The 56,053-nt window shown below is 49.8% G+C and overlaps 6 protein-coding genes across 7 annotated transcripts in view; 3 read left to right on the forward strand and 3 right to left on the reverse strand.

The window, feature by feature from the left end:
* Positions 1-5,928: 5,928 nt before the first annotated feature.
* LOC104639955 (adenosine receptor A3) lies at positions 5,929-7,020 on the reverse strand. The gene is given in 2 exon segments (XM_010308164.2): positions 5,929-6,287; positions 6,289-7,020. Coding segments are annotated over 2 exon segments (783 nt in total). The 5' UTR covers positions 6,786-7,020; the 3' UTR covers positions 5,929-6,001.
* A 2,747-nt stretch (positions 7,021-9,767) lies between these two features.
* Positions 9,768-13,190, forward strand: LOC104631119 (adenosine receptor A3). The gene is made up of 2 exons (XM_010308163.2): positions 9,768-10,391; positions 11,112-13,190. The coding sequence occupies exons 1-2, from the start codon at positions 9,922-9,924 to the stop codon at positions 11,704-11,706; spliced, it is 1,065 nt and encodes a 354-aa protein (XP_010306465.2). The 5' UTR covers positions 9,768-9,921; the 3' UTR covers positions 11,707-13,190.
* Positions 13,191-20,717: 7,527 nt separating this feature from the next.
* Positions 20,718-23,913, reverse strand: ATP5PB (ATP synthase peripheral stalk-membrane subunit b). The gene is made up of 7 exons (XM_075775885.1): positions 23,764-23,913; positions 23,616-23,658; positions 23,042-23,187; positions 22,363-22,526; positions 21,831-21,956; positions 21,444-21,623; positions 20,718-20,873 (listed from the first exon to the last, which is right to left on the reverse strand). The coding sequence occupies exons 1-7, from the start codon at positions 23,789-23,791 to the stop codon at positions 20,802-20,804; spliced, it is 759 nt and encodes a 252-aa protein (XP_075632000.1). The 5' UTR covers positions 23,792-23,913; the 3' UTR covers positions 20,718-20,801.
* Positions 23,914-23,920: 7 nt separating this feature from the next.
* Positions 23,921-29,170, forward strand: WDR77 (WD repeat domain 77). Its single transcript, XM_075775876.1, has 10 exons — positions 23,921-24,133; positions 24,253-24,438; positions 24,538-24,679; positions 24,752-24,801; positions 25,481-25,551; positions 25,894-25,948; positions 26,204-26,275; positions 26,373-26,481; positions 26,956-27,024; positions 27,238-29,170. Exons 1-10 carry the CDS (start codon positions 23,989-23,991, stop codon positions 27,395-27,397), a joined length of 1,059 nt encoding a protein of 352 aa, XP_075631991.1. The 5' UTR covers positions 23,921-23,988; the 3' UTR covers positions 27,398-29,170.
* A 2,537-nt stretch (positions 29,171-31,707) lies between these two features.
* C25H6orf132 (chromosome 25 C6orf132 homolog) lies at positions 31,708-47,149 on the reverse strand. 2 transcript variants are annotated; one of them, XM_075775913.1, is made up of 5 exons: positions 46,907-47,149; positions 42,153-42,268; positions 37,465-37,540; positions 34,221-37,122; positions 31,708-33,892 (listed from the first exon to the last, which is right to left on the reverse strand). In XM_075775913.1, the coding sequence occupies exons 1-5, from the start codon at positions 47,049-47,051 to the stop codon at positions 33,787-33,789; spliced, it is 3,345 nt and encodes a 1,114-aa protein (XP_075632028.1). In that variant the 5' UTR covers positions 47,052-47,149; the 3' UTR covers positions 31,708-33,786. The 2 variants fall into 2 exon arrangements, with proteins under 2 accessions (XP_075632028.1, XP_075632029.1); XM_075775914.1 differs by lacking the exons at positions 42,153-42,268; positions 46,907-47,149 and adding an exon at positions 38,218-38,505.
* An 8,495-nt stretch (positions 47,150-55,644) lies between these two features.
* GUCA1A (guanylate cyclase activator 1A) overlaps positions 55,645-56,053 on the forward strand; it is a 3,483-nt gene continuing 3,074 nt past the window's right edge. The window contains exon 1 of the mRNA XM_010313430.2: positions 55,645-55,842. Coding sequence (XP_010311732.2) covers positions 55,645-55,842 — 198 coding nt within the window. The remainder of the gene's footprint in view (positions 55,843-56,053) is intronic.

Consider the following 56,053-nt stretch of genomic DNA (forward strand, 5'->3'; position numbering starts at 1 on the left):
GAGCGGACTTGGCATCAAATGGAGTCCTGTGCCGGTTGCTCTGCCTTGACTGTGGCTTCGCCCCTTCCATAGCCACACCCAAAGAAAACCCTAAAAAACTCCAATTCTAATGCAATTCATTTTGAAACACACAAAAATATTATTCATCCAAGCCCCTGTCCCTGCGCTTCTGCCCTGTTTGAACTTCAGGAGCTCCAGCGGCTGACAGCCAGGAGCCGTTTCAGAGCTGCAGCTGCCGCGTCCGGGCTGTCTGGCGGGCAAACCCACCGAGCCGTACTGGTTTGACAGCCCAGGCTCCCTCCTACACAGGCGCTGCGCTCCCTGACGAGCTGAGCAAGAAGAGCAAACACATACGCTCACTCCCAGGTTTCGGGAGGTTTAAAATCCAAAGCCACATAATGCAGCTGAGCAAAACCACGCAAGGAACGTAAGTATCGCACCAGTTCTTGCTGTTTTCTGGGTACAGGTTTTGCGTCTGGAGCATCTCCCCCCGCCCAGGCGCAGGGCGGTGAGTGGCCGGCTGGCCGTGCCCGCAGAGAGCAGCCAGGCAGTCGCTGCGGCGAGCACCGTCCCGGGAAGGGATGCCATCCCCATACATGGAGACGCTGCTGCGGGGGAGCTTTACCGGCCCCCGGGACTTAAAAGGAGCGAAGTTCTTCCCACGGCGGGGCAGGAGCTGGCAGCCTGGTCGGGAGAGGTGCAAACCCACTCGGCAGAAAACATCCCAGGGCAGCCTCCCCGCTCACCCAGCGAGAGTTTGGGGCCATGTTTCCTACAACCGGCAGGTTGTCGATGTGCTGCTCATCCTCGCTGCCGTGCCCTGGGAGTAATGCCGGTTGCTCCACTCCCACTCACAGTGTCCAACAGCAGGGAGGAGGGACAGGCTGTCTCTGCAGGAGATGCCCATGTCACCACGTGTGCTCCTTGAGAAATCAGGCAAAGCCACAAATTGCTGTCTCCCAGCAATTAACATACCCAGAGAATCCCAGCGATGCAGGTTATCCCCGTGCTGCTGTGGTCCTTGTGGCATGCACGCTGTTTATTACCGCCCTGATCTCTCCCGCTGTGAGACCACAGGCTAAGGCTGCGTGGGCTGCGTGTGCCGTGGGCTGTGTGTGCCGTGGGCTGTGTGTGCCGTGGGCTGCGTGTGCCGTGGGCTGTGTGTGCTGTGGGCTGCGTGTGCCGTGGGCTGCGTGTGCCGTGGGCTGCGTGTGCTGCGGGCTGTGTGTGCCGTGGGCTGCGTGTGCTGCGGGCTATACGTGCCGGTGGTGCAGGGGTGCAGAGCAGCGATGCAAAGGGCTGGGGGTCAGTGGGAGCAGAGGCTGGGGGCTCCCACGCTGCCACACGGCCATCCACGGCCAGACACCGGCTGCCACGGGCACCGCTGTGTCTCGCAGCACCATCTGCCGGCTCCGGCCGCAGCTCTGTTAACGGAGTCTGGCGTTTTACACACTCTCCAGCTCTGCCGCTCTGCCTGAAACAACATTCAGGACCAGCCAAGAGTGAGACTACGCACCGCTGGTGCACTGGAGAGCAGTCAGCAGCAGAACGCGTCTGCACCCTTTTCTGGCAGTTCGAAACACTGCGGGTGAGTCACCGGGAGAAATCCCCCAACTTCCAGCACGGTTCAAGCTCAGGGAACAGGATGTGGAAGGGAAGAAGAGCTTTCCAGATTGGATTCTCCACTGACAATTTGCTTTTGACAGCGGTTGAAATCATCTTTGGAACAAAATCTGGATTCTAAGGGCAGTGAACTTTGTCAGCAAAGCTGCATGCGTATTAGGGGGAGAGTTTTCTTCGGGTTTTCCCATCTGTGAGAAATACTGACAGCATTTTTTTAACATCACTGTGCCTCCATAGCCAAGGGGGCGGGTGAAACGATGCCCAAATGGGAAGTTTCAGGAGGAAACCAAAAGGACCCTGCTCCTGCCCAGCCCTTCCCAGCTCACAGAGCACTCTGTCCAGACCAGATTGACCCTCCTCTTTCCATCGTTGGGGAAACTGAGGCATGGAGCAGTGACATGACATTGGTCACCATCGCCAGGCTCCAGGCTCTCATTCTGGCTCCTTATTCACCAGCCCACAATCGCTCTCTGTTAAACCAGATGTGACCCTGCTTCACATTCACATCCTCTCGCTGCTTTGCTCTCGCTTCCTTTCAAGGCAGGGAAGTGCCAGGACAGCACTCGCCACTCACCACCTCTTGGTTTATGAGCTGTTGGGCTTTTTTTCCTTTAAGATAAACATTAAATTGTGATGACCCAGAAAAAAAAAAATCTCCTCTGCACCTCCTGGCACGAGAGCAGAAGCTGCCGGAAAGTAAGGAAAGAGGAATGAGAGCGCGGTGTGTCGATGCCTCAAAGCGACGAGGCCCGGCTGCGGACAGGGCACGCCGCACGAGCACAGGCTCCGGGGGGGGGGCGGCCAGGAGCCCCCAGCCCCAAGCGGGGTGCGCGGGCAGGGCTGCCTGCAAGAATGCTGCCTGGTTCTCCCTGTAATTGTTTTACAGCCCCACCAGAACAAAGGCGGCTGTCGCTGTTGTTGACTCACACTATAAGATCATTGTTGTGGGATCATTTTTTTTTTCTGCATCTGTGTGTCACTTAGAAATACTTTTTTTTTTCCCCAGAAAATCTCTTGTCCTCCCCTCCACCCCCAACGTGAAAAGGGAATCTGTGCTCAAAGCCGCAGCTGAGATTGCAGATAGACTGTTCCCTTCCTGATCCTTATCTCACCAGGATGTAGGAGGATCCTTGGGGAAAAGCTGGAAGCCTTTCGCTGGAACCATCCAAGAAGCGAGCAAGCTGACTACAGCCTTTAAATGGCAAATCCATCAAGTGCTAGGGGACCAGGATCCGAAATGCTGTTTAACCCCATCGAACTACGACATCCCTGGGCTCTGCCACACGGGAGCCGCCCCGGCGCTGAGCTCAACCTGCCCCGGGCTCCTCCTTGAGCCGCCTTCTCTGCAGAGCTCTGCGGGCACCGCTGCGTCAGCTAAGTAACACGATCTAAAAATACACCTTCGAATCCTAATCTAAATCAGAGCCTTAAACTGCTGGCTCACAAACGTATTCCAGCTGCAACCCGCTCACAGGTGGGTAGTTTTGTGCGGCAGCAAATTCACGGCTGAGTTTATGTTGGGGTGCGAGCGCTCCGGGGGTGGCCCCAGCTCCAAGAGTCCAGCCCTGCACCCTGGGCCAGCTGGGTGCCACGCAGCAGGATTGGGAGTAAAAGGTGGTGGGGAACAAAGAGGGGTCTGGTCCTTTTCCCCACCTCAGGCTGGGTCACCCCAGCACTTCTGGACACAGCTCTGAGCTACAGCCCGGAGCTCTCGACAGCACCGCAGCCCCGGGAAGGGCAGAGCCACCCTGGGTGACCAGAGAGGGCTGGGTGTCGGTGGGTGCTGAAGTTCCCAGTGATGGCCATGAACCCAGGGGCTGACAAAGACCGTATCATCCACCTCGGCATCATCCTCCCACTTGTCCAGAGCAGAGTGCTGAGCTGTCCGACAGACTCTCTGCCTTCGCTCGATGGCTGATGCCCACCCGATACCACGGAGGACTGGAAAAATGAATCCTAGATGCCCGTGCAGCCAAGCCTGATCCTTCTTACTCACAGTGTCTCCTGCCGCCAGCCTTATCAGTCTGCACAAGGCGGCCTGCTTCAAATCACGACTGGTTTTATGAAAAAAATCTTACTGTATGTGGCGGCAAATGTGGTCCAAATACTCCAACCACACTGACACAACTAGCAGAAGGATTATATATTATGTCAGCATATATTTATATGTACACACATGCGCGCACACAGAGGATATAGCCATCAGCAGAGATAAGCGGAGGATTGCTAGCACCGATGTACAGAGCTCTGCTGCCTGAGCTCAGCCGTACGTGTCCCTCGGCCTCTCGGCAGAAGCACGATGCATGCTTACGGGGGAGCAAATTGGTAGAAAAGTAAAGGAGGGATCTGGGGTTGGATGCCTGTAAGTAAACAGCGAGAAGGGGAGGGCAGAGCTGGTTTCCACACCAAAACGCTCCCTGATCCCACGCTCCAGCCCCATTTGGCTCCTCTGCGCAGGGAGTGTTTAATCACTTTGCAAGCCATAAAAACCTCCAGCCCAGCGTTTCCTGAGGCTGGGGCTGAAGGAGGGCGGTGGGAGAGCAGCCGAGCGCCCACGGAAGGAGGACGCGGGGCTGCGAGGAGGGATGCAGCACCCACAGCCCCCCCGGGGCGTCCCTGGGCTGGGGGGTGAAGCTGCGCTCGTGTGGGGCAGAGGCAGTGGAAGGGCACAGGCTCGTCCTCCTTTGGTGACAGAGGAGTCGCAGCAGCCCGGCAACCTGGTTCTTTCGTATTTAGGACAGGAAACAGATGCTGCCTGGCGGAGGAAGCATCTGAAGAAAATAAATGCACCTTGTGCTTTCCCCGGCAGGAACCCGGTGGGAACAAGGGGTGCCGGGCGGAAACGCCCCGATTCGGCCCCAGCCAGGGCAGGTGCAGCTCAGCTGGGTTCGATGGCGTCGTCCTCGGCTGCATCAGTGGAGATGGGACCCAAAGGGCTTTTTTCCTTCAGGTCTTTTACTTCTTAGATGCACGGGGAGCTGGGGCAGCGAAGGCACAGATTGGTCACGTACTGGTTGGGAAGGCGATGGTCCCCTCCTCTCGCAGTCACTGCTGCAGCAGCTTCTTGTGCAATCTGGCCTGAGGGTCATGAAACGAGATGATGAAGCATTTCTCACTTCACCTACACCCAGGAAACACAGGCTCGGTGTACCACGCAGTCTGGGTATGAAGCAAGACCCCTTCGCTCTGCTCAGCGACAGGTTTCCAGTCCCAGGTCGCACACCTACAGAGGCGCGTGGACACAGGTTTACTGAAGACAGGCGTTCTTCCGAACACATCTCCAGTCCACAGCTGCTAGAAAGGACAGACAAAAAGAAACCCAACAGTCTGTGCCCTAGTAGGACCAGCAGTGTTGCAGGCATCTTTTACACAGGAACAGTGTCCCCATGGGAAAGCACTTGCCTTCTAAGAAAAAGCTATGGGAAGATCTAATGCTATTACATTTTATGGACGGGTGCAAACAAAACCTTGCCCGAAGGCTGCTCGTTTCCCCTTCATTCCAAAGCATCTTTCCACAAGTGGGTGCTGCTGTCCCATTGAGCCCGGTCAGAGTATTTTCAGACCACGAAGCACCCTCCTGGCAGCAGCTGGCCTCCCAGCCCGGCCGGGCTCCTCCTGACTGCATTTTGCTGTGCTGCTCTTTGTGCAACCAGAATCTGGCAGCCAGGGTCCGGCTTCTTGTTACGTCCTATAGTACCTCAGGGTTTATAGAGAGGTTTGTTCTGTGGCTGCATGCCAGAGCATTGCTTTGTAGCTCCACCAATGTGAGAAACAGTTTCCTTAAATAGAGCTGAAAAGACAAAGCAAAAACACTTGAAGGAAGAGCCCTTAGCAGGGGCAAAAGTAATGCCAAAGGCTACTGTCAGCTCTCCTCTCAACCTGCTAGAGTCAAGCGTGCCCGTGGGCTGCGTGCAAGCGCCCGGCACCGCGTTTCATGGCCAGCCTGAGCTTCTGCAGAGCTGGCTCCTGCCCCAGCTCACCCTGCAGCTCCAGAAAGATTTGGGCCAGCCCAAGAGAGAAGGCCAGGGCTTGAGAAATGGGTACCCCGGGAGGGTGAGGAGGAGCCCGCCCCTTGGCAGGGCTGGGACCGGGACCCGGACCGCGGGGAACCGCTGCCACCTCCCGGCAGCTGCTGCCTGGCACCGGGCTCGGCCAAAGCCCTGCCGCAGAGCCCAGCAATGCTGCTCATTAATTAACGGAGCAACGCTTATTAACGGAGCAACGCGAACCTGCCCCCCCGGCAGGCAGCAACTCCCCCGTCGAGCTACCACTCTGCTCCAAACCCCTCACACCTTTTACCTCGGAAATGCAAAGGGTTGTGATTGTTTGGGGAGTTAGATAGGAAGCTGGACTCGACATCGTGCTGCCCAGAGCTTAATTAGCTGAACGCAGAAATATGCACACAATTGTTGCTCCAGAATGCACGATCTGAGAAATGCATCTTGGTGTCTGTGCCATCGTCACCCCAGTTGTTGCTCCCACGCTGTTGCAGCCATCCGGGACAAACCGATGAGCGGGGCACAGCTCGGATGGTGCTCACTCCCAGCTGCTCCGCTGTGCACTCTGCACTAGAAATAACCGACTCCAACTTCTGGAGCGGGATGTAAGTCCTCAGAATGAAAGCGTGTGTTTCTTTGAGCTTCTGTATTTCGAAGGCACAGACTCATGGCTGAGATGGCATGAGACAGCGGGATGCCCAGGTACATCAGAGGCTGCGGGATGGTGCAGGAGGGGCAGAAGTATGAAATGCAGTTCAGGATGTCTAGGTGCAGCCGGGACACTGCAAACAAGATGAGGATGAGGGCCAGATATTTGGCCATTTTGTATTCTTTCCCACAAACTCTTCCTCCTCCTGGAGGACTTGCTGAGCTCGGGCGTAGTTTTATCCCCACGATGTAGATAATCTCAGTGTAGAGGGCACACATGATGAGCAAGGGAAGGAGGAACCAGGTGAAGAAGCCGAAATACACCACATAATCCATTCTCATCACAGCCAAATGGTGACACTTGGTGTAGCTCCAGTTGCCTGTGTGCTGGTTCCATCCCAGCATGGTGACCAGCCCCACCAGCACAGACACGAGCCAACAGAGTCCCAGAACCACACAAATCCTTTTCTTCATGACAGCTGCCCTGTACCTGGGTGGGCAAGAAGCACCAGCCATGTTAGATGTGATCCTTCAGAAAAAGAACTACAACATTCAGGAACCTGGGTTTTTAAGCACTGATTTCTGGTTGGCCTAATTCAAGTTAAGCACAGATCAGTGCAGTTGGTCCTTAGCAGCTTCTAATATTTAAAATGTATTTTGAAACTACAGGGGAACCTCCAGACACTCACCGATCCCTTTTAAATGAGAATGCACAGATGCAGGATCAAACCCTTTCCTCAGAAAGGCTAGTTCATTTCTGACTCGCATCAGTAGAGCAGTATGGTTTCTCCCAGGGGAAAATCTAAAGACCACCATCCTATCCACACTTCAAGTATATACACATTTATGAGCAACCCTTCCCCGACTCTCTGTAGCTTAAGATTTTTCAGGCATTGCTGAATTTCCAGGAGTGCCCAGACTGCTGGTACTCTGCTGCCTACACATTGGGAACTTCTGCCTTTGTGCGAGTTTCAGAGAACCAAGGATGCCCAAGAAGCCCTCTGATGCTGCAGATAAGGGAGAAGGAAAATGTAAGGGAGGAGAGAAATGGGGAAAAAAACGATGAAATGGGACCTTTGCCCAGACTCACCTGGTCGGCAGCTTCACTCGCAGGTACCTGCTGACTGCAATGGTCAGGGGAGACAGGATGAAGGCATGAGAAAAGATCAGCATCAGGCAGCACATGCAGTAGGAATGGATGATGACTCCCAGGCTCACCATGACAGCCAGCGGCGTGACAAGGATCCCTGTGGCAATGTCAGTGAGTGCCAGGGAAACGATGTAAAAGGTGGTGATCTTCTGAAGAGCTGGGTTCAGCTGCACTGCCCAGATCACCAAGGCATTGCCCACCACTGCAAATATCCCAGTAACAGACTCCATCACGATATAGATCACATCCAGGTTGTCTACTGACATTTGGACATCTGAGGCTGTTTACATCCAAAATTAAGAAATCCTGTGCAGAATTATCTTTTCCTCCCTCTCCAACAGCCAGGTCAGAAGCCAACTCCTCCCTGATCTGCCTTAAGTCCCTCATCCAGAATTTTATGCACTTTCCAATCTGCACACACAATTCACTTTTTAAAGATGAGAAAAACTGTCCACGAAGATCCATTTATCAGATCTTCATAACAAACCCTGTAACATCTTTCTGTCTCCTTGAGGTTTTAACACACTTTCATAGGTGTTTGTAGAAGAGTCAACTATATACAGCAGCAGCATCACACTATGAACAAACCACATGCACAGCTATATGGCACTGCAGCTATCTTTGTCCATCTCTGAGCTGCTTTAAAGCTTGCTCAGTCTATACTACATGCGGTGTAGGCGTAGCATCAGAGAAAATAGGGCCAAGGGACCTTGAGTGATCTACTCCATTCCCCTGCCACAAAGAAGGGGTGTGGAGGACAAATGTGAAGACACTCAGCTGGATTTTGGGCGAGCAAGAGGCAAACGGAGGGAGAAACATTTCCTTCTGACTCAGTTACACAAGCTGCTCCCTAAGGCCCCACGCAGCGCCAAGTTTTGTTCTCAGGAGCTGCCTTTGCCGCAGGCACAGGGCAGCAGAGGACGGTGGGCCCGGTTAAAGCCCCTACAACTCAGCTTGGCAGTAGCTGTCTCTCTGAGTGGCATCTGGCTGCAGCCACAGGAGTCGATGACAGAAAAAGGAAGCTGGCAGCTGAGGTCGAGAGATGATGCACAGCAAGTGGAGGAAGTGGGGAGCACTCTTACCCAAGCGTGGCTGGCAGCCAGGAGGACACAGATATTTCCCACGTCTGCTCAAAGCTGCAAAGTGCTGGCTGCCTGCTCCTTACCAGGTACTTCCTGGAGAAGTAACTCGTTCAGCTTACAAAAGCCTAGCGCACATGCTAGCTGTGACCTTGCAATGCCTCTCCTGGGATTTATCTCCTGCACCCACAAATATCCTGTGTCAGATTTGATTAGAAAACCAGTACAGCCAAGTTCAGTTGCAGACTGGGACTGTTTATAGACACTTCACCATTTTCCCAGCAGTAATTCCAACAAAATGCCCCCCCCCACCAGGGAGCAAGAAGCACTTACACTGATTTCAAAGAAGCAGAATTTGTCCAACTCTCTTGATAGCAGAGAATAAAGAAGTGTCATTTATTTCTGGCTTTGTTTCCTCCCAGGACTGATTTCACTTCCCCACCCTCAGTTTTGCCAGAAAGTTGCGTGGAAGAGATGGAGGACTCAGTGTCCAGGAAACCAAATATTACCCATATTTGCTGAAGGCTTCGTTACACTAATATGGCACATTCCACCTAATTGTTCACTTTTGTTTGCTCATTCCTGGAAAGCGTGCATTTCTGTTTATCCAAGAGCCAGGCTGCCCTGCGACTCACAGCCTGACACAAGCTCACATCTTTGCATCTCTTCTCAGTTTCATCTGGAACGGGAGCAGCTCCCCCACTGCAGACCCCCGTCGAGGAGCAAGGCACCACGCGCTGCCGAGCTCACCCGCAGCAAGTGGATCGCAGCTTTCGCACCCCCTATTTCACATCACAGACCTTTCCTCGTTTTCTCTGTCTTCTATAAACAAAGCATAGGAAAGTATGACACTCTCTGAACCTGACTTGGTTGGTCATCATACCGATTTCTAGTGGAAATAAGGGCTTTCACTGAAAATGTCACCTAATTATGACAGCGTTCTTGTCAGACTGAGAAAGGTCCAAGTAAAGAGTGTTTTTCATCTACCTCAGGGCCTTAACTGAAATGGTATATTCTGAATTAAATCAAGTATTGGAATTTAACAAAAAACCCTTCTAACATTCTCTGAAGTGTCTCATTTCCTATAGTGACTATCTCAATCAGATAAGCGGTATTTGCACAGTCAACTCTGGTTACAGTTCTCTTCTAAACCTGTGGCTTTAGAAGAGGAAGCAGTTTACAACTGCAAACATTTATACGTTGCTGGTAAGCAGGTTTGTGGAAGCTTTTCCATTATTTTTTTTTTTCCTTAAAAGTAGATTTCCAAAGTATTTTACTGGTACTGGGCTGCTAAAGGGATGCTGTGAGCTTCAGGGGATGCATCCAGAGCGGGGAACATTTGCTGGAAGCTAAAGTATTTGCAGCTCTGTGGGAAGGCAACAGCTGATTTGCTGCCCAAGTGCTGAGGATGTGAAATAACTGGATGAGGTTTGCATGGCAGAGAGCCACTAGAAGTGGCACTGAGTGCCAGATACGAGGGCATCGATGCCCATGCTCCCTTCCGCAGCTCGAGCCAGGGTGGGAGCATCTCCAGGAACTCGCCATGCCAAACGACAGCCTGGCGCTGAACAGCCTGGATGGGATTTACATCGGTATCGAGTGCTTGGTTGCTTTATTTGCCACTTTGGGTAACATCCTGGTCATCTGGGCAGTGAAGCTGAACTCGACATTTCAGAACATGACTCTCTACTTCATCGTTTCCCTGGCGCTGGCTGATATCGCGGTGGGGACCCTTGTCATGCCCTTGGCCATCGTGGTGAGTCTGGGCATCAGCGTCCACTTCTACACCTGCCTGTTTATGTGCTGCCTGATGGTGGCTTTCACTACCGCGTCCATCCTCTCCCTCCTGGCCATCGCAATCGACAGGTACCTGAGAGTGAAGCTGCCAACCAGGTGAGTGCTGGACCACCACGGGTCCCTCCACTTGCCCCGCTCCTGCCAGCTTTCCCATACCCAGCCTCTGCCCCATAGGTGCCACCTCCTCTCTCCTCCTTAACTCAGCCCTTTTCTAACAAATATTCACTCTAAATGCATGCTTGCACATGGAGAAAATACCTGTGCCTAAAAGCCTACCAGAGACCAGCTACCTAGAGCAGGAACCACCCTCTGCAGCTAATGATGCTAGAAATGCAAGCTAGAAACGCAAAGCATAACCTCAGGCATGAAAGAAGTCGTATTTTTTATGGGGAAAGGACCTATAAAATTGAAGAATGAAAGAACAGTTTGGTCTTGCAAATGACAAACTAGATGTAAAGAGTAAGGTACACCTAAGGAAGCTGAGAAATAAGATAGGACTGCTAATAGTAGAAAAACTGGATCTAGGCAAGAGGAGCACTAAGATCATAATGAAACGAGAAACAAAATAGTTGAAGACATCCAATTATAAAGAGGGGAAGTTAAACATGGGTCATCTTATGGGTGCTGCAAAGTAACGGTTAAAAATGAAGAGTTAGGGCTTGTCTCAAGATTTCATTCGCGCCCTCCCGCCCCCCAAGCTAGTGCTCCATTTTGTGACAATGAACCTGTATTATTTGAACACGCAAGTTCTTAAAACCATCCTTAACTATTTTAAATGCTTCTGTTTAACACGACCTGGGCTTTCTTCCCCAACAGATATAAAATAATCACTACAGAGAGAAGAGTGTGGTGGGCGCTGGGTTTGTGCTGGTTTGTGTCCCTGCTGGTAGGGTTAGTCCCTATGTTTGGATGGAACAACATAGAACCAAGAACCTCTGACTTTCTCGTGTGTCAATTTATGTCTGTGATGAGGATGGATTACATGGTATATTTTAGCTTCTTCACATGGACCCTTGGCCCTCTGCTCATCATGTGTGCTCTGTACATTGAAATCTTTTACATCATCCGGAAAAAGCTCAGTCAAGGTACAACCAACGCGAGAGGGGCTTTTTACGGACAGGAGTTCAAGATAGCCAAATCTCTAGCACTTGTTCTCTCCCTGTTTGCCATATCCTGGTTGCCTCTGTGCATTCTAAACTGCATTTCCTATTTTTACCCTGGACGTCAAATCCCCAAGAGTTTGATGTACTCAGGAATCCTGTTATCCCATGTCAATTCTGCCATGAACCCCATTGTCTATGCTTGCAAGATAAAGAAGTTCAAAAACACATACCTTTTAATTTTAAGGACCTATCTCCTGTGCAAAAAACCAGACCCAGTTCTTACAGAGCAAACAGACCAACAGTCATAAATAAAGAATGTTGACCTGCCAGTATATACCATACCATTGATTAACCACTTTGTTTTCTTAAGAAACTCGTGGGAAAATGGATGTTCCGTTTCATCTATTCCCACTCTTGCATAAACTGTTTTATGATAAGGGCAAACTCCTCTTACTCAATCCAATGCACATTTGACATTAAGCTCCAAAGGATCGTTTATGATTCTTCTGCAATACTGTACCCCGGAGAATTCTGCTTGTTGGTTGCTGTACCAAGCCCACAGCTTCCAGGCAAGCATCTTCATTTAACAGGACCTTCCAGTTTTTATTTATTGGCTTGAGCATTATTATTTGGTGGACCAGCAACCCAAAGTCCTGTTATCAAGGCAGATTTTTTTGCTCCTAGTTCCCCAGCTCGGACCCACGGACAGCTGGTAAAAACAGTGCATGTTCATTTTGAGCTTTAACTCAAGACTGAGAGCTCTTTTTGTTATAATTTTGATTTCTCTTTTTGCCCATTCATAGGCCCTTTCTTACACACAGCCAGACTTGCCCTGACTTTTTTTTGTCCAGTAGCACCCGCCCAATATAACTACAGCGTCTCCTGTGACACCTCTACTGGCAGATGAACAACCGTGTTGTCACACTACCCTCACCCACTGCTGACCACCTCGGCTGAAAGGCCAAAAGCTGCACTGGCTTTGGTGACCCCCCTCTTCTTTGGAGGAGATCCTATCAGTGGGAGACTTCCATTGCCTTTAAATCAAATGCTCACCCCAGAAGCCTGCAGAATTGACCTCAGAGCACCAGGCAAGAGCCGAACTGCTGAACACACTGAAGCTATTCACTAACGAGAGATGCTGGGGACAGGCAGCCTGCCAGGAACAGATGACTGTCAAAAAATAAACTACTGATTTAAGTTCTTTCCTCCTTTCCCAGCTCCTTAACCAAGGCCAGAATCGACTATCCATAAACCATCAAGGATGTATTTTCCTGATTTTTTACTGAAAACATCCATTTTTGTGATTCTTTCTGCGCAGCATATTCTCCCTACAATCACAAACTGTTTTCATAACACCTGATTTAAATGTAATCTGCTGCAAGTCTCCTTTGTAAACCTGAAGAACAGTTGCTCTTTTTTGTAGCAACCTGTTACAGCTCTGAAGACTATTCTAAAGGTGTACTCTAAATATGTGCCTAGATATGTCTTCATATGAAATCATTTCAAAATACAGAAGAGATACTTAAGACAAATTTTGCCCAGTGTCGGGTTTTTTCCATAAGGATTGGCTGGGTCTGCTGCAAAATAGGATAAACGTGTTACTTGTTGTTAGTAATACAGCGGTTAGCAAGCCAGGCATGTCCTCACCACCCTTGCTTACACCCTTTGTCATCTCTGTCAATTTAGACTATAAATTTGAGTCTGGTCAACTTGTGCTGCAGTCAGTGTTGTCACATTTTTGTGAATAATAATAATAATAATAAATATTAGATGGATTTTACATTAATTCAGCCTGCTCATCTCCCACAACAATAAAAAAAAACCAGCACGCATGAAATCTCCACATTGTTTTAGTCGGTGTCCTGACTGGGATGGCACAGAAATTGCAGTAAATATTACACCCTAGCTCACACAGCCTGTTTTTAGGGAACATGGGTCAAACTGAAAATAGGCCATTAAAGGCCAGGCTCTTTTTTCTCCACCTTTAATATTTAAAGTGGTCTGGAAAAAGCAGAAAAGAGAGTGCAGAGTTCTGTTATTTTTCTCAGAAAGTGTTGGCATCTGCTCCTTTGGCTGAGATCAGACATCTAAATTAATTATCTGATGTAACTCTTGTCACAGGCCAAAGCTCTGCCCTGTTACACAGTTCAACTCTATTAATAAACAGACCAGCAAAGGAAGTCACTGCCTAAGTACATCAGTATTTTGCTACATGACCTCTCATTATCGGGTGATAGAACTGATTGCTTTCAGCAGAAAACCGGGTCCCACCTAAAGAGCAGAAAATTACTCATTAGAATGACACACAGCAAACTTCGCCTATGTACAAAGACATTGAGAAAAGAGGGAACAGCACTGCACCAAATTCCTAGCAGGCTGCCTGACAAACTCCGAGAGAACAAGGGATAAGGATACAAAGAACAGAAACCGAGAGGACTGAGAGCAGGGGAAGCTGCTCTGCCTTCTGGAAGCGAGCTGCAAAAGAAAGCCATCTCAGCAAGCTGGCTGACCTGCTCAGCTCCCCGAGAGGGAACCCCAGGCAACAGCTCACCTTCCAGCGATGGGGCAAGACGCTCCCCACAGCTGGACCCAGCCTCTCTCCGTAAGGCAACCAGAGGAGCAGCTGGAAAATCTTCATGAGGGTCTAAGTCCCTGGTTCTCGCTTCCAGCAGTTACTCTGGAAACAGCAGTGGCTTCAGCCCCAGGCAGAGATCAAACAGGCTGCATGATGCTTAAACTAGATGGGACGGTGGGTGAAGGCACGTGCCAACAGTCCACGTGTATACAAATATCACTCGGGGAGAGCAAAGGATTTAGCTCTCCTGTGAGAGCTGACCCATTGCTGGCTGAGGGAAATTCAGCCTGACAGTCACGTCATCATCACTGCTGTAACTCTAATAATCCATCCCTTTAACATTGCAACCAGATGATCAATTCCAAAATGTCAGGGAATACCTGAGGCCACTACTGTCCATGCATCCTTCAAAGCACCGTTTAACCCATGAGCTGTTTCCACCCAGACAATTTGTACTGGCCTTTCCCATACCCAGGCAAATTCCTTGCAAATTCCTGCTGTGAAAGCTTGTCTTTAGGGAGACCACAAGTACAAACACCTCTAGCAGAAATCTACTGAAACAGTGAAAATGGGATAGCCAGAACAGCGAAACAGAGGACACACAGCCCCTCCTCAATTTTGATTAGCAGATGCAATCGTCCCAAACTCCTCTAGCTGTCTATAAGACAAAGGGTTGTCTGATGGCTACCATGAAAACCTGGGTACGACTACACAGAACTCTTGGCACGGCAAAGAGAGAGACAGAGGGATGCTCTGGGACTCGTTAGCAGCCGCACCACAAACGAGGTTCTCTGTCACCCTCCATCTCCAAGGGCTGTGCCACACTTGGCTCTGTAGGTGGGCGCACAAAGCGGCTGCGCTGCGATTGGCAACGTTTCACAAAGTACAAGAGATGGTTGTGCGAAGTCTCGGTACAATTCACGGTGAGGAAACATCTCTATGAAAAAACCCAACATCATCACACCTGGTCTTGGGGGGGGGGAGGGAGGGGAAACCTTTTGTGAATCACCTTTTCTTCTAACTTCTAATACTTCTAACACAGGATCTAACAGTATCTAACACAGGAAGGTAGCTTTTTTTTTTTTTTTTTTTTTTGGTATAGTGCATTAACATTTGTGCAAGCCAGGTAAATTTTCAGCCCTTCTTATTTCTCAGTTGCTGTCAGGCAGCAGAGTAACATTGTTATTAATTTTAAACAAAAAAAAAAATTGTGCACCAACCACAATCATCCCTCACAAACCTCTCAGCAGCTGCACATTTTGAGGAGTAATATGGTATTTTCTCTATTAAATAGTGCTTGCGGAAATTGCCATGACTGAAGACAAGCACATAATAGCAAAACAAAGACCACAAGTTCTACTCCCGACCCTGTAGAGCAGTCAGCAGCCTTACCCACAACGCCTCTCAAGCCAGATTTCAGAACATAACGGTGCTTGTGCATCTGCTTTTCAGTGGTCCCCCAGACTTCCCCCAGCTTCTGCAGTCCCGAAAGCAGGACACTCCAACAGAGCTGGCAGACGTGGAGCCACTGCTCTGCTAACTGCTTGTTGGAAAGTCACCAAACGTACATCTCGGCTGAGCTAAATCCAGCTGCTTATCTGTGGTTTTGTGCTGCCAGTCTCACTCCTCTGAAGCCTCTCAGACATCAGACTTGCTGTCTACAGCTGCAGCACGCAGGAGGCTGTAGGACCTGGGACACCTCTCCTGCCTAAGAGATGCCTCTAGAGAGGTGTTTACAACAGCCCGCATGCAAACATCTGCATTTTACAGAAAAAAGAAATACCTGCAAGAACCTGATGCTCTCTGATGACCAGAACCAAGGAGGCTTCTGAAGCCCAGAGGGCTGAGGCAGCAGGAAAGTTCGCTCCCGTTCAGCCTTGCAGGAGAAGCGCTGAACAACTGATGGAGATGACCGTACTTCCTCCAACAACAAACCTGCCGTCTGTGGGCACAGGAATGTGCAGAGAAGCTTCTCTGTGGCTGCTAAGACTGAGTTGCTAGTGGTAACTTATTCCCCAGTTTACGAAAAGGGGATGATTTTTAACTTTTTACAGTAATTTTAGAACACTGTCCATAATAACACACAAATGGACATGTCCAGAAATTTTGACTGTCACACTGTGATTGTGCATTTCTTTTACGTGGCCCAATCAGGAAGCAAACATTTGCATACAAACATTTCATTATCACAACTTCAGTAAGCAGCAAATAACTAATCAGAGCACTTGGCAATCAAAAAAACCAAGAAAAACACTATGCTCAGTGACAGAAGAGGAAAACAAGGCCACAGACATGAATAAATACAGAGAAACATTTCCATTTTTCAGTTCTCTTTGGTACTTCAAAGCAATAGCAAACACACAAATGCAAACTTTACAAGTGCATTGTACGGACTCACTGAGATCTCGACAGATGAGGAAATACGGTATAAAAAGCAATTTGTCCACAACCATCGGCAGGCAGTTTGTTACAGGAGACATTAGTTTCCCCTTAAAACTGCTAAACAAGCTGACGTTACATACGGCAGTGCCGGCATTTCTCAGATCGCTATATGCCTTGATATAACTTCTGGCAGCATTTGATGTTCAGAAAGTGCAAGCGTCTTCATTTCACTAACAACTTCATCATCACACAGCCACTGGTGTCCGAGTCCGCTGGAAGACCACAGTGCTGTAGGCAACCTCATTCTGGGGATGTGAAAGAAGCCATGAACGTTAGAGAGTGTGCAAGCATTGCATTTCAGCATGCATTTCCTGCTTTTAATTTGTCCTCAATGCTACGCGCTGTAAGTGGTCAAAGTCTGTCCCTGCGCGTGGGAAAGGAGTAAACGCTATGCTGGATCAGACCAGTTGTTAGTCTAGCTCAGGATCCTGGGTTGATTCTGCGTTAGGGGCTTCTAAAGAAGCAGTATCCTGAAGGAAAACTGCAGAAATGCTTGCCCTTTAAAAGCATTTTCCTCTAACCTGCCTAATTAGTGGTTTAGTTAAGTCCCAGAATCCTTGAAAGACATGAAGAGTTTGGCGTTTGAGCCCTGTGATAACAGAGAAGGAACATTTTTCCTCTTACTGTCCAGGTACCTACTCAGGTAATTCCCTAAACTACATACACAGGCTGAAGCCTTGGATGCACAAAAGAAAGTGCTTAGCCTTAGTCAAAAGAACTGTTGACTAACACTCGAGTCTTGCAAGAACAAACCTCTTTTCTCCTCCCCCTCCCAAATTAATATTTACCATTCTATATAGAATCTGAAGTCTCTGCATAAAGTATTAGAAATAATAATAGTGACCTTTACCTGGATGTTCTTAGCAGATTCCTCAGTCACTGTCTGGGAGGAAACTTGCTCTTGTAAATTTTGGTGGGATCTCTTACACTCTAGGAAGGAGAGGGATACCAGTCTCACCTGGTGTTTAGAGACAGCAGCCCAAGAGAGGCGCAAGAGCAGCGCCAGAGAGCGTGTGGCTTAGACCTAGCTTGTAAAAATCCATCATAGACCTTCACCGCAAAGCCAGCAGTTTGGCAGCCCAAGTCCCTGCCCACCTCTCAGAAGAGCCTAGGATGAAAGTGACTGACCGATTTGGTGAGAACACTGGCGTGGCTAGTGGTAGGACAAAAAATACCTCAAACCAAATGCAACCAACAAAACCCACCGCAACTCATCAGTGCTAAAGTTAATTCCTCCATGAAAACAGCCCCAGGGATGATTCATGAGGAGTTACTGCCAGGAATGACCTGTTCATCAATACATTAATTAATCAAGGGAGACATCATTTGAGCCTCATTCAAAGTAACTTCTTTAGAGGTTACTTTGAAACCCTAGCACTGTAAAATGTAGCCCAAAGAGCACGGAAACTCGGCTCCATCCACATTAAGATGCGCAGCACAAGGTGTTAAGTGCTTCTCTGCCACAAGGTCTGAATCATCACGCTGCTGTTGCTCCCTCTACTCTGCCACTTACTTTTTCTGAAGAGGCAGATGATCGCAAAAACCACAGCAGTTGATAGGATGCCAGAGATAAAGGCTAGCAATATGTAGAGTATTTCATGGCTGTTGATACACAGAAAATAGCATCAGAATCTCCAGTTTTAAAGGAGGTGTTGAAGAATCAGTAGTGCTCAAATTCACCAAACTTTACGGAATATGATACAGCATTTCTCCCAAGCCCCATCACATTAAAAGGTAGGTATCTGCATTAAGGGCCACTATGAATTCAGTATCTAGTGCACAGACTAGGAAATTTTAAGCAACCTTTTACTATTACATGTAACTCCTCCCTTACAGAGGGAGTCTGCAGTCTCAGGGAACTCTGAAGTCAGGAAATAAAGGTGGAGCATTTACTTATCAAACCAGCAGTTGACTTCTGAAGCTTTTAAGCCAGCCGCAGATGTATATACAGTGGTAGGTACAGTGACAGTAGTGGGGATAGGTTTTGGGGTAACTGGAAGCAAAAAGAAAAAAATCAAAACCTGGTTTTAAAATGTGTTAATTTCTCCAGTAATATTACAAGCAACAAGAACTACATAGAGGCATGCACCTACTCAAGTAAGTATTATTATCATTAAGGGCTTAAAGTGGTAACACCAGACAGAAAAATTTAGTTGTTCATACTATTTCTGTCCCACAGCAGCCTTTGGCAGCCACGCAGTTCTTCCCCAAAAGTGTACATCTCCTGCTGAGCTACCCCCCAGTGGCCCTGTTGGAGCCAAGACAATACCAACTTAGTCAAGAATATGGCATCTAAAAAAAATTTCTTAAAGAAGAAAATACCTGCATTTGTTTTTGAGGTACCACCTCCCATTCTCGCCAAACACTAATGAACAGTAAGAGAAGCTAAAAGGAGGGGAGGGGGGGAAAAAAAGTTATATTTATACGCATATACGTACATAGACACTAGAGCAAACCAAACCTGTCATCCTCTTCCAACCCACGGACTTTATTCAGCTTCTATCAGCATTTCACACATCTTACACAAAGCCATAGCAGCAAACCCAGCAATTACTCAGCATGAAGCCTACTTCCCAATGTCTCGTTCCTGTCTACGCACGGTCACCACACCGTGATGAACGTGCTGCCGTCTTTCCCAAGGATGGAGTCTGTTCAGTAACTACAAAAGCACCCGCACTTGGGCTTTTGCAGCGGCTAGAACTGAGTGAACTTTATCAATGTTTTCATAATCAGAAGCAGCATTAACAAAATGCACCTTTTTCTTTCTCAAGTCACACTTTTTCCACCAAAGCAGGAACAATAACTTTTCCATTTGGAAGCAGAATCTTAAAGAAAAGGAAATACCAGCTCAATACAAAATTCCTACCCTGCTATTTCCCACTGCATGGCTTGCAAACGGCACAAAGTGAATAACGTGAAAGTATTGCCGACAACATGAAAGTAAATATCCTGTTCCAGATGCTGTCATCTTTTTTTACTGCACAACCATCGCTGCCCACATTCCAGGAAACCCAACCTGTTCAGACCTCCCAGTTCCCTACCCAGGACGAAAAGTAAAAGTGCACTGCGTTTGTGGTAATTAGTCACGATAAGAAGCGATACAGCTTCGTCTTACCTCGCACCATACAACTGCTGCTCGTCCGCTGGTAGAAAACTCACGCGTTAGCACCGCAGTTTAACTGCTTGCTTTGTGAGAACAATCTGTCAAAACTAGTTACAGCTTGAGTCTCATTTAGATACAGGGTTACACAAATGTGGAAGTTGAGCAACTTCACTTTTTTTATTAAAAAAACCCAGAAAACTATGAAAACACCTGCATTCTCAGGAACTGTTGATCTGAGGAAAAAAAGCCAGTTTCAGTTAGCTTACTTTTAAGTAAGGTTCTTGCCTCTAAAGAACACCTTTTTTTGCAGCACTTGCATTGAAAAAATGTAGAAAACTGTGCTATTTTACTACCTCCACTAAAAATAAGCACTTCCCTACTGCAGTAAGCTTACATGGCTCTCTTACGTGGATTGATACTGAAGTTTATTTACTAAACAAATCACTTCCCAACACAGAAAGGATGTTGTTACACATAGCAAGTGCTTTGCTCGGCTGGGACATCTGAGATACAGCAAAATCCTTCAGGGAAAAAGTTGCCTATAAAAAGAAAGTGAAAAGGCTTACACTGTGTATTATCATAATACACATAAAACTGTTTTTCATGTTACATAAAAAAGAAAAAAGCAAGCAACTATTTTTTTTCCCCCCCTCTATGAAAATCCAGAGAGAAACCACCCTCTAGAATAAATTTACCCACTGTTTTAAACTTAATACTGGCATGTTTGCTTGAAGCCAAGTTTTCCGATAGGTTTTCACACATTTCCTGCCAGCTACATCATCTTCTCCACAGAACAGGAAGACACTTTCATCACTATTTGAAGATTTTGTTGCAAAATTGTTTTTTCAGCTCATTTTTAAAACGAGGACATTCAGAGTACCTCCAAGTATTGGACTAGGTGAATGGGAGTAATGGCACTCATTTTGATTTTAGAACAGTTTACAATTACCACAGATATCCGTAGGTCATTCTCACACAGAATTCTAAACCAAAAAAACGATCACTGTATTAGCAACAGAATTTTTCACTGTGAAGTTCTGATCTTCTCTCTGGAAATGTTCATGATTAAAGAAGGAACCAAGCAGAATCACAAACAATCCCCTACTATAAACTAACCAGTGGTTTGTGTGACCGATCTAGCTACTGCAGACACAAAAAGGAAATCTCTGTTGCTCCTGCTAGTGAAAGACAGCGGAGTGTTTTGTTTGTTTGTTTAATGATACTTTAGAATCATACAGTTTCCAACAGTAAGTAGTGAGACACATCAGTGGAATCAGACATGGTTACGCTGCTGCCTGTACATTCTTGGATAACGCCTTCAGGTCCAAAATGCACTTTGCAATGCTCTCCTTCTGCTGCAAAAGAAAGGAAAACAGCTTTCAGAAGAAAGACTTTATGGAAGATGTTTAAACAAGCAAAATACACATTCTAATCCACTTTAGATACTCCTTTTTAGATCCATGGAATGAGTTACAGATTAAAAGGGACAGAATTATAGCTGATGAAGTCAGAGATTCAAATCCAAACAACGACCTACATTAAAGCATCTGCACGCAGTGCTAGGAACACGTTTTCTTACTTTGTTCTCAGCGTCATTCCTTAAAAGAAAGGACATCTGCAGATCTTAACCTGCCATGGTCTTATACAGAGAATTTTACAAGTGAACTCCCTGATCTATTACAGGGTCCCTATACATCTTATCACAAGCTCAGCTCTATGCTGCAACAACAACCACACGTAATTCTAGCTTAAATCACCAGCCACACAAGCACCTGGTACCTCGTAACTGGCCTTGTTAGCTCCTACTCGGCAGTAGGAATATGTTGCAGCCACATCTGGAAGTCACCCTAGCACCTGGCCAGAATCACTGGGCAGCAAATATTTGTGTAGACTAAAACGTAAAGCAGACTTAAAAAAGCAAGTACCTGTTGAGGTGTGATGCTTTGAACAACATTTTTCTCCACCCACTGAATCATGTGATCTTGTTCTTTCTGATGCTTTAAATTCTGCATAGCCACTTGATAATCCAGCCTTTTCTTTACTTCGTTGTACACCATCAGTAATCTTTCTCGATAATTAGTTTCCAGCAACATTGCAATATTGTTCTAGACACAGAAGATGAAATCAAAGGGTTAATGTTTGGCAAGAATACAGAACAGCAGAACACCTTGTATAGCAAAAGTCACTGGAGGACTGGCCCTGTCTGCAACACAGAGGGAAAACGGTTTGTTACTTGTTAGCGATTTAAGAGGCACTCGGATTATGTAGCACAGGCTGCAGTGGAAGTGAACAGCAGAGCTGGAACTGCTTACCCGCTTAGCATCAAAGAGGTAATTGCGGCCTTCAACCCGCCATTGCTCCTTCTTCTCCTGTTCAATGGCAGTCTCAAGACTTTTAATTGCCTCATTTTTCACTTCTAAAGCTTTAGCAACTTTCTCCTGAAAGAAGAAATGAAAAATACGCTTCAGAATGAAAAGAAGATGCAAGGAAAACAAGTGATCAGTAATTAACTTCCAAAATTCTGCATTAAGATCTGAGAAACGTCTGCATAAACTGCATTGAGCCAGGGTTGAGCTTAAAGGATAGCATGACAGAAGCATTAGGGTTCACAATCAATCATACTTCAAAAAAATCATTTGTGCTGGTATGAGGTGTTTTATTTTTGAAGACTTATGTAACAATATCAAAATAACATCTAAACCATACCTTATTTAAGCAACATTCTGAAGATATTAGACTCAGATTTTTATGACAGCCTAGACACAGTATTCTTTTAAATATTTAAGGAGTTAACTTAGAACAGTTATTAACTACTACAAAGTTAGATTATGGTTCTTTTGTTACCTCATTCAGTTTGTCAGCAAAAGCTGCTACATCAGACCCATATTTTTTTACGCCATAAATGATGACCGATAATATGCAGGCAGCTGCAACTGTCTCATGGTTAATTACATAGATTTCCTTAGAGAGAAAGTAAAGCAGGAGTCCAGTTCCCAACATGTAAGGCCCTAAAGAAAAAAATAAAAGCAGCATTATTTGTACAAAGCATAAAGAGACTCACTAAATGCAAACACATAACAGGTAGCTAGTCTAAGGCTTACAAGATGATAAGGAAGTGTTCTTTTACCACAACAAAAAATACAAGCCCAATACCACCAAGGGGAAGGATGTCATGAGGACACCTGCCAGAAGAGAAAGCAATTTGCACCTGCATGGGACCTGCTGCTTCTGCTCATTCAAAAACAGCCAAAAAAAACCTGTTTAAAGGTTTTGAGGGTCAGCAGGCAAACAAATTTTCCTGCAAGATCAAGCTCAAGGCATTCTTTTAGCCTTTATTAAAGCACAGATGCCTAGCTTTAAAGCCAGGAAGTGCTGCACTGGCTCATTCTTCACAACTTCCTTCTGCACATGCAAAAAATATTTTTCCCTAATATTTTACATTTTCAGCAACCAGGAGTGGTGGACAGAACTAAAAAGGATAACTAAACACACCTTTAAAAAAAAAATAAAAGCATGTATTAACCTGTAACTCCTGTTTTAGGATAGAGAAACTGGAAAAACTCCTCAGGGATCAAACCATGACGTACTTCTCCTCCTTTCTCTGGCAGAGGTGGCAAAGGAGCCAAACTCTGCTGAGTTGTATGCAGTGGTCTTGTGGTGTGCAACACACTATAAATAATGAGAAAGTTTCCATTAAGCATCTTATTTTTCAAAACAAACCCACCCTTAGATGAGGCCCAAACACATTTCCAACTAAACCGGCGGGCATGCACTAGACACGCCTCCTCTGAGGAAGTGGGTGGGACTAGATAACCTCCAGCGGTTCCTTCCAACTGTAACTACTTCGTAAGCCTACAACATTGATTAGAAAGATAAAGACAACAGCCCTGAATAACGTTATTTAAACACAATGACTGACAGGTTTCTGAGGTGTTCCCAGGCCTCCTCAAGCAGCCTGTCACTCGGAGGGGACGGCAACCGGCCAGGCTGCCCGGTAGATCAGAGACGCCGCTAGGCCTCAGCCAGAGGTCAAAGCCCTCAGCGTTGCCAGCCGAGGTCCCCGGGGCCGCCCGCCCTCCTGCCCCCGCGGCACTCACCCCACGGCGACGGGAGGCGGCAGGCTCCTCAGCGCGGCCGGGGCTGAGGGAAAAAGAGGGGCAGAGAGCGCGTCAGGACAGAGCTCAGTCAGGCCAACTCCCCCGCCCGCCCTACCCCAGAGGAACGGCGCTTCCCTCCCCGTCTCACCGGCGCGGAGGACGAGGCGGGAGAGCATGGCGGGCGGGACCGGGCAGGCAGCAGCACGACCCCCTCCGTCCCGGTGACCGCCGGCCGCCTCCGCACCAAGATGGCGGTAGGAAAGCTCTCGCGAGACGCGCGCGGCGGGGCGGGGCGGGCGCTCTCGCGAGAGGCGGCGGCGCGCGCGGCGCGGGAGCACGTGGGGGTGCCGCCGGCCCCGCTCCCGCCGCCGCCATGGAGGAGCCGCCGCCCGAGCAGCCCCCGCCGCCCCCACCGCCCCCGGCGGGCGGGGAAGCCGCGGCCGGCCCCGAGTGGAACATCCCGCCCAACGCGCCCGCCTGTATGGAGCGGCACCTGGAGGGCGCGCACTACCGCGCAGGTAGCGGGGCCGCCGGCCCAGGGGAGGGGAGGGGAGGGGAGGGGAGGGGGGGGGCCGCCGGCCTCTCAGGGAGCGGCGGCAAGCGCTTACCGGGCCTCTCCCCTCCGCCTCTCCCGCAGACGGGGCCCTGCTGCTGGGCGCCTCGGGGCTGAGCGGGCGCTGCTGGGCTGGATCCCTCTGGGTGTTCGCCGACCCCCGCCGCGCCCCCAGCGAGGGCTTCTGCACCGCCGGCGTCCAGACAGAGGCGGGCGTCGCCGACCTGCGCTGGGTGGCGGACAGGGGCATCCTGGTGGCCTCCGACTCCGGTAAGCAACGGGGATCCCCCCGCTCCCCCCCCCCTCCACCCCCCGAGGTGGGTGCCCCCCTCTGAGGTGGGTGCCCCCCCCCCCCCCCAATCCCCCCAGGTGCCGTGGAGCTGTGGGAGCTGGACGAGAACGAAACCCTCATCGTCAACAAGTTCTGTAAATATGAGCACGATGACATCGTGATGACGGTGGCCGTCCTGGCCAACAGCACCCAGGCTGTCAGCGGCGGCAGGGATTTCTGGTGAGTGCCCCCGGCCCGGCTGCCCTGCGCCAGGGCGGGTGCTGGGTGCTGACTGCTCGCTCTTGTCCGCAGCGTGAAGGTCTGGGACCTCCCACAGCAAACCGTGCTGCACTCCTACAGAGGTGAGTGCCACGCCGGCCCCGTCGCCCGGCTCCTTCTGGCCCCTCGCCGGTTGCCGCAGGCTGAGCTCAGTCCTGCAGCATCGCAGGTTATCTCCCGTCTGCCAAACCACACCACTTGGGGCTGTGATCTAATGTTTGCCAGTCTGTGAAGCTTCTGCCACAGTCTTATTTCTTTGTCTGTTATTATTTCTCCCTGCAAAATTAACGCTATAAGGCTAGTTTGCCTTGCATCTCTAAGCATATCTTGGATTAGTCCTTCTGTACTGAAATCTTTCTTCCACCCGCACACAATGGTGTGATCTCCTAACCCATATTTGTTTTGAAGAACAGCTCATTGGAGATGCTGATCTCTGGCGATACGGTATTGTGATCTCTGGCCACAGCAGAGGCCGTACGTTGTTTGATCCTCTCCCCCCGGCCCCTTTCTCACTGACCGTTTGCCCGGAGGGGCTTCCTCAAGCTTGGGCACGTCACAGGGACTTGACTGCCGTGGCTCTGGTTGAGTTTGGCAGCTCATCAGTTTGGCAGGAAGCAGTTGGCTATCGCTGAGTAGAAGTTACCCTGTATCTGGGCATAAACTATTCTTTATTATACTGCTGTGCCTTCAGAGGTCCTTGGGAATACATGGGAAAGTTGGATACAATCTTTGAGGCTCTTTATCCTTTTGTGCTTTTGGTAGCTCACTCCGGTTCAGTGACATGTGTGGCTTCCTGTCCTGGTAAGGACACTGTGTTCCTGTCCTGTGCTGAGGTAAAGCTCACTCTCTGTCTAAATCTACCTGATAAAAATTAGATTTAACTTTAGTTATTTACAGTTGAATGCACTTACTGGGAAACCACCTATTGTGTTACAAGCTGCATACCTGTGTTATTTCAATGTTCCAGTCTGATAAGTTGCCAGTCAGCTTACTGAGCTGATTTCCACAGGTTTGTATTAACATATGGGAGTTCCTAGGTCTGTCCTGGGGATGACTGAAGAGGTGGTGTGGGTTTGAATGTGGGTCAGTAGCAGTTCTGCAGTGAATCTGGGTTTATGCCTACCCTCTGCCACAAAGAAATTGTAAAACCTTTCTCCTTCATTTTGGATTTATAGGACAGCAGAACTTTACTCTGGGACACCAGATGCCCCAAACCAGCTACTCGAATTGGTATGTTTCTCTGTGCAGTCGCTGCTTGTGTACAAGCGTTTGTCGGAAGAAATACAGTTTACTTTATGCCTAACTTCAAAACTAGTGATGTGACCGTTTTGGCAGAAAAGCCTATTAAAAACCTAAGGAAGTCTAACACTGTCGCAGAAGTACAATAAGCTTTTAAAGATTTGTCTTAGTGCGGTAGCAGTGCTAAACGAGATAGTACCTTTGTACTGACTCTTTTCACGCTCTTCCCAATTTATTTACTCGCAGTTTGCAGTGCCTGTAATCACCTCCCTACCTCAGTCATGTGGCATCCACAGAAAAGTGACATCTTTGCTTTGGGTAAGAAGTGATCTTATTATTTGACTTTCACCAGACAAATCAAGGTCTTTTTCACATGACAATTTTGCTAATAACCTCATTCTCCCTTCTCTTAAAGGTGATGAAAATGGAACAGTTGCACTAGTAGACACAAAGAATCCTGATTCTGCCCTCAGCTCCACTGTGCATGCCCGAAGTATCACGGGGTTTGCGTTTTCTACACATAGGTACAGTCTGATGTACTGGCATAGAATGTGTGACTACATATACTTGTAAGCCTTATTTGTTTTTAGAGTAAAACCTATGAGAGCACTAGGTTTGATGTTCTTACCAGAAAGATCAATAGTGAAGAATAGAGTAAACCAAACAACATCTCACTTTTTTGACAAGAAGCGTGTGAATGTACATGAGAATACTTCTGCAGTGTTCAGAATTGCTGACCCAGTCACTGGGGATTTTTCTAATTACAATCACCTCTGCCTGAGGAAGGACTACTTGCTTTCTGAAGCTAATAGAATATTCTCGCTTAGTGTGCTGGCAACCTGCCACATGATGATGAAAAAGTTTTTGTAAGATTTAGTGTCTGTTAATTCACTGTACCTGGGTCAGGCTCACTAAGAAATGTGCTTTTCACACGTTTATCCCTAAGAAGCTTTCTTGTATTTGATTGTTCTAACTCTGGTCTCATCTTTGTCCTCTAGTTCACCCTTACTGGCTACAATCAGTGAAGACTGTTCAGTAGCTGTTCTTGACTCAGACCTCTCAGAGGTGTAAGTACTAGACAGAATGTATTTGCTACTGTAGCTGTTTGTCTTGTTGACTTCTCATTAAGTTAATTTTTTTATCCTTATGCTGAGTGGAAGATGAAAATACTCCTTAAATGGGGGAGCATCATCCTAACAAACTAGCAGTTAGGAATGGCACAAGCCCATAAACTCTAAGTGAGAATGCTTTATGGCTAACGGAGTGTTCATGTTTTCCAGGTTCAGAAACCGTTCTCATCGAGACTTTGTAAAAGGCTTATCGTGGTCTCCTTCAGACAATGCCTTGCTCACTACAGTTGGATGGGATCATCAGGTTTTACATCACACTGTCCCCATACCAGCTGGTGAAGCTTCTGGAGTCAACTGTGTAAAAGAATAATTTTATAAACTCATGGTCCAGATATCTTCCTGGCATTACTTTGATTCTGCTGAAGTCAAAGCTGTGTGTGAACTGGAGCGGGTATGGTCTGTTTGCCTTGAACCTTGTGACTAAGAAGGTTCCTGTAGTAATTTTTTAATTAGGCATAAGTTAGTTACAAACCAAGCTTTACCTTCTCCTGGGGAGTTGGCTTCACCTGTGATAATACTTCAGTATTTTACCTAGGAAAAAAATTGACTTCAGGCACAGAGGAGACTTGGGGAGACAGGGAATTGGGTATAACTAAAAAAAATAATAAAAAGACTTAATTCCACAGATGGTTTGGAGAACTGAGGGAGGAATCAATAGAAACATTTTTGGGGGAGGTTAAAAACATCCACCTCTTGTTAGTTGGAGAGAGCCTCACCCTTGAGGAAAGTTCTTTGCTATGTAAATCAACTATTCCAACTGAAGGGGAAGACGTGTTGGCATTTCAAGACTAGAAGAGTTCCACAGTTGTCCTTAATGCAGCATGTGGATTAGAGGGTTGGTCTTCAGTACCTACTAGTGTGGATCCTATGGCGACCACTGTTTGTGCACTGGTATTGGAGAACCAGTGCTTGGTGTGAGGAGTCTTGTACAACAAGGATCCTAGCTGTAGTCCTGTAATGAAACACGTCCGTGCTCGTGCATGACATGCTGAAATACCGGGACCCGTGATTCTCGCCCTTGGCTTGCAGCTGATGCCAGCCCGAGGGGGCTGTTACTGTAGCGTGCTGAAAGCCAAGAGAAGTTAGCAGCTGCTGTTCTGTTTGACGCCATGTTTCATCTCCTCTGTGCTGAAGACAACTTATTCAAAGATAAGATCTGTGAACAGTTTATGTAAGGGAAAAACTGGACTAAGGACTTCAGTTTTCATTTGCTTGCTCCTATAAACAGTCTCTGCTTAGTAATAAATGAGACTCCTTACGCACTTGTGATGAGTGACTTTGCGCCAGAGACTGGGGGGACCGAGCATTCCTGTAATCCTCAAAACAGACACCCCATAATCCTTAGAGGTGGTTTTTTGTAATATACCACAATCTTTTCAAACTAAACTGTTTCCCTGGAACATATGTAACTGAAAAAAAAAAATATCATTGCATGCATTGCCACTGCTCTACATGTGGCCTGGCTTAATATTTCCTAGACAGAATAAAGCAGGTCCTGACTAATGGAAAAAAAAAAAAAAACCAAAAACCAAACCCTGGAATGAATGCTATTCCTGTTTCTTTAGCATGGTAGCAACACTAAACTGTACACCGCTTCCAGTGGACCTATCCCTGCATAAACATAAGTTTAGTCGATCCAATTAATTTTTAGGCAGACCAAGCTTTGCCAGGCTTACTTTTCTCATATCCTTTTAAAAGCTCATTTGCTGCTTTTTTAATTCTCATGTCATACAGGTGTTTACAGAGCAAGCTTCCTAATCTAGAACAGTGTATGACAAGGAAGAGAGACATGATTATAAAAACTGCCAAGGTTCTTCAACAGTATCCTTGAACAACCAAAAAAGTTACCTCTCCCAGACCTCTGATGGTGTACTGAAAACTGAAACAGGTCTTGTGCTGTTTGTGAACAAGTTGTCTTGGAAAAAGTAGAAGACAGTTTTTAAATAAATCATAGTTTTCATTTGTAACTGGGTATAAGTTTCACTGAGCCACTTCTGTAGTATCGAAGAGCCAGCTGAGGTCATTTACGGTTAGAGTGAAGTTGTGATTTCAGTCCCTGAAATTAAAACCATTCTTAAATGTGCACCGTATTACTGTTTAATGCTAGGGCGCTATGATTTGTCAGCGCTAGTGCAAGGCATGCTGTAAGTCCTGCTGCTTTTCAGGAAGCTTTTTCTATCCAAAACTTGAAGTAGAGTTTCCTTTCTGCATAGCTAAAACCAACAGTTTCAAATGTCGAGAATTAAACCACACCAAGTTCCTCACATTGCTGCCCTGTGAGCAAAACAACAGTCCACGGCAAAAAGCGTGATGGTGGAAGGTAAAGGACCACAGGTCATTACTGAGTATTAATCCTATTCTTACAATGGCTTAAAGACTTTTGAGCATGGTGGGACAGACACACACGCACAAAAAAAAAAAAAAAAAAAAATGCTTCACATGTAGCAAATCTGGGTGAAGCTTTATGTTCTGCCACGGGAGGGCAGCAGCTGCCAGCCTGACAAGTAGTAAGGCAGCATCCCCCCCCAAAGGTTTGCATGTTTCTTTACAGAGTATCATCATCTCACTTTTTACCGCTTGGGTTTCTGCCACCATCACAGGAGAAGCACTGAAGGGTGACAGTTTATTAGGAGTCGATGGTGGTCTGTTCACTTGGCTCCTAGTCGGTTGTACCGTTGCTAGTAAGGCTATAGCAAATAGTCACACCAGCGTGCGGGCAGCGTGGCAGAAACACTGGCAATACCACATCAATGCTTGTTGACTGTGAGTTATCTGCAAAGGAATTGGAGAATTCTCTGGGGTTTGTGGTATGCTCACACTCTCTGGACTACTTTACATGCCATTCAGGTTTGGGGATGCTTCTATAAATACCTTGTGGCTAGAGTAAAAGCTTCAAGATAGACATTGCACGGCTTCCCTCTCAGAGAACCTGGTTCTGTAGCCAGACGTGGATTAAAGAGGTGAGAAGGCAAACAAATATAATTTTGAGGAGTGGAGAATAAGCCGCTATGAAGACAAGCCTGCCTTTTATGTTGCTGCTTGCATTGCTCCCACTGCATTCTCCATTTTAAGTACAACATTCTAGTTGGGACTTGCCAGTAAGTATGCGAGTTTCATTACCAATGAAAAGCTCAAACCCAAGAGCTATTTATAGAAGCAGCACAGGCTGAACTGCACCAGCTCCTCTGTCAGCCTGCCTAACCAGCTGGGCATGGGGTGATGGGGCAGCTAGGGCTAGCTGCCCGTTCATTCCTTCATCGGGCTTCTAAAAAACACTTGAATTGCCACAGGGTTTATATCAACCCCCAGTAAGTAGGAACTGGACCAACCGCTAGGTAAGCTGACATTCAGCCTGTTGCCGAGGCTAGTTTGAGCTGTTTTCCCATCCTTTTAATCTTCCAGGCAAAGATCTTGCAGTAGACAGACCACTTAAGCAATACGAAAAAAAGTCATACCACACATGTAATAAACCAATACATCCAGACATATTTAATGCAAGAAGGTGGAGTTCAAGGCACTCATAAATAAGAGACTTTGTTCAACACTTTACAAGTAAAGCTATCAGTTATACTACATTAGCAGGTACTTTTGAGGAAGAGGCATCTGCAGGGGATAATGTAAATTGTGCCAAGACTTGAATGACCAAACTGCTAGAGAGGGCTGAAGTGGGAAGAATCCCATTGTCTGGCTTCAAGATTGCATTCAGTGGTAAAACTGGGCTATACGGTAGGTTGGTTTGCTCCATTACTACCCCTCACTTTCTTCCTCCTCTATTGCTAAATTTATATAGTGAAACAGCAGGGGTGAAGGAGCAGAAACAGGAATCCAAGTGGATTTTATCTCCATGCTGTCCTGACAGTTACCTGACCAGGGAAGAGGGAGCTCTTCCCCATCCCTGCAGCCGAGAGGTCCTTGCTCTTCGTTACGGATTTAATCTTCTCCGTGCTTCGGCTGCCAGCAGCTCTGACAGTGGTTTCTTTGTGCAACAAACAGTTCCCAATGGCCCCAGCATAAATGTCTAGTTGTTACTGCAATACTAGAATTTTGCTTAATGCATTCCAAAGAAGGAGGGATAGCCCAAAGTGTTTAAAGAATAGACTAGTTCCACTGCTTAAAACATTCATGCTAACCAGTTTTACAACTGTGAGCAGAGTCCTACCTGATGTAGTTGCAGCTTAGTGCACTATGCATTCCCAGAATGGGGCTTCTTTGAATGAATAATGGCTATTTCATAAAACTGACCTAAGTTATCATGCTTCTAACATTTCATATAAAGAGATACACCTCTGCCAGAAACAGGACGCTCCACACTACGTAACACCATATTACAACCGCACATGAATTGCGTTGTCTGGGTGGAATAGCAAGTGTGAAATTCAAAGCAAGTGCCACCATTGGCGTTTCACATTTTGGTCTAAAAATCCCAAAACTTATGTTGGGGATACACTCAAATTTAGGAGAATTCTTGAGGGAGGAAATTGTGCCCATTTCTGGGCAAAGTCAATCTTGAAGGCCGAAGTTTCCCAACAAGCCTTTAAATTTAAAACTGCTTTTGTGAATTAATTTGCACTTATTATTTTGAAAAAAGTATCAGGAAATAAAAAGAATTGGGTTGCAATATTACCAGAGAGGCTTCTTTGTTTTGTTTCAAGTTAAACTGGTGAAACTTCATCCAATACTAAAATGTGACCGTGAAGCCACTCAAACAGGATCACTGCTTTACTTCTATAGATAAATAAGAATCCTTAAGATGCTCCTCGCATGGACAAACTGCCATGTTTTGTGGGGGGGAATATTCTACATGACAGTGGCACACTTAAATACCCAGATAGTTACTCCATAGTCTCTTTTCTCTCTAAAGATTTTTTAGAAACCAACACCCAGATATTTAAAATGTTATTTCAATACTGGCTGGGGTGAGCACGTCCAAAAGTCTTCCAAGTCACTGCGAGTCACCATTTGAATTAGCTATCAGACCGATTATGGTACTTGCTTTTTCATTTTATTCACAGCAAAGTAAAGTTCAGAATACTTTGAAGCTGCTGCAATATTTGAAACAGCTGTTAAATTATTAGATAAAGTTGGAAATAACATAAAACGTAGAACGTCAAAGACATACATTAATATCAAGGTAACTCTTGAGAATTCCACTGTGAAGGAAGATTTATCACTGAATTTTGAGTTGAATTGTAGAGCAAAATCTGTTTACATGCACACATACACACATGCGTGCGACACAGGATAAGCTGGAGTGGAACGAATGATATTGTATGGTATTGAAAATAGAAAGTGCTTCCTATAAAAATAGACTAATGTCTCAAAGTGCTTTTAGTTTGTCAGTGATTAGAAAACATTCTCTACAAGTTTTTACACTTATCTTACAGTGACTTTCAGCAAGTTTACTTACGAGGAAAGTTACATATTTCTAATTCCAGGAAGTTGGCTATTCAAAGCTTTGGTCAGCTATCGTGAGACTGTACTGCTCGCTCCGTAGTACAAAATAACCCCTTTAAGGCTGCTCGTCTCTCCTGCCCCACGACGTAGCAGGGCCGTGCTCCCACACCCAGCACCCAGACAAGCGCTTTGGGAACCAGCGGGAGCCAGGTCCCTTAGGTACATCACTGCAGACCTTCCACACACCAGGAGCATTAAATACTCTACAAATCACACTGAAATGTAGCTTCTTAGTCCCCCAAATGAGACAGACTAAAGCCAAGTCTCAGTATAACAGTTTATGAGGGCTCCTTGGCTTAGCTTTTAGAGGTGGGGGTTTAAGTTGGTCCAAAGTAGCAGGAGAGCCCTGGAGGAAAGCACCACCAGCACAGCACCTGGGCGAGTCGCTGACGCCCACCAGCTGACACAAGAAAAGAAGGATTGCTCAATGTCTTAAGCCTCCAAAGTGCTTTACAGCCATCCATCCAGGGCTCTCAGCCTTCTTCCATGAGGAATAATTACCAACAGAAACATTTACAGTGACCAAAAGGAGCAGGAAAGCGAGGGTCTGCGCTCCCGAAGCCGCTGCCCCCCACGGTCACTCCCTGGAGAAGGGGGGCTCAGACCTTCGCGGTGGAGCTGCCCCCGGCTCGGCAGGACAGGCACTGAAAGCCAGGAGCTGGTTTTAAGGCATCGGCATAATTGATTTGCTCAAGGCTGTTGAAGGAGGTGGGGACAGAGGAGGTTAGGATCTAAACATCCTAAACTCTATTTCTATCCCATTGGCCTCACATTCTTATTCTAATTCCCCTACATTTAGCTATACACTGGCTAGCTTCCATTACGCACATCTCCCAGCTAGTTTCTCCCTACTCCCAAGCTTGTTGGATTTAAACCAAACAAAATAAAAAACTGAAAACAATCTCTCTAGTGGTGATGCTCTTTCAAGAGAACTAAGGATGCTTTTTGACTTTCTTAGAAGACCTATCAGGCTGCAATTTTGAAAATAATTAAAGGGGGGAACAGAAGGAAAACCGTGTTTGCTCACATAACAAGACAGCAGCCAGTCCTCTGTAGTAACTACTCTCCATGACAGTCTTTTGAGAACAGTCCAAGACCCAGGTTTGCTCTCCGCCTTCTCCGTCAGTAGTTTCAAGCAGGGTTGGGACCATCCCTGGTACCCGTGGAGAAGGAGAGGACCAACCCAGGCACCTCCTCATCCCTTCCCAGCCGAACGAAGGCAATGGAGCAGCCCTGCGGACAAGACTATCGGTGGCCGCTCTGGTAGGCGTAGGAGATGGGCTGCCGTGCCCCGGGCCTGACCGTGAAGGTGTTGGTGGGTCCGCCGTACTGCGAGCTGCCGTGGGCAGGTCTGGAGGGAAAACAGTGTGGAAAGCCACTGAAAGGAAACTCTTTGTTTTTATTCAATATTGCAATTTTAAATTTTTTTTTTTCCTAGTGGAGCAGGGCAACTTTTGTTGCCTCATGTCTCCATTCAGCGACGCGGAGAGGAGAGGACGCTGGGCATTAGGGCTGGGAGGAGACCCCAGCCTGGAGCAAGCACAGCCAGGCGTCCAGTGGCACCGCATGAGCCAAGGGGCACTGACTTCTCTGGGGCCAGCCCAGGGCCCAGCCCTCCTCCTCTTCAAATCAAAGGGACGCAGAGGACAGGGAAGGGGTCAGCTCAGGGGGACACATACCTGCTGGCTGCCACCACACCGGTGGGCGAGAACTCCCCGTTCTGCCCCTTGTACTTGGTGTCAGCCCCAGCGCTGCTGTACGGCGTGGCTTTCCCAGCAGCATCGATGGACGTCCGCCTGCCCTGCGCGCTCGTGGGACCATTCCTGTGGGCAGAGCTGAGGCGACGGACACCCTCCCCTGCCGGGGAGCTGTACCCCCCAGGGCTGTAGGCAGAGAGGACACCCGTGCCCCGGGGAGCTGCGGCTGCCCGAGGGTAGGAGCTGTCGGGCTCAGAGACGTACAGGCGCTTCTTGATAAGTGGGCGGGGGTTTGGGCAGCGGCTGAAGTAACCGGGAGAGCTGCTGTAATCTGGGTACTGGGGTGTGAAGTCGCCATTCCTCCTGCTCTTCTCTGAGGGCAGCGGGGCTGGCAGCTCACGGCTGGCCCCGTAGCCACGACCGTAGCCGGGCCACCTGAAGTACCGTGGCGCCTCCGAGCCCCGGCTGGAGTCGGGGAAGCTGGGGCACTTGCAGTTCTCCTCCTGACTTGGGAGGGACCTCTCAGCATCATCTACCTCATCATTGCTGAATTCAGGAGGCGGAGGGATAATCCCATAGTCCAGCGCCGTCTCCCCATTCTCCTCCTCGGGCACGCCATGGCGGGGCGGCCCAGGCTGGTTCAGCTGCCCGGATTCGAGGAGGCCCCGCAGCAGGCTGGAGGCAGCAGCCCGCCGGTGCCCAGGGAGGCTTGGGGGCTGCGCCTCACCCACTGCCCGCGCATCCCGGCCCTGCTCCGAGGAGCTGGAGAAGGATGGGGGTTTGCTCCGTCCTGCCCCTGCCGTACCTGCCCCAGGCGGCCGGGGCACCACAGTGAAGGAGTAGGGCTTGGACTCGTGGCGGTAGAAGCTGGTGGAGGTGGTGTCCGACAAGGCGCTGCCAAGTTTCAGGGGTGGCTTTGCCCGCGGTACAGCTCCCACCTCACCACCCTGCCGGCCCCGCTGGGCGCGCTGCCGGGCTGCCAGGAGCAGTGCCATGGGGGACCCCCGCTCCACCCGCTCACCTGTCACAGGGTGGATCAGTACCTCCTCTTGCCCCACTCCTGAGGTACCTGGCGGGCTCCTGGCCGAGCTTGTGGGGCAAGGTGGTTTGGCTGAGCTCGAGGCACAGGGCGGTTTGGCCGAGCTGGCCCCAGCCCGGTGCACTTTGTACTGGAAGATGGCTGCGTTGGGCTGTGGTGCTGGGCTCTGTGCAGGAGAACTGGGGGGCGAGGGGGAGGTGGGAGCAGGGGACTCCTCCACCGGTCCCTGAGGTGTGTCTGGGGGGCTCACACTGCTGTTGAGGGACCCAGGAGCAGGCATCAAGTTCTCTGTGGCCTTGCCAGTGACAGGAGCAGGATGGTCCTCATGTCCCGTATCATCCTTCTCCACCACAGCTGCTGGTGCTGGGAGCGGACTTGGGGCTGGTTTTGACAGCACCGATTCACCTGCGTCAGGGGGGCTCTTCCTCGCGTCAGGGGGACTGCCACCATCCTTGGTGCCCTGCTTCTGGTTGCTGAACCCCAGGACAGGTTTCCCTTCTTTCTTCAGGGACAGCACAGCTTCCAGCTCGTTCCTGATTTTCATCACACTGCGGGTCTGTGCAGCAGGGCTACTCTCCAGAGCGGGGACCACCGCAGTGGGAGAACCCCCCTTGGCAGCAGGGGGGCTGCTGGGCACCTCTTTCTTCTTAGTCTCCCCTCCTGTGGGTAACCGCACATCATTCCTGGCAGGTCCGGCAAGCTGGGGCCCACCAAGACTGGGCTCATGGCTGCCAGCACAGTCGGTACCGCTGTCTGCAGGCCGGGAAGCAGCCGGCTTCTCCGGTGGCCTCTCCTCCCTGCGTGGGGAGCGCAGAAGGGCCGAGAGCTCATGTCGCAGCCTGTTCAGGTTGCTGGCGTCCCTCCAGTCGTTCTCACAGGTCGGGTAGTCTGGAGGAGGGAGGTCCAGGTCGTTGGCACAGAGAGATTCGGATTTTGGAGGAGAGTCTCTCTCTGCTGTTTTTGGCTGGGGAACCTTCTCCATCTCGGAGCCTGGCAGCGGGGACTGGCGACTGCCAGGATTTGTCCCATGGCTGAGCCCTGGACCCGGCTTGGGGCTCGGCAGCGGAGGTGTTGGCACAGCCAGCTTTGTGACAGCCTGTCTCAGCGGAGAACTTCTTTGCTCGGCTTCTCCTCCTGCACGAGCCTTGGCCGCGGGTCTTATGGTGAAGCAGGGCGGGAGGGGAGGCCGGGCGTGAGGCTGCCTGGGGAAGGGCTCCTGCCGGATGGGCTCACTATCCTGCACTGGGATGGAGGAGGAGCGGGCTGGAGCCGGAGGGGGCACCTTGAAGGACCTGGGGAAGGTGAGGTGGGGCTCAGGGCAGTGCTTGGGCTGCAGGCTCTCCTTTGGGGCAGCTGGCACCCCAGCCTCAGCAGGGCAGAGCGGCCCCTCGGCATCCGCCTGCCTCGTGTTCAGCACTGTCTCGGACTTCCACTTGGAGATGCCGGTGGTGAAGGGTGCCGGGGCCCGGCTGAGCGGCGAGGCGCCTGGTGGGGCCGGTGGGATGAAGTCTGGAGGTGCTGGTGTGCTGGGGGAGGACAGGGCAGAGGCTGGAGGTGGTGGAGGTGCCGGAGGTGCCATGGCAGGGGGTGGTGGTACCATCTCAGGTGGTGGTGGCACCATCTCAGGTGGTGGCGGTGGTGGTGGCGGCAGCATTTCGGGTGGTGGAGGGACTGGCGAGGCTGGAGGTGGTGGTGCAGGTACTGGTGCTGTTGGAGGGGGTGGTGGGGGTACCGACGGTGGTGGAGGGATGTCTTCATCCAGGTCATCCCCCTCGAGAGCCTGTGGGCGCAGGTCCCCCACCGAGCTGTACATTCGGTAGTTCCCATTGATCTGGGAACCAGAACCTGCCAGGAAGAGCGAGAGCACAGCAGCGTGAGCACCTTCTGGCAGCACTGCGACGGCCAGCATCGCCTCTGGCCAGCTATCCTCCTAGGAAACCAGTTTATTTTGCTCAGCAGCTGTCTAAAGCTTGCTGAACTGTAACAGCCACTATGCCTCACCCCTTAGAAATGAATTAATTTTCAATGACTTAAAAGAATAATTAATAGTAGACTCCATTTTAGCATGAAAGTCTCATGATCAGTCTGTCTGCTCCAGAGCTTGGTACACACATGCTTCCTTCCCCACAGGCACAGTACTGCTGAGCACTTAGCACCATCCTGGACTCAGCAGAGAAGATCCCTTACCAAGAGCTGCCTTTTCCTCAAAGTCTTCTGGCACTGACGGTGTCGGCACAGCCACCCCATGGGATTCTTGGGCATTCTGCAATAGTTGAGAAAACAGAGCTGTTAGATTTATGCCCAAGGTATCAGAGCAAAGCGCTGACAAGCAGGCCCTAGCCTGCACAGCTGGTAATTTGTCTACACAAACAGGAGCCAAAGGGATCCAGGGCCGTTTCTGAGACATGGAGGTCCCTGCGGTAGCTGCTGTTGATGGTTTTTAAGTGATCAAGGTTGCACAAGCCATGGACACAATTCGCCCGTGCTAGTCAGGTGCAGAGGGGCTGGAGAGGAGCACGGCTATTTCACATCAAACTTAGGTCCCCCCAACCCACAATCAGCAGCACCGGTTTCTCACCATTCACGTACCAAGCAAACATAATAGCTCCCACGGGTTTTGCGGGCATTGCTCTCCAGCAAGCACTGCCAGCTCACGCCGCAGTCACGTACACGCCACGCTGAAGTCGCAGACAGACTTCCAGCTTTTTGGGAAACTGGCACCAGCATATCTGAACACTCTGGGGAAAACAGCTACTTGCGTGGTTTGTGTTTCACTGCCAATTACTCCCTTCACATTCACGCTGAAAACTCAGCAGTGCATTTAGCTGGTACAGGACCGTGCAATTTAGCAGCCTACACATTTACGAAGATGCTTACAGCTAGGGCACTTTGGATAATTACAGCCACCCACCGTGAGATATTCATGGCACGATGACTCACCCAGAGTGCTGACCAGGGCTCCTGCCTCGTCCCCCTGCCAGAAGCAGAAAGCCTCTCCTTTCCTCCAGTGACTCACCGCTAAGATTGCTCTGCAGAGGGACTGGAACCGCTCATGAAACCTGCACTAACGCACCCATGTCCAAAACACAAACGGATGCTGAATCAGGCTGTCAGCACAGACCTAAGTGAGGCAGTGGACTGGGTTTTCACATACCAGCGTTGGGAGAGACCCAGAGCAAAGAAATAACGCTCCATGAGCAGCAGAAGCCCGTAGAGCCCATGGGCAGTGGTCAGGGACATACCGCCCCGTTCCCAGGGTCCACCCTGTCGCACTCCTACTCACCCCAGGTAGCTGTTTGCATTAGCTGTTAACAGCCCCTCGTACAAAGGAAGCGTTATCCTACCATCAGCCCCCACCGCTCAGCCTGGTGGTGTTCTGCATACAGAAGCCTAGATAATGATTGAGCCCCCGTGCCCTTTGCCTTTCACTGCCGTTATCACTATTTTTACAAGAGATTGCCATAGGATTCCAAAGTCTCCTTGATCAAAGGTCAAGCTGGGCCCATACAGCCAGCCCCATCCAGGGCTCAGACAGCACATTAACACGCTGCCCTGGGTGTAGGGAGTTCAGGAACACGGGAGCTGCTGGGGCAGAGCTGACTTTAACAGCAGCAGCCTGGACTCCTTCTGAAGAGTCCTGGAATCCCCCAGCTTTTGACAAAATAAGAAGAAAATACACATTTTGCTTGCAAAGTCCTTCACCCTGCAGATGACCAAAGATCCTCTAAAACCACAAGGGAATGAGCCAGTTATTGGTGAGCCAGCAGAGAGCGAGTGGGAATTCACATTCCTGGGATTGTGCTGATGGAGAAGCCAAGGTCTGCTAAGGCATCAGGACAGATCTGTTAGTGGCAAAAGATCAGACTCGGTGAGCCTTCCAGCCTCATCCAAGACCTTCTTACTGGTCCCAAAGACACAGTACAAGGCAGTGGATCCTTAACTTCAGCTGAAAGCCAGAGGCAAGACAAAGGCTAACAAGAGGCACTTCAAGAGCCAATAATAAAATTGTCCAGAGCAATGAAATACCAAAAACCACAAAGAAAAAAAAAAAAAACCAAAACAAAAAAAAAACCAAAAAAACCCCCAGCAGTTCCCATCTGCTCTGGAAATTCATTGCTGCCAGTCTCCAGAGCACACTGAGGAGACCGGCTCATTTACAGGGAAACAAAGATGTCTGAGCACTGAATTAAAAGTAACATATGCATCACATGTTTGGATAGGAGTAGAAAGGGAACAGCAGTTGGAAAAGATCTATGCAAAGCTGGAGGAAACAGGCCATATTTCATAAACAAGCAGTAATTTTGGACATGTTAGCAGGTCCTAAAAACTGGGCAAGCCTGTTTCACACCAAAAAAACTTCTGTTGCAGTTGTTAATGCTCAGCATCTCTCAAAACCCACCCATCCTCACGTCATGAGCTGGCTTTTAAAATGGAAAGCATCTCCAGTACGCTGCCAGTCTGCAGAGATGACTGGAAAGATTGCTTCCCTCTGCTGTGTTTGCTAGGGGTGTGACAGCCCAGCCAACCTCCCGCTGATTCAGAGCGGGCTGCGCTCAGGGTGGTGTGCCAGGAACCTGCATTTCCAGTTTGTGGTACCTGCATCAGATTTGCGTGTGCCGAGGATCCCACTGGGGGGAACTTTCACTGTAACCACCAGGAATTGCTTTTCAGTGCTGGAACAGAGTTAGATATCCCCTGGCCCCAGTGGAAGGCAGCCTGCCTGTCCTCACAGTCCCCAGCTCCCTCCGTCTCTTGGGAGCCCACACTTCCCACCCATTAAACACGCCAGGTTTGAAGCTCCCTCTTACATAAAAGGCACCAAAATACAACTGTTTAGCATCTCAGGGTCTCGGAGAGGACCATATTCTCCAAATATGAAGCGCTACCCCCAAACTCCTCGTTTTGAAGCAGAACTAGGGAAGTCTGGCGGTTAACTAAAGGAATTTATCCCCCTTCTCCCCAGCTGCCAAAGCTCTGCCTGCACCCGTGGTGCCCGGGAAGCCGGGTGGGCAGGAGGACGTGGTGGTAGCCAAGAGGCAGGCAGCAAAACCCCCTCTCCTGCAATCCCTGCTCCAACTCAGCTCAGGATGGCCAAGGGCCGGGGGTTTGGGGGTGGGGGAAGGAAGGAAGGAAGCTGCTCGGTGTGGGGAGAGCTGCCAGGCACACGAAGCCCGGCGGGCTGGCTGCCGGGCAGGGTGTGTGCATCCTCCTGACTCACAGCTACGCTTCCCAGCCTCCCCCCGCCCCGTGCAGGAGAGCGGGTGGGTGGAAAGAAAGGGTTAAGGCGGGAGGTGCAGAACAGCCCAGTGCAAATATGTAATGAGGCAGCAGAAGTGTCTGTGCCAAATCAAATCACAATCAAACCTAATCAAAATAATGCAAATATCCAACACAGATTGATCCTTAAAAACGGTTCTTATTCCTACTAGTTTCTTCAGTTAAACCTGTTACTCTTGGAGGAGAAGCACAGTGAGAAGGACCCTCACAAGGGTGACTGAGGGGACAAAAGCCCCAGGGCTGGCTGTGCTTCTCTGGGCAGCAGGAGAGCACCACGGCTGAGGTGGCAGCCCTTAGTATTTATCCCAGGGGCATTTGTGCTGTTTATTCCTCTGCCACATACACTTCCACTAGTAAAACGTTTGAAAGCTCAAAAACTATGCAAAAGGCCAGTTACACCCTAAAAACCCCATAATACGAGGTGAGAGCTGTGGTCGTGCACCCAAGCCAGTGCTACCGGAGAGGAGTTTCTCAGGCACCAGTCCTACGGTTACTCAACTGGGAGCCTGGGTGAGATTTTTCACCTGCTGTGATCTTTCGGAAGGCATCACAGAGGGCACAACCCCTGCGTAACCCCATAACTTCCTAATTATGCTCCCAAACAGATAAACTCCCTCTCCCACCCCAGTTGTCCTCCAAGTGACACCTGCACAACCCCGTTGACTCCTAATTGCACCCTGGTGACAGCAGACCAGCCCATTTTCTGCTGAAGGTGATGGCTGCTCTAAAGGACAAGGATGTACGAGGAAAAACATCCCTTCCTCTCAGAGAGAATTTCCTTGTCAAGACCAAAGGCTTTTAAGTGTTTTACTGTCTTCACTGACCTTCAGTGACCTGCATGTATCACTTCAGATCTAGCTACTGCCATCTCCAAAATATCTCTGAGCAATCATGCACTCCGCTGTTCTCCTTAGGGGATAAAACCTTTGGAAAGGTGTATTACAAGGGGGAGGAAAGCTTGCTCAGCACACACAGCAGCACAGCATCAAAGTCAGCAACCACCACGTGTGGCTTCTGGAGTCCCAGCTGGGTGAAAGCCATCTCCAGGCCGTCTGTGGTCCAGCTGTGTTGACACTTGCTGCTGCAGTCCCTGCATCCAGCTGCTGCTGCAGCACTGGCAGCTCTGCAGGGAACGATTCCGCTCATACAGAGATTGGAAAAATCAGCCTCTGCGCAGACACCTGCTGCATCGCCTCCTCGTTCCTCTGCTGCAAACAGGCCACAGTTTTGCTACTGCTGTCTCCAGCAACATGCCTGATCCAGAGAGATACTGCCAGTAGCGGTTAGATAAAACGCAGTGCAAGTCAGATCTATCATCTACATGCTCAGCAATTTTTTTTTTAAATTGAAAGTACAAGTCTGATGATGCTTATGTCTCTCGCCTGAGATACCTTATGTATCTTGCCTATGTCCGACACAAGCCTTGAACTCAGATCACCTCCTAATCCCTCGTATCCAGCATTATTATAGAGTGGTTTTGCTTTTCATTTATTTTCTTCCCTCAGGTAAAGGATGAGAGCAGCAGCCAGCCCAACTGGTTCTGGGCACCAGTTACACGCGCTGCCGTAACAAATCCCAGTGACGAGGCGGATACTCACAAGGGGTAAGAAAGTCAGCAGCGGCCGGACTCTCGGACGAGGTTTAAGCGTTGCTGTGCCAGAGTCAGTCACTGTCCCAAAGCGATTGTCACCATAATACACTTCAATCACGTCACCTGCAGGGAAGAGAAGACTGTAAGCAGCAGCACTGTGTTTGAGGCAACAGGAAAAACAACATTGGGCACCACCTAATTTTAAAAAACGCTGTGAAGAATTTGCTGTATCAGCTCCCAGGAATGGGCCAAACCCATCAGATTCTGAGGAGTATTTGGGTGTTTTGGAGGCGAGTTGAAGATGGGGGAGAAAGGTCCCAGGCGAGCAGGACCCCCGGGCAGGCGCTGGCAATGCTGGCACACACCTGCAAGGTGCAGAGAGCCTTCCCAGAGCTCCAGACACTGGAGTTAAAGGAGCACAGATGTCAAAGTCTAGTCTGAAAGGCTGATTTCCCATGGTAGCTAACTTAAACTTACCTCAGGAGGGTCAAAAGTTAGCACAAACACTCAATTCACTCCCCACCCAGATCACGTTTAGGGAAGGAGAATGCTTCAGGAGCAAGTGGAGTGTCTCTTTCTAGTGCCGCGAGGCTCCGACCCCCAGGAGAGCGGGAGCGGGTCCAGGGCAGGTGCCCAGAGGCGACACAAACCAGCTCGTAAGCACGGGCAGGATCTCATCTTGGCCGATCGTCAGCGGCTGGAATCGAGGGGGAGGAGGCAGCAGCAGAGTCTGACCACCAGCCACGCCAGCTGGAGAGAACGCTCCTGCCCTTCCTCGCCTGCCCACCGCTCTGTGGGCAGAGCGGTCGCATCAAAGCGCAGAGTTAATTACAGGTTCTTTGCTCAGCCCTATCACGACAACAGGTCCTTGTCACTTATGCAGCGGAGAGGGGCAGCGGAGGCGCCCCTGACCCCTGGCTGCCCGCCGGCTTGTGCCGAGCGGGACCAGGGTGAGCGGAGGGGAACACCTCGCTGCACCGCTCGGACACCGCGATGGAAAATGGACACGCAGGGGCTTCCCAGGGAAGGTTTTCCCCCTCCGTGTATTGCTGCCAGCAGCTGAGAGCAGCGGGACGGAGGTGCCACAGCCGCTCTCCCTGCTGCAGACAGACTCCACCAGCGCCCGCAGCATCCTTCTGCTTGCTGCCAGAACGATTTGTTTCTGACCCCAATGCAATTGGCGCTGGAGGACAAATCGTGCTTGCCACAACACTCTCACACTTCGGCCTGCCTCACGGAAAAACGCTCTCAATGTCTTCCCACAAAACACTACTACGAATGGAGACGCTATGGCAGAAAGGAGTCACAGAGTTACAAGCAGGAGAAGCCATCAGGTACTCCTGGTTCCCAGCCCTGTGCTTTTACCTTGAACCACACCTTTTGGGCAGGTTTGTTTCTGACAGTGAATAAAGCTCATAAAATTAGTTTAATTACGTTCTTTGTGTCTGATTAACAGCATGAATTAACAAGCAGAAGCATTGAAGCATGTAAACCCCACCTTGGCTGGAAGGAGATACACAAATAATTCGTAGCCAAGGAGACCAACATTAAAGAAAATATGAAGGTTTGAGGAAGGAGGGGGGGGAAAGTGAGCAAAACGGCTGTGATCAGAGCGAAAACTCTGCAGGAGTGTTCCCACCTAACAGATTTCAACAGTGGTTTCAGTGAGAAGAAGCAAACAACCTCCCCCTCCGCCCCAAACAACAAACACCAAAAAGTAAATAGGGTTGGGGTTTTTCTTTTTGCCCCCACTAAAAAGTTTGGAAGCAGTCCTCAAAGCTGAGCCCGTGCTAAAGCGTGAAGCACACAAACAGTTTCTGTCAAGTATCATACGGCAATTAAAAGCGAAGGAGCAGAAAGGCGCAGGTTGTGTAAGCTCCGTGCACACACGAAGGGGCTGGGCTGCCTTTCTAAGCCACCGAAACCCACGGGCAGCGCTCACCGAAGCAGGACCGCCCGGCCGAGAAGCCGGCTGTGTCCTGGAGTCCCTGACCGGCCCCAGCCAGCGTCCCCACTCCCTCCTGCACGTCCTTGCTCCCGCACAGCCCCTCGCTGGCCCGAGGCAGACCCCATGCCCGCCATCCGCTGCCTGACCCGATGGCTGGGGTCCCCAACCCATCACGGACTGCCACGGCACGTAGCGTGGTTGTCACGAAGTCTCTGCCCTCCTTGGACAAGGCAGAGATCAGGCAAGAAGCTCCCAAGGAAACAGAGTTTTACACCAAGTTTAGTGAAAAAATGAGGAGGGCAAGCAAATGCTTGCGTGTGTGTTCCCACAGAAGAAAAACACTTCCATGAACACCTGGAATGAAGAACCTGACCACGCCAGGGGCTGGGCATGAGCTACCACAGCCTCTGCTAAGTTATGGGTTTGGAGGCAGATGAATTCACACAACCTTGAAACATGCCACCGAGTCCAGCAAGCACGTAAGCTCTTCCTTTCTCCTGCCCACTATACCACAAGTTACCCTGGGACCCACCCCGGACTATCCATCATGCTATCACTGTCCTCACGGTCAGTCACGGCTTCCTCTCCCTTATCCCAAACTTCTCCCACTACAAGGGATTCTTTACAAAATAGACATTTTCTTCAGCTTTCAAAACACTACTCAGCCTGCGCTTGAGTGTGGTCCTAGCAAGAGTTTAACACTTCCCTGCCTGCGAGGGGCCCAAGCGCAAACAGGAGCTGCTGGAGTCCCAAGGACAGCAAAGATGCCAGCAAATTATTATTATTTTTGCATAACCCCCTGGGTGACCCCACATTTGGTGAGCAAGCAGCAAGAATTAAAGCCAATGCAACATCAGAGTTTGGATTCAGACAGCTTTGTGGAGCAGCGATAGAGTAGTTCAGAGACTTGAAATGATGAGAGTTTTATATTAAACAAGACACTAGGTAAACTCAGTGAGAAACTGCATTAAAGATCACAAGGTCTTTGATCCTAGATTACTAAGCATCGCTAACCTGAATGCATTTAATTAAAGTAAAATGAAATGCTTGTAGTTGTGTTTTCTTTGCTAGATAAACAGGACTTGCCTGCTAAGAGCCTGTCACCGGTAAGACCTGTGCTCTGCCAGCTTCGTTTCCTGGAAGGAGGGATCAGGAAACATGCCTTTGGAGGCTGTCAGAAGCAGCTGGCCCCGACTAGACTTGGGCCATTTTTTGACATTCAGCCTGTCCTGGAGACATTTGTGTCCTCTCAGTCACGGCAAATAAAATAAGCAATCTGCAAGAGACGTAATGGAACTTCCTCCTAGTGCAAGGTTGCATCACCTGGAGTAGGCGTAGCAGGTTTGATGCTGGGGTATCCACAGCTCACAGCGAGGAGGCGGCATCAGTCACTATATTCAGGAATCTCTGAGTCAGTGACATGCAAACCTACACCCATTCCACGTTGCTTAACTTGTGTTTACTTTGTATGAAAAACTAAGGTGGGGATTAGCAGAAGCAGTGGACTCCTTTTGGCAGCAGCAACGGCATGAAGCGATGCAGCAAATAGTCACGAAACAAGGCCAGGGACGGGGCTTTATTGGGTGAAGCACGCCGTTCCTCGCGACGAGCCCACCCCTCGGCACGCATTACTCCAAACGCAGGCACTCCGCTTCGGTGTGTCACACTACGCTACACAAATTAAATTCACGATATAAGTGCCAAGAGGATGCTAAGGAGTGATTCAACAGCTTTTATTTATGCTCAGATTTCAAGCACTCCTGGCTCTTACTTTGCAAGCTGATCCGCACAGCAGTTCCCCACACCTGAAAGGAATGCCTTTGTACTGCAATTGCAGCCACGGAAATCAGGCTTGTAATAAGCAGACACAGCGACTTTTTTTTTTTTTTTTAAAATCCAAACCACATCAGAGAGAAGCTTGAACCCTCCTCAGATTTACGACAGTTAGAAATCAGCAGTTTTCCTTTTGTGTTTAGGAGTTGCATGAAACTCTCCGTCACATTTTCATTTTATCTTAGTTTCACCAGCTCGGCCTTCAGGGTGTAACCACCTCGCAATAGCTTTAATGGACAACGCTTCACATCGCACAGCTCAGCAAGCAACGTCTTCCATTTTTAAGCTTGGAAGCGCTTGCTGGAATCTTACAACCACCAAACTTCATCCACAAACTGCTATCTTTTATCTACCTGGCTCCTTTACTATTAATTTGGCTCCCTCCTACATGAGCCTCCAGGGCACAGTATTGCAATTAAAACCGCAAAGAAACACAAATAAATCCTGAGGAATATGCAACCCTCAACTCCCCCCCCCCCCCTCGCACACAGCCCTTCGAGAAACAGGTTTACAAGTAAATAACCAAAACCCGGGCAGAAGCGGATCAAACACGGCGTGGGAAAGAGCCATTGGAAGCAATAAAAGAGATTCTCAACTATTTCTCGGCCTGCTTTAGTAAAGTTTTTAACCGCCCGGAGCAGATCGCAGCCCCTGAGAGCAGAAGCTGGTCTCAAGCAGCTGGTGCGGAGCCTTCGCGCCTTCCTCCGAGGGTTCGCTCCAGCTGCAGCCCGCGGGAACGCAGGTTTGGACTCGCACTGTTGTAACCCAGCCCCACCGAACGGCTCCCGGAGTTTCCCAACCGGGCGGTGAATAAGCCACCGCCGCTCCCCGGCCCCGGCCGACCCCTTCGTCCGCCGGGACCGGCCCCTTCCCGAACCCCCATCACGCGTGGCCGCACACAGAGCTCCCACGCTTCCTCAGCGAGCCCCGGGACACAGCGGAGGAGGAGGAGGAGGAGGAGGAGGAGGAGAGCTACTGACCGGTGCCACCCGCGCTGTCCGAGGTCACCTCCTGCGTGAAGATCCAGGGCGGGTTGGTGGCAAAGAGGGAAGCGGCGGCGGGGCTGGCGTGGCGCTTCCCGAAGAGGCGGCTGAAGGTGCCCTGCACGGAGTGATGCTTCTTCATCCTGGCCGAGCCTGGCGCTGCTCGCCGGGCATCCCCGCCGACGGCAGGCGGGCGGGAGCGGGGCCGGGGCCGCTGCCACAGCGGCTGCGGGGCGGGGGCGGGCCGGGCCCCACCTTCGGCCCCTCCTTCCGCCCAGGTGCCTCCCGCCGCACCGGGCCCCGCCAGCCCCGGGGCCGCGCAGCCGCTCCCGCCCGGCGGAGGAACACCCACCCCCACACACCCCCACACCCCCCCGCTGCCCCCGCGGGTCGTTACAGCCGGCCCCGGCCCCGGGGGGCTTTGCCTGGAGCTCGGCTCACGGCCCGGCCCCGGGGGTCTCCGTGCCGCTGGCAGGAGCCGGGCTGGCTGTCAGCCCCTTCCTGCTGCTGGGGCAGACGGGACGGGAAAAAATAGAATAAAATAAATAAAATAAAATAACCTCGAGGGGCCGCGTAGGCCGCAGTTTAAATGTAGCCGAACATCTGATTCCCCTTAAAAAACCCCAACACGACCCAAACTATCCGTCTTCTCAAGTTGCTCATACACTGAACATTTAGGTTTGAGAGGTTTGATCTCTCTCTCACTGTCTCCTGTGTTTTTCTGTTTATTCACCTGCTGCTGTAGTCCTGGCTGGGCTCCCCGGCCCCAAGACTTTCTGCGTACCCGCTTGCGCAGGGCGGTGGGACCTGGTGTCCCTGTCTGAGATCTGCAGGTGTCCTTGCAACACAAGGAAATGTCAGCTGAAGGGAATCTGAAGTGTAATCCTTTCCCTCTGCTGCGTGTGTGCTAGGAGGTGAATTAGCACTGGGTTTTTAGGAAGCATCTTACGAAGCATTAAACTCCCCATGCTCCACGCATACGAGCTCCTCTGCAAATCCCTACAGGCTTCAGCGGAACTACGCACCACCAGAAACATCTCCCTCCCCAGTGTGACCTGCCTGTTATCAGGGTTTGGGATTTTTTTTTGATGCAAAACCTTAAAGACAGTGGGACTTGAACCCCAAACAATTTGTTTCAGGTAAAAAAGCAAGAGTCTAGCATTGCCAACAATTTTCTGTGTCGTACGAGTAAAAATTGAGAGTTAATAGGTAACATTGGTTATTAATAAGTGCTGAGATTTCTGGAGAACTTTAAACCCAAATTAGTTGTCAAAACATTAACTCTGAAACACAGTGCAGGGTAAGGTCATCCTGTCTGATATCTATTTCTATTTCCACCACATTTTGAGAGTCAAAATTATGTAGATTTAAGTTTTCAGCGATAACTATCACTTTATTAGTCACTTTGAAATCATGCTTTTCACGACCTTTTCTTGCCACAAAGTACAAATTAGGGCAACACATTAAATCACCCGTGAACAATGAAAAATGGGTGCTGTTACGATCTTGCAAAAGGAAAATCTAATCGTGGCATAAATAGTCAGGCAGCAGTTAAATAGAATTAACGTGAATGGCAAACAGGGGGAAAGAAAAGGAAAGTTAAAATGTTGTACCACGTGGATTCAACACTGTGGCTGTAGTATAGGGGTTATAATTATTGAAGACAGTTTTCAGAGACTTTAACCTGGTCTGCAGATGTGCAGCTCCATCCAGCTGGTCAGACGCCTTTTCCTGTGCCCGCTCCCACCGCTGCTCCCGAGATCCGCTCTAGGAGCAGCGGGTGATGCTGAAGGGATGGCTCTGTGCCGTGACACGAGGCCTGCAATTAGCGGGACTCGCACCCTTTCTGACAGTTATCTTAACTGCTGATGGTGTGAGACAGGGAAACAATCCTGCAAATCCTGCAAACATCTGCACGAGCGTGACTCCCGCACGCCCTGAGCTTGCCGCACAGGGAGCACACCGCAGGGACCTGCAGTCGTGTTTTAGCCGAGATTGCAGGAAAAGGGATAGTCCTGCCTGCAGATAAGAGCAATAATAGGACGGAAACTGGGAAACAACGTTCCTCCTGAGAGTGGTGCTGCAGCCAGCTCTTCACAGAAACCCGTCCGGCTGAGCCCCAGACATTTAAAGAAAATTCACTGGCACATCTCGAAAGCACAAACCAGGTGAAATGAAGGACCCGCTCACTATTTGAAAGAGCAGTTTTATTTCACCTGCTGAAGGGAAAATATAAAGTTTGTATGCCGTGAGCAAAGGACACAATATCTTTGCAAGATAGGCAAGGCATACATGCTCGGTCTCTGACTGGACAAATTGTGCAGGATAAACAGAGAGACAAAGTCAAGGGAAAGGGGAAGGAGAAGAGGAACTATTCTGAGAAGCCAATAAAATCCTGTGCAATGAGAAAGTCTGGGCTCCTGCACAAAGGCGTCCCACAAAACGTCATTACACCAAAGAGACTTCAAAGGTGCCACAGGGCTGCAACGATGCTCTGCGGGAACAGGGCGGTGTGATTCAGCTCCCTGACAGTGGCTCCCGAGGTGTTCCTCTGCCCCAGGGGCAGGGGGGACTCCAGAGCAGCACCCGTGAGCTCCGGGGCGGTGAGCTGTACCCATGCCACCCCACCGACGATGGTTTTGCCTCGCCCTGGGTGGTGAGCGTAGGAAAACATATGCCTCACAACATGAAGGGATGTGTGTTTTGAGATGAGTTTATTAACCCAGTGAACACAAGCTGCCGAACAAGTCTGCAAGAGCTCATGTGCACACTCCTGTATTTTTGTTCCAGATGAAAAATATTCGTTCTTTACCTTCCACCTCCCAGTAAAGCACGGACCTCCCTGCAGAGGACCAGAAAAAGCTCGGGACTAGCAAGGAGAGCATGCTAGGTGTGGCGCTAGGCAGGCTGACTTCTGCAAAGTGCAAACTCAAAAGATGCAGAAAAGATGCCCGGTTTGGTGGCATGGCTATATTTTTAAGGGAGGACGACTGCCGCTCGCCATGATCTCCTGAGCGATAGAGGCCACACAGCTAAAGGGACAGGTGGGTCGGGCTGGGCACGGGGAAAGCACTTGGAAGATCGCCAGCAGATTTTATGGCATAGAAATAGCCATGTGCGCACTGCTCTGATGTAACACGCCGCAGTGTGAGGCTGCCTTTGATCCTAATACGGGTAAACACCCCAGAACAATCTGCCTTTGCATCAGCGTGAGGAGCTGCGCCCTGCAGATGCAGATCTTTCCCGGCCGCGCTCACAGGTGTTTCGCAGGGGAGGACGGGAGGAGAAACCCTCGCGTGTGGCTACGGAACAGCAAACTGCACCCGTGAAAAGAGAAACAGCTCGAGTCTACAGGGGAGAGCGGGTCCGTGCTGCCAAGGCCACATTTCGGTGGGGGTGGCAGGGCCAGCAGAGCAGCTCGGAGTGCAGCAGTGGGGGTTCCCGTCGGGGTGTGACTCTTCCCCTGTCCCATCTGCCCAGGAGAAACAGCACCCTCCTAATTTCCATGGCTGAGCCCCCGTGCTCCTCCACGCCCTCTGCCTGAGGAGCCCTGTTCAGCCTGGGCACCCCTGTGACAGCCACCACCCGGTGACATCCCAGTTGTCACAATGGCCCCGAGTGGCCCCGACGTCCCTGACGGCTGGCACTGCCCATCCTGGCGGCACTGCCTCCAGCCTTCGCCGCAGCCGGCCCCGCATGCCGGGGTCCGCGCCGGGAAGACGACTTTGCAGGTGGGAGCCCTGGGCTCGTGGTTGGGCAGGAGGGACTCCCGCTCGCCATGTCCCCTTCCTGCGGGTGGGGGGCTGGAAGACCCTGCCCTGAGGGTGGCCGGGACAAAAGGGTCCCGGTGGTGTCGGCGTGATGCATCGTTCCTCCCCTGATGCACAAACGTGCCCGGCTGCACTGCCATCAGCTGGCTTCGCCCCGTGGTCGCCAAGGGCTCAGAGCAAACGGCACATGACAGTCCTGGGACGGCTCCGCGGGGAGATGAGCGAGGAGCAGCAGGGGTGGGGGCTCCCTGCTGCAGCGTGAGGGGGTGGCAGCGACGCAGGGGCAGGACAGGCAGCGCCGGCAGCCAGGCAGGGCTCCGGCAGCCCCCCCGGGGGAACCCTTCTTCTGGGGTGGACGTCTGAACCCTTCGTGCTTGCTTGGTACTGCAGTGAGCCTTCTCTGTGTGACCCCACCTGTGAGGATCTTCTCTGAGAGACAACGCACAATTTGGGAGGCATTAGGGATCTCTAAACGTATGACTGGATGCAATAGGATTATGTGGGACTCCTAATTCAGGCTCAGAGCTCTGGCAGTGCCATAAATAGCGCTGCGGACACTGAGCTGGTGCTTCCCCTCAAAGACAGCGGTCACGTAAGCAGGTGGACTCACCCGGGCACGAGGGGTGTTTCTGCCAAGCTTTAGACATCCCAGAGGATGAGCAGGAACCCCCAGGGCAGACAAACCCCATCGCAAGAGCAAAGCCCAAAGCTCAGCGCTCCCTGGCATGGTACCCTGCCCGTCACTGGAAAGGACTGTCAGCCCTCTATCGCCGAGCGCGTGCAAGGCTTGCACATCTCAAAAGCATCTACATGACTTAGCAGTTGGGTTTTCAAAGTAACTACGGGCTCCCCTCCACACCCCAAGTGCATTGCTTTAAAAACATTAATGCCTCCCCGCTGGGTGGATGCAGTTGCAGCAGCGCAGTCGTGTGCATACTTGTCTCTTATCTTCCAAAGCACGAAGGGCCATGAGCGTGTATGTGAATATAATAATTCCTGAACAAATCTAAGTGTGTTCAGAGCAGGGATTCACAAACCACACTGAAATGACTGTCATGGTACAAATCCTGCTCTTCAGGAGTCAAAATTCCATTATTTTATCCCCTGTGGAAAAAATGGACTGATGTTTCCTTGTAAGCGACTGCTGAAGTAACACCCTGAGCTCCAGCAACGGAGCTCTTCAAGCATCTGGCAGGTGGCTGTACTGGGGAAATGAGTGACTAAAAGAAGTCGTGAACCTGTGAGGATCTGGTCTTTTCCCTCAAAGGCTTTAGGGAGATTTCTAAACAATTTGCGGGTATCCCCCTCTTAATAGGTTTAGGAGCCGGTGTTCAGAGCCAGCTACAGAGTACAGAAATAGAGCACCAAGTAAGCCAAGGCGTCACGGAAACTAGGAAACCTCTTTACAAGGTTAAAAATAAAGCCAGACAGCAAAGCGTTTATTTAGGACGCCCAGGAGTAAATCGGATAATTGCTGGGGGAAGAGCCAGTTTCCATTAGCACAGAGGTGTCATCAATGAAAAGAAGATAACTGAGTCATGGTTAAATAACAGCAGCAGGAATACTTTCCCAGTCAAGCACAACCCTGGAGCAGCCATGGGTGACAAGTCAGCCCTATGTGTGTCTTGGGGACACATCCACACCACCTCCTCTGCAAAGGGGTCATGCAAATGCACAGGCAAAACGGGCTGTTTCTGCGGCCCTTGGTCCCCCGTGCCGCGTGTACGGGTGATGGCACTGACTTTGCTCCAAGACTTCAGAAATGTGACCCAACTGATGACAAGAAAGAGCTTTGCAAAGGGTTATGTTATGTTTCTGTCATCACCGATATGCCCCATTGCGTCTTGTGGGTCAGACTGGGTTGAACCATTTTCATGGCTGGTTTGCCATAGCTGTGGTTTTGCTGAAGACTTTACGAGGAGTAGGTATAGCTATTATAATTGAGATTCTCGTCCAGGATCAAGGCTCCACTCTGCCAAACACAGAAGGAAAATGTAGTATCCCCTAAATGTGATGAAAGGATGACCCAGATCAGGCTGACAGTAGGAATATCAGCAACTGGGTAGCACTTTCTATTCACTTGGCACTTGTACAAATAACCAGCTGAAATGCAAGTCAAGAGAACATCAAGTCCTTCAAGTCTTGTGTGCATTCCCTCAGTATACTTCATTTTACTTTCACCATCGCTTCCACATTTCCAGTACATCATTTGATTTTAAACTCACTTTCTCTTTAAGTAACATCACCTTAGATTTTTAGCTAGAGAAATCTAAATACCTGACTTCTCAGGATTTATACTGTATATTGACTGCCCTTGCAGTGAGCAGTGCGGGCTGGCACTCCCTAAGCTCTCCTGGTTTGTTCAACTTGCTACTTTTTTGGTCACCATTACGCAACTCCTGCACTGGGGCCTTAAGCATGGAGGAGGATGGCAAAGTGTGGGGGCAATCGCAATGCATTTGTCTGGCTCTTCTGCTCCACAGGTGACTAAAACACCAGCAGCCCCTGGCAAAGACCACAAGAGAGCAAAGGGGATGGAGAAGACTAAAGCGGTGCAGGAGGTCCCTTGCACGTCGCCTGTCCCAACGAGCCAGAAGTCTCCAGCAAGTCGCCCGCCCTTGGCCACTCACTTTGTTCCTTTTGTTGCCCATTTTGGGGGGGGTCAGCCCAACTCCTTCAAGTTTCTCTTCTACAAACCAAGTTGCTCCAACTCGTACAGCCCCTTCTACACTGCGCAGAGACCAACCTGCGGGTACCGCTACCTCCGTGACACCAATCACACCAGGAAGGTGAATGACGTCCCGAGTGCAAACATTGTGAAATGGAGACCCATCCTGGACAAAAAGCCCTAGTTGAGAGCAATAAAGCCCAAGCAATGAAACTGGTGACCGGTGTGACTTCAGCTTCCCATCAAGTGTCTGAGTTAGGACCGGCGGTGAACACATGAGCTGAGGAATGGGTGGTGAGGCTGTGGCACTGCTCCCCAGAAAAACATGCAGTGTGGATTTTCCTCTAAAAACCCGGTCTGACTTGTCCTGTCATTTATTGCCAACTGCTTACACAGCGGCACTGGGTGTCAGCAGCGCACGGCACTGCAGGAAAGGTCGCCCAGCAAGGCTCATCTGCACAAGCCTGGCCTTAGCACAAGCTGCAAAACCCAGGAAGGTTCAACCGGCTTCCTCAGCTGAGCCTAAATTCTGCTCCTTCTTTGAAACTAGGTTTTCCCAGACACGGGCAAAGTATTGTTCTTAGTGAATGGAAAAGCAGTTTCATTTGTGGCACTCGGAAATGAGGTAGTAACTGGAGCTGGAATCCAGCTGGCACGTCCCTGCAGCTCATCTCCAGCAGGCAGCATGAAACTGTTCAGCTTTTCCATTGCCCATTCTGGGGAGCCGGATGCACTGTTAGCAAATATTTCTTGAAACAGTGAGCCTGCATCCACCTTCAGTATGCAACCTTTCTGCTATTAATGAATGCCTCAATATTGCAACCCCTCTCTATGCTTCAGGACGGGCTATGGCAGCCGTGTCCCCTTTGGCGGGTGGGTCAGAGCCCAGGGCACCCACCGAAGGCTCACCTTGTTCGCAGGTGCAGTGCACAGCGGGGACCTGGGCCTGCTGCTGCTGGCGAGTGCAGGATTAGCACATCCAATTAGCGTTCCTCAATCTAATTCCCTTTTCCTAACTGTTTTACGCTTGTGTAATGCCCCCTGCTTTAGCAGAGTTGTTCCTAATGCAGAAGCGGTATCAAGCTCTGCAACACATAGAAGTTCGGCTCTTTGTCGTAAAGTTGTCAGGTATAAAAAAGTAAGTATTATAGGACAGACTTTCTGTGGGTAGAGATCCAGTAGTCACCGATTTCATTACTAGAGGACAATCTGGGCCATGCTACTTTCTGAGGATATATTTTTTTTATCTCCCAGTCCTTCTCTGAATGCTGTGCGTCAGAGTAAAACCAACATTGATTTTGGTCGTATTTACATGGAGAATTTTTCATGGTAATTCATCATAAATGAAAATTGAAGCCGTGTTCAACTCCACTGGTGTCAGCCGAGTTCTGGTAGCGCCGTGGCCAGGACACGCTCCCGGGACGTGCTGCGTGCGGGGCGATTCTGTGGAAGAAACGCTCGGCTGGCAGGACCAGAGAGTCTGAACACGGGGACCCAGCAGCTGGGTGGAGAGGGAGCTTCCCCCCGGAGAAGATCATCATAGCATCTGCTGTCTGCATTTAAAGCACTTAAAGCTTTACCATTCAGAGCAATTATGTTTCTATGTTTGTCTCAGCACGCCAAATTTACCCTCATATACCATCTCTTACAGGAGCTGAAATGATACTTCCCTCCCCCTGAATTTCAGGCTCAAATTGACAGCCCCTCTGGAAATCTTCCAGCCAGAATAAGACTAAGGGAGACCAAAAAGACAATAACAGCGCAGAGACTTCCCAGGGGTTTTCTCTCATTCTTCTTACTCTGATTTCGGTGCAAAAGTTTTGCTCGTGTGACCTCACACAAAATCATAAATGAAGTGGATTAGGAGATTACACCATCATGGAGAAAATTCCACCCTCATAATCTCCTGCTGGGCCTGTAATCTGTGAGACTTTCCCATTTTACCTCCTTTCTATTTTAACCCTGAACTCTTAATGCCTGGCAGGAGCCCATCACCCCCCTGAACCTCATTGGCCGCGGAGGGATTTGCCGGGTACTTAAATGTCACCCTCTTGTCCCAAGAGGGTTTTGTGCTTTTTGAATTTTCCTGGGGAGACGTGTCTTTTGCATCCATCACCACCAACGCCGAATCGGGACAGCGCACGCACAAGGCGGTCTGTTTTTCCCCCATATCTTGATCCCTGCAGTGCTGGGGACCTTTGGACTTTAAAGGCGAGAAGCAGAATTTAAAAGAAAGCCCTCAAATTTCAGAAAACATCCATTTTTGGCTGCAAAAGCGACCAGCGCTTGGTGCAGAGATGGGGAACATGGACGGGAAAGCCGTGGAGGAGCTGAGCACTACCGAGTGCCACCAGTGGTATAAGAAGTTCATGACGGAGTGTCCTTCTGGCCAGCTCACCCTGTATGAGTTCAAACAGTTTTTTGGCTTGAAAAACCTGAGTCCGTCAGCGAACAAATACGTTGAGCAAATGTTTGAGACGTTTGACTTTAATAAGGTAAATATTGTCCTTGCCGCTCAGCCCGCGCAGGGATCGGCTGTGCTCCGCTCGCTGCGTGTGATCGCGCGTGGTGTGTTTGGATGTACGCGAATGCAGATGTGTATCTAAGTATGTACGGTCTGATTCTCTGTGGCCTCATAAATCATAAAATCAGTTTTGTAAGGCGAAAATGTCAGCAAAACCTCCTCACCTGGTGACTGTTCCGGAA

The sequence above is a fragment of the Balearica regulorum genome, chromosome 25 (genome assembly GCF_011004875.1).
Source record: "Balearica regulorum gibbericeps isolate bBalReg1 chromosome 25, bBalReg1.pri, whole genome shotgun sequence".
Taxonomy (NCBI): Eukaryota; Metazoa; Chordata; class Aves; order Gruiformes; family Gruidae; genus Balearica; species Balearica regulorum.

What these genes read in the sequence shown, in the direction of transcription:
- ATP5PB (XM_075775885.1), bottom strand. Translation starts at nt 23,791, where the DNA reads ATGCTCTCCCGCCTCGTCCTCCGCGCCG. An exon ending in TCCTAAAACAGGAGTTACAG is followed by an intron (nt 22,527 to 23,041) that starts GTTAATACATGC and finishes TTTTTTCTTTAG; the next exon opens with GGCCTTACATGTTGGGAACT. An exon ending in TTGCTGACAAACTGAATGAG is followed by an intron (nt 21,957 to 22,362) that starts GTAACAAAAGAA and finishes TTCTTCTTTCAG; the next exon opens with GAGAAAGTTGCTAAAGCTTT.
- C25H6orf132 (XM_075775913.1), bottom strand. Translation starts at nt 47,051, where the DNA reads ATGAAGAAGCATCACTCCGTGCAGGGCACCTTCAGCCGCCTCTTCGGG. An exon ending in TGAGGAAAAGGCAGCTCTTG is followed by an intron (nt 37,123 to 37,464) that starts GTAAGGGATCTT and finishes TCTTCCTGGCAG; the next exon opens with GTTCTGGTTCCCAGATCAAT. An exon ending in GGTGTGGTGGCAGCCAGCAG is followed by an intron (nt 33,893 to 34,220) that starts GTATGTGTCCCC and finishes TTTTCCCTCCAG; the next exon opens with ACCTGCCCACGGCAGCTCGC.
- LOC104631119 (XM_010308163.2), top strand. Translation starts at nt 9,922, where the DNA reads ATGAGGTTTGCATGGCAGAGAGCCACTAGAAGTGGCACTGAGTGCCAG. An exon ending in AGAGTGAAGCTGCCAACCAG is followed by an intron (nt 10,392 to 11,111) that starts GTGAGTGCTGGA and finishes CTTCCCCAACAG; the next exon opens with ATATAAAATAATCACTACAG.
- WDR77 (XM_075775876.1), top strand. Translation starts at nt 23,989, where the DNA reads ATGGAGGAGCCGCCGCCCGAGCAGCCCCCGCCGCCCCCACCGCCCCCG. An exon ending in GGGCGCGCACTACCGCGCAG is followed by an intron (nt 24,134 to 24,252) that starts GTAGCGGGGCCG and finishes CCTCTCCCGCAG; the next exon opens with ACGGGGCCCTGCTGCTGGGC. An exon ending in CCTGGTGGCCTCCGACTCCG is followed by an intron (nt 24,439 to 24,537) that starts GTAAGCAACGGG and finishes CAATCCCCCCAG; the next exon opens with GTGCCGTGGAGCTGTGGGAG.